Source organism: Columba livia, chromosome 12, assembly GCF_036013475.1.
Source record: "Columba livia isolate bColLiv1 breed racing homer chromosome 12, bColLiv1.pat.W.v2, whole genome shotgun sequence".
Taxonomy (NCBI): Eukaryota; Metazoa; Chordata; class Aves; order Columbiformes; family Columbidae; genus Columba; species Columba livia.
In genome coordinates this window covers 10,778,950-10,851,038 of record NC_088613.1, presented here as the reverse complement: position 1 = coordinate 10,851,038, position 72,089 = coordinate 10,778,950, and positions in this window count along the sequence as shown.

Here is a 72,089-nt window from a genome sequence, read left to right as displayed (position 1 = left end):
TTCTGCTCAGGTGAGGTTCAGTAACTGCCCAGTGGGGATACTGGGGGGCAGGACCAAGGGAGGTGTCACTGAGCCCTGGGTGCTTCTCTGGAGTTGGCAGGTTGGCCTATTTCTTGGTCTCAGCCAAGGCTGAGAGTTGCGATAGCCTTCTTCAAAGTTTTGACTTTTATTCTGTTATGTAACCACAAAATAGTGGTGAGAAACTGGATTGCACTAACAAAAATGCTTTCTAACACGAGAAATTCACACTTTCACTTGACTTTATGGCTAGGAAGCATGTGCTACAGGTAGTGAATTCTTAGGGTGCATAATGTGTGATCATCAACTTCAATACTTGTTCTCTTAAGTTTTGGATCTTAAGATACTTGATAAAATTGAAGTCTTCATACATTTTAGGGCCCTATTTCAAGATCTTAGAAATGCAGAATGAGGAAGTGTACTGAACACTCACATTACGTGACTATTCTAACAAGCATTTGTTTGTGATATGGTTGTCTTCACTGCTTAGTTTCCACTTGCTTGAGACAATAGCCAAGCATCTGCTAGTCACTGCAAAATCCTACAAAATAAAGACTAAAATTTTACCTCAACTGACACCAATCAGTGAAGCAAATGCTGCAGAAACACTGAAGAGAATTTTAACATTGTTTTAATTGCATGTTAGAAGTCAAATACTGATTTTCTCAGTGGGGTGGTGAGTTTAAGGCAAGATAAAAGATTTTTTTTTTTTTTTGGTCAGTTATTTTTCTTTATTTCTTAAATTGCTGAAATCATAAACTATGCTGGTTCTTGTGGCATTATTTAGGGTGATTTGAGAATGCACCTTAGTGCTCTTGAGTTGTTAGCACTGGTGTGAGCACAACAGCTTTTGTGTCTGAAAAAGACCTGCTTAGTATAAACATTTACTTTTTTGAATTTGTTTTTTATAATGTTACAGTATCTGAAACTTTTTTTAATGGGACTATGAAATAATATTTTTATTTAAGAACACAGTAAGAGAAATTCTAAAGCTATCTGTAATGTTTCTTAGAAAAGAGACTGAACTTTAAAGTGAGTTTTGTATCACAGCAAATCATTTTTGAGAATGTGATGTCTATGTGGGATGTGAACTCTGATAGTATTTATGAACTCTTGAAGCTGAAACTGATGACACCACCAAATAGTGGCTGTGGAGATGCATCAGATAAAAAAAAAATGTTGCAATTAGAGGAAAATGAAAAATACATGATTGAAGTAAAAGCAGCGAAGGTCTCTCTATGCTGCTCCAGCAGCTTCCTCTATTCAGTGATGTCTCAAACTGAAAGTTGTAACTGCTAATGAGGAATCCGTATGGTTTTCTGATGAATAATGCTTACATCATCAAGAACCTCACATTTATTCTGCCACTTCAGATGTTGGATTTTCCCAGATATTTTGTCAAGATGTTTCTACTATTACCAGAAAAGATCAGGAACCAGAAAAGAAAGCAGCAGTTGTCTTAATAATAACCCCAAAGGAGGTAGATACTGTTGCATTATGTCACTACATCAGCTTAGCCTTTAGGGTGAAAAGATGATATTGGTGTTCTCGGTGGTTACAGCTTCTGTGTGAGGTGTGGGAGTGCAAATGAAGTTGTCTTTACTGCTGCATGTGTGTACTTACTTGATAAAGTTCTGAACAGAAATTACTGGAATTACACTCTTATTGGCTATAAAAAGAATACAAGGTAGGAAAGTATTGTATTCCAATACCTCCCAACAGACTGGAAAGGAAAGGGACTTTAGGAGAAAAAAGAATTACCATGGAGTTCTGATGACAGTCACACTTTTGTCACTTGTAAGATCCTGCTTTATTTTATTAATACAGTATGGTGAGGGAAAGCTAGACAATTATGCTTGTAAATGAGGTTGATTATTTAGTTATTGCAATATAATTAATTATAGTAACATAACTTAATGGTAATCTTCAACTTCATCTGCTGTTTCTACTGATGCAGGAAGGAAGTACATACGGGCATGTTGGAGAGAGTGGGAATAGTGACAGAAAAGAAAGCTCCACTGGCCAAATTGTTTGGTAGCCAGAAAGTGTCTTCTCTGACCTTTTGTTCCCTAATTGTTAATTTTATTTTTTTTAAGATTGTAAATATTCTTTGAAGAAAATCCTTGCTGACTGCATGTCTGGTTTTTGGTGGTGGTGTTTTTTCTTTTTCACTGCTGACTCAGTCTGTCAGTTTCCATTTAGCTAGGCAGAAAATTCAAGGAAACATTCCAAGAACAGCACAGAGATACATGTCTCTTCTAAAATACCATGAAATTAAATTAATTCATTATATGTTTAAAGTGAAGATCTGCTAAAGAATGAGTAAATTGTGCCATTACAGACATTCTAGAAGAAGAGAGTTAAACTGTATTGAAACTGTATTAAGCTGTATTAGAAACTTCTTACATAGAGGGAAGAAATATGACCAGGCAGAATATTATGGAACAAAATTATTTATACTCTACAGTAGGACAGATGTTTGCGTTTAGTGAGATATTTACAGATAGGAACTTACCTCTGTATACACATGTAAACCCTTTTAGAAGAAGTTTATTCATTCGCTTTTCATCAAGGATTTTACTGGCATGTACCTGACACAGATGGAAGTCTGTGGATCAAAGCCCAAGAGTCACAATTCCCTAATGCAGACTATAGAATTTATTTCACATGAGCAATTTGTGTTGGGAAATCCCTGAAGCCAGAGAAGAAATGGTGTGCATTTAAGAAACTTCCTTGCATTATCTGTTCTCTTACAAAATGTATGCAGGAGAAGCCTCATGTTCTTACCAGGCCCCATCTGAGTATCTAAAAAAAAAAAAAAAAAAAAAAAAAAAAGGAGAAAAAGGGGCATGATCTGATTAATTTCCATTTATAACTCAATTGTCTTTTAGTGACTATTCACAGTTCTCATTTATAAAAACACATTTGGATTATTTTGCCACCAGAATATATGGTAGCAGGAAGGTGAGCAGAAGCATTTACCAGGAGCTTCTTGAAATGGTACAACCTAACGGAAACTTCTTTGCAGTTTGTTCAAGTGTAATAAAGTTGTGAAGAATGGGTTTTTCTCAGTAATGTCTCAATACAGAAGAAATTTGGACAGTGTAAACATCAGTACTTCTGGATCATGGCAATACATATGTGCTATATACATGAAAAATGTGAGTGGTTTTGAGCCATTTTATGCATGCTGAAGACAAAGACATACTGTAAAGATCTTGGGCATTTATATGGTACAGCTGATTATTCACAGAGTTTTAGGCAGCTGCAGCATCTGTCCCATTGTTGTTGACCTTGAGTACACAGGCAGCCATTACCCTACGTCTTCAACTCACTAATGTTTATTGCGTAGTGATGGAAAAATTTAGCATGTTGCCTGACTGAAGGACTTTCTGCATGTTGTTTGTGTGGAACCCATTCTCCAGGTGGAAATAAGGAACACTCCTGGGAGAGAGTCGCTGCCAACCCAAAACAGTGTACAGAGGCACAGTACTCCAATTGATGGTGATCCTTGCTGGCAGGATTTCAATCTGAACAGAAGACTCCTTTGAAAGATACTTCTCTTCTACAGAGTGCTGCAAATGCCCTATACATAAAATCCTATGAGGGCTGTTTTTATTTTGGACAGCAGTGAGAGAGGGTTTGGGAAGGGGGATGATTTTTTACTATTTTTTCTTTCCAGAAAGTGTGGATCTCTCATGTAGGAAGCAGATGGTCACAGTGGTCATACTCCCTGCTTTGTAACTGGCGCTTGGTTTTGGCATGCTAATGATTTCTTGTTCCCCAAAATAGCTTTATAGACAGGGTCAATTATATTTTTGGGTCGTACAGCATGTAGAGCAATTAGTTAGTTGCACAAGGCAGTTGGTTTATAATGCAGTACACCCCCTCTTCATAATTGGCACCTTTCTGATATCCCATTTATAATGGAGGGGTCTATCTTTACAAACAGTTCCTTGTATTAGCATGCAAATGTACTGGCTCCCCCCAAATACTTTTACAGAGAGTCAATTAGATTTTTGCATTGCAGGACGTGTGGACTAATTAGCTATAGAGAAACGGGGCACTTGATCTTGAGATTTCAAGATCTTACTGCACTAAGTGATTTTGAGACACTTTCAAGGGCAGACGAGTAAGTAAAATTATAGAAAGAGATTGTACTGACTCATCTCTCAGACTCTGAATGCAAAATGGGATGTTTTATATTTATGTTGTTTCACTATTCTTTGCTGTCTAGATCAGTCTGAAGTGGATGGGGTCAGAAGCCACACACAATGCTCTGCAGATCTGGGTGAAAACAACACCTGTGGGTTTGGTCAGCTGGGAAACATCCTGGAACAAGTGTGGTTAATTGTATACTTTAGATTCAGTAGGAGTTCAGGATTTTAATGTGCATGTTATTAGTAAATGCTCACTGATTCATTAACTGGTTTGATATCAACAATGACTATTGTTGACACTGTTAAAATTTTTAAATATAAAAATGTCTGAACTGTCTCAGGAAAGCAGATAAATAAGGGAGAAAAAGTTTTCACACATTATTTATGACAAGGTTTGTCTTTTGAGTATTCCAAATCAAGCTCTGCTGAAAAAGTGATGCTGAAGATGAATTTAGGCTGGGGTTTTATATAGGATTTATTTATTTATTTATTTTCTTGGCTACCTGTGAAGAAACAGAAAATAGTGAACTTGCCAGGCTCTCTACAGCCTTGGTGACAGAATGTTCATCTGTAAAGTGTTCGTCAGAGGTACAGTATAGTTACTATAAACTTATCATTCTGAGTATGCTGAAAAATTGTGTTGTACTGGTTCCTTAAATACTGAGGGACGGGAGGTTTATTTTTGGGTTTTAGTTAATGTATTTAAAGTGAGGAATGCTCAGTTCATATCTCCATTTACTTATTTATTTACTTTCCTTAATACCCTCTCATATGCTACTAGGGGAGCGGAGAGGAGATAAGAAATAACAATGCCAGCAGGGGATGAATGGAAATTATAGATTTGAAGCTACCCTAACAGATAGGTTCCTGCTCTAGCCTATATTATAGGTTTGGAGACTAAGTGATTGTATGTTCTTTTCACACCAAGGAAGAAAATCACACTTGTTCTTGATATCTAATGACACCACACAGTACGCACAGTCTGAAATCAAGCAGAGAAAAGAGAGAGGTTTCCTGCTGCCCAAGGGGATTGATGTGATTTATACACATTTCTGAAACATCTTTAAGAATGGATTGAAATGCTAGAATAGTTTTAGAATACACCAGAATCTACAGGGTAGATGTTTCCGTGGCCTCAGCCAGTACTGTCACTGGGACATGGCTTGTGCTGTTCTTGCTGAAAGTGTATGGCTGCTTGCAAACTACAACCCCGAGTGTTCCAGGATTTTCATGTGTTTAATAAAAAGAAAGTGACAAAACTGCCTGTGAAGAGGAGACACTTTATTAGAAATGCTTTTAGGAACTTCAGCAGTTTAGCTATTTTATTTCTTGATAATGTGTGTGTACTACATGCTATACATTTATACAATATATACACACTGTACATACATAAGTATTATTAGTTACTGCTCCTAGATAAAAAGAGAGAAAAAAGAAAGGTAATAGGTGGAGACTTTGCTCTGCCAACACTGTCATAGGTACTGCCACCAAGATTTGTCACTGCAGACAAGTAACTTCTCCTGTGGACTGTTCCTTTGGTCACGAAGGGTGAGGGCAGGGAGTGGAAAGCTAGTGTTTTCTTTTTCTATTTTCCTCAGGTGAAATGTCAAAATCATTACCAATGCAGTTGTTCAACAAATAGGTAACTAAGCTACCAGCTACTTAGTAATTTACAGATTTTTTTTTTTCCACCTAATGGCTTTGTGAACTTTTATTTGCTTTCTAATCAAAAGTTAATTTTTTACACAGCACTACAAAATGTAAGTTCTTGCAAGTCAGAATTTTTTCTCCATATGAAATATGACAAATATGAACTTTTTTTTTTACAAACTTCAGCAAAATGTGTAATTAGTTTGTTAGTTTTTAGCAAAACCCTGGAAAAATAGAAATGATGTTTATAGGATTCTGGGTTTTGCTGAAATGTGTGTAAGACTTAATACAAACTTAAAACTTACACAGGAGTGTTTTTTTGAGTCCAATGAATTTTGTCATGACTTTGTGTGAGAAAAAGGGGAAGAGGTATTTGAAAACTGGAAGTTCTGTGTTGTTTCAAATCATATTTGGAGTTACTTTTTGTTCTGTTAAGAACCTTATGCTTTAGTCAAGAGAAAAGGTTAGCCTAGAATATAGCTCGTTGCTGAGCTTATCAGAAATGGATTTTCTCTACCATACCTGTGGACACGCAGTGCTGTGCTCCTCTTCAGAGAGGCTGCTGCTTCTTCAGATTTCACATAAGATCACTTTGACTTCTTACCTCAGGATGTGCATCTTGGCTGGATCTCTACTGAGCATCACTCGCTCTTAAGAAACTTTTCCTCTGTGAAAACAAACCCTTTAATAGTATAGAACAACAGGTAGATGACCATATATATTATGGTATATGATCTATCTACATCAGTCAAGATAGAAGTGCATTAATCATAATTTGAAATAACTTTAATTAAAAGTTAATTAAAAGCTCTTTCACTAATAATAATCTTAAACCAATGCCAAGAAATGGCATCTAGATAACTGGGAAATTATTTCGTAGGTTTACTATTTAATCGGCATTTAAATAATATGCTCTCAGACATCATTACAGTTATGTACATATTTGTGAGCAACTGTGGATCAGAAGCTGGGTTCAGATTGACTAGGGGCAGCAATTTTGGTGGCATTCAATTAACTCAGTTTTTTGGTTGAAAATGTATCTCTACTAATGAATTATATTACTGGTAGGACTGGACCAACAGCATGACAAATTAATGATCTGATTTACATATCTAATGCACTAACTCTGAATTTACTTGCAATTTGGAGGGGACAAACATTTCTAGTTCATTAAAGGAAAAGGTGCACACTACTTTTTGTCTCAAATTCTGGTGAGTAAGCTGCTGGTATCTTCTCCATGTGACATTAAAAGTGGTGTGAATATATCATATCCAGGATTAGTTAGAAAAGCACCAGTCTCATGCAGGTGTCTTGAGGATGGCAGATGGTTATGTCTTTGTATTAATGACACAAATGAATGCGCTGTTTTTTGAATTTACAGCACTAAAAATAAAGCATACCCAGGTTCTCAGGGAAAATACAAACCTGAAGGATAGTTAGGTTGTGGTACTGGGAAACCAATTTTTTAAAATAATATTTTATATAGACATGTTGTAATAAGTTATTTCTAAATAAAATCCATGAGATATCTATATGAATGTAATTCTGGAGCCAAGTATATAAGATATCCTGTCATACATCCCATAGCAGAAAGGCAGTGTCTCCACAAATCTGCACATATCTCTCTGCTCTTCACATTAATTGCATGTATAGATGTATTAATCTATAGATACAGCTATATTAATGCCTGATGCAAAGCAGCTGTCTCTTAAGGGCTAGTCCCACAGAAGGGCAATAGATTCCTGAGGCCTAGTCAATTAAAAAGGTAGACCAACTCTGGAGCTTTGTTTTTTACTGAAGTTTATGAAGTTATTTTATTCCCTGGTGCCCAATAGACTCATTAATTCTCTCTGTGCAATGTTTCCCCCTGTTGTGAAAAGGAGTGTGCTCTTTATGTAGCAATCACCTGCCCCTTTCTCCAGAAATTAGCATCCCTGTTGTCCATTTTAAGCTCCCCAAAGCAGAAAGCTCTCAGATTAACTCACGTCTCTTTCTTTGAAAAGATGTGTTGTTTTTTTCCCCACGTTATTGAGTTTGCTACTTATGCTACTTTATGTTCTTAAGCCATTGTATTGCACATGATGAACATCCTGGATATGAGTGATTGCTCTCAGTTTTAAAGATCTGTTCTCCAAAAGCAGCACTCTGAATCATAACATGCTATAACAGTGCGTGATACAAATATTAAGACATAGTAGGAAACAATGACTTTTATTCCAGAGTCATTCAGCTGCAGATCAGAATGAGCTTCTTGTTGGGGACTCACTGACTGGGATATGTGAGGATATGTGTTCATATATGTTCATATAAACAAATATCTCATTGTTTCAGGTACAACAGCTCCAGATGTGCTTTTTTCTACCTTTATAATGTGCCTATACATTGCATAAAAGCTGTTACACTTGCTTATTAAAATGTCATTAAAATTGAGTTAATAAAAGCCAAATATGAATGTAGGGTCAAGCATGTTCTTTGTTTGCATCACTACAATTTACAGCAGAATTTTACCTGTCACTTTATATTCAACTGAATGAAAAACAAATAGCAGGCTGCACTTAAAGCAAAATCAATACAAACAAACCCAAGGATTGTAGCAATGGCTCCACTGAAGGATCACAGAGACAGATCTCTAATATAATTATACAGCACAACACTACAGCCAGATTGTCTTAAAGTATGCATCTACCTCTCAGGCTCCAAATACAATTAATTATTGTGAGAAATAACTTCCATGGGAACTGCTTTCCTTTTGCTCAGGAAAAAAAATTGAAAACAGTTGGGTGTAAACTTCAGAGAAAGGTCGTAGGTTAATAGAGTTCATAAATAGAACAGCAAGGGAATCTAAACTTTAATTACTATAATGTAAATTACCTTAGAGAGCCCAAATTAGTGATCACTTAGCCTAGCCACTCCACCTTCCCAGTGGGTTCTGCTCACTTTGGGGGCTTAACCCAAATTCCCTAAATTCCATCCAGACTGCTGAGATTGTGAACGATTTGCATAGTTGCAGCTTCTTCTACAGGAATTTTAGGATGTGTTTTTTCCTTCCAAATCCCTTTGTCCCTGTTTAGTGCAACTATTTATACAGATGGATCGCTGAAGTATTACTAAGTACAAACTTTTGTTGTAAACAACATGTATAAAGACAATTACAACTGTATTAACTCGTTGTAGGGAGAAATGCTGATGTGTAAGGGGCTGGGAGACAAGTATTGCATTGTAGTTCACATTCCTAAGCAGTAATTGTGTGGATTCTGTTTGCTTTTAATGACAGACCTGAATACATTTAAATTTACTGTACAAATAAATGTATTTAACAAGTTGCATATCAACAAACGAATGCATTCCAATTTTTCGAGTCAATAATAAAGTGGAAGTTGAAACACTCGTTTTGAATGATCAGTCTGAATAGCAACATAAAAACTTTGTGTTCCCACCACTGTGGCTGTGAATAGTCTGGCTGAATAGATGCAGTGTGACAGGAGCTGGGATAAAGGAAGAAGCTTTCTTTTATGTTTGTATTTGTTAGATTTTTCTTGAGATGTTATTAAGTTCCTGAGTTTTAAACATAGTAAATACTTTGTTTGTTTGTTTTCTCAGCAAGTCTTAAGTTAGTCAAGCAAATGAAAAAAAAAAGTTTGGCAAGATCTGTGAGGCTCTCATTCCAGTATTTGGCATTACAGAGGAGAAATGTTGCCTCTTTCTTTTTATTGCCATTTTAAGCAGAGATTAACCTTTAGTAAGAGGTAACTGTGAAGCGATTTATGATTTATGGGTGCTTATGTTGTGGGGCAAACAGCAATATCTGTGTTTGTAATCAAGATGTCTTCAAAGTTTTTACAGCCTGACTCTATAATCCTGATTCCTCGTTTGATTTGTCCTATGAGTCATGCAAAAGGTGCTGCAGAGAAACACTCCAACAATGTCTTCTCTTAGAAGACAAAAAGAAACAATGAACTTATTTGACAGTGAGTGTAGACTTTTTACTTTTATCTTGGCAAAAATGCACTGATAGATGAAAAATCACAGTTAATTGCCAGTTAAACCTAAAAGCATCCCAACTACAGACTTAGAAAGTTCTAGAAGCAGACAAGATTTTGAGAAGAGGAACATTTAAAATAATGTTTTTTTAAAAAGTTTAAATATATTTCTAAAAGTAGTTGCCATGATTTTAAAATATTTGAGTCGCATTTTGGAGATGTAGATTTGATTCTTGATATTTGCTGTGAGGCTTCCTATTCTGACCATTCTGTCAGTGATTATTTCCTACTTTTCTTATTTTAAGAAAAAAAAAAAAAATAAAATAAAATCTATATAGATGACAAGACTTCCAGGACAAAGGACTTGTAATACGTTTTACAGCGCCCAGCACAGTATGATTTCAATTGAAATTGGATATTTTATGTTTTACTGAAAATTTCATTAATGCTAGTTTGAATAGTAGTAAGAAAATTAAAACAAATATAAAATAGACCTTTAATAAGGAGAAGTTGAAAGTAAGGATGTTAACTTTTAATTCTAGTGTCACTGGTGTAGAAGACTGATTCTTAGTTATGTTAGTTCCGTTAATAAAATGTCTACAGTAAAATATTATATAATACAGGGCTGCCAAGACAAACATTGCCCTCCCCCAAGTGGCAGTGTAAGATCTTTTTTCTTGACCAAAGAGAGCGTCCCTCTCGAAGCGGGGGCTGCCAAGCCTGGTCACTCACTGCTTCCCTTATCTTGCTTTGGAAATGTGAAGCGCAACCTGTTCCAAACTTACTCCTGTCCAGCAAACCTGCAGCTGGTGGATTGCCTAGGTAGTTTAGGTGTATGTCCACTACATTGCAGTCTCTTGGTAGAAAGCTACCACATTATGTCCTAGATGGAGGTTATAAACCAGCCAGGCTACTCTGTGTTTGTTACGAGTACCAGGCAACACAGGGAAAACAGATTTGAGGACCATCTGGGAAGGATCTCGGATATTCCCGTGTGTGTTACTTCCCTGGGATGTACCAGTCTGAGGGCACTGGGCACAAAGAAGCATCAGCGGGGCCAGTGGGAAGTCAAGCAGGAGATGCCAGAGCTAACAGAAGTCTTCAGAATGCTACCAATAATTTCTCTAATGGAATTTGTTTTCTTCTGTAATAAAAACACATTTATAAAAGCAGCGAAAACGGTAGTAAATGTGTTTTAATCACAGGAAGAACAAGCTCTGAGTTATGCGATGCGTTTTCTGTATATTATTGTACTTTCAGAGTGTGGTCTGTCTGTCATAGCCAAGAAACAGTGTCTTTGTCTGGACCAGGAAAAAATGTACAATATTCAATTGAGCTCTGCTGATCTGGTCTGCTTCCAACCAGGAAAACAGAACATCAGCTGTTACGGTAGTTTCACTTAATAATGCCCTAAACTGTTAGCTGCTTTTTCCCTATCGTGGCCATGCTGGTGCTGCTTTCTGTTAAAATGGCATGTTAATGATCAGTTTCTGAGGTAGAATGTGAGTGTTTTACCTGATTCTTTGAAACTCCTCTGTGGAATAATATTCTCCCTCAGGAGGGACGTGCAGTTGGTCCTACTGAACCTGACATATGGGGTTGTCATTCTTGTGCTTAGCTAGCATTGATCTTTCCAGCATTGTTAATGGGGACTGTGTATCTCTACTCACAGTCCTGTCTTCTCACTGTAACAGAACCTGTGAAATCCATATCTGGTACAAATACAAGGGTAGTATTTAGTATTCTATTTGTCATCATCAAAATCAAGAAGAGCTTGTTACTGCGCTTTTCATGGACAAGCTCTGTTACTCCATGCTGCTCACTCTCAGATCAAATGTAAAGATATGTTTGCTGTTGACCTCATTTAAAAGCCCTCTAGAGGAAAAGTCTGAAAAAGTTGATACAGTTTGGCATGGTTATTCATTATGCATGGCAAGTGCATTGCTTTATTTTCATTAATTTTACATGGAAATGAGATACAGCACAACATGCTTTTCTCATTTTTGGGAGCTTCACAAAGCTTTTGTTGTTCTCTACACAGAACCACTTATAGACAGGCAAATCCAAAAGCATTCTGTATTCACCAGCTCATCAATCCGTGTTTAAAGAGGCTGGGATTGTCCTTGTTTTAGATGCTGGCATTCCATTACTTCTCCTGGCATTATGTTTTCTCTGAAGACTGATTCTGCAGAATGCTGACACTGATGGAAAAAACAAGCAGGTGTGCTAAAAATATCAAATATTCCTTTGGCCTATCATTGAAATTAGTAACTAATCATAATGATGAGAATGTGTAGGCTATCAAAATACAAGAGCAAAGGTACAAAAGTCCAGCTGCAGTTAATCACTTCTCTACTTTAGTTACTAAAGGTGCATGTTCAGCCCTCACCCCTCAGTGGTCCTATTGATTGTTTTGTGCTTTGCTTAGAGCTTAAAACAGGATCAGACCCAAAATGTTCACTTCTAACACAATTTAGATTTTGGCATCAATGGAGATTTTGTTCCACACTTCTGCTTTGCAATACCTTGTATGAATTCCATGAAGGGCCTCAAGAAACCGTAACGTTTTAAGTGGAATGTCTGGAGTACGTTTTGCATAGCAGTTATTCCCAATATTGTATAACCAAAGTTACAGCAGAAAAAGACAATTGCTGACACTTCAGATAATTACTTAGCATGGGAGCTGGTAAGAGTAATATTACTTGTGTATACATATTTAGAAGAATAAACAAAGCTCTTCCCTGGTTGAATTCACTGGCTCCTGTATTTCCTGTTGCAATGTGTCAGGACATAATTGTCCATGTGGGCTTTGCAGCAAAAGATGAAAGAAAATGCAGAAACAGGCCTTTCTGTGTTCCAGCCTCCTGGCATCCTGAGCCCAAAGTGGTGATGGAAGCTGTTCTTTTTCCTTCCCACTTAATCCCACCCTGAGCTGGATTAGCAATGGCGCATTTCTTTGTCAAAGTGCAGGCTTAGACTGGATAGCCATGTGGGTATTCCCAGCTGGGAATCGTGCCCTAAGTACCCTCACTTGACACATATACACGAGCTCTGGGCTGCCTGAGACCCCTGCCCATCTGTCAGAATGGCTTCATGCCCACTGCCCCAGCACACTGACCATTTTCAGTGAGGCATTACTGCCAAATGATGATGGGTTTAGATGGACAGCTGACATAGCATTACTGCCTGCTTTTCTGCTAGCAAGTCTGTCTTTTCTAACAGTATAGAAGCCTGTGTTACAGGTGTATTGGGTCTTGCTCTACTTAGGATTGAAGATGTGGCAACCTTACTAATGACCTGACTGGAAACAGATCTGAAATATGTCTCCTCTTTCACTGAGGAAAGACAGACAGGAAAAAAATGAGTCTGCTAGCTGATATCGAGTTCAGCACTTTGCTGTATAAGTGCTTTATAGATGACGTAGAAGGCCTGGGCATAAACAGCAATTCATGACAACTGGTGAAGCAAGGAAGAGCTCAGTCTCACCATGGTGATTCCAGGGCAGTTCAGGACATGCTTTTACTTAATGTTTTTTTGTTTCTGCATAGTATTTGAGTCATGTGTTGATCTGTCTCCCTAAATGTAAAAATATCTGACTTCTTGACCTGCTCATACCCACTTGGTGTATGACTTCCTAAAGATCTTGCATACCAACCCATGTGTACCCATGCTGACAGGAGATTCTTCTGCATTTTCGGGCATCCATAACCTGAGAGTTTTCATATCTTGAGCATACCTGCTGTCTCAAAAGTTAGCAGTAAAGAGGTTCTGATCCTAGAAGAACTGACACAAAGAATTAAGAAATTATGAATGGTAGCCCTCTGCTCTAATTTTTTAAAGCCCTTGGGAATGCTTTAGTAATTCAGAAATTATTTTTTTATTTAATTTGGAATTTATTTTTTTTTAGTGTGGGCAGCTACCAATTCTGGTTTGTTCTATGAAAGATAAACGATGGAATCCTCTCAGAAATGAAATACCCATGCCAGTTAATTATTTTTAAAATAACTCTATGTAGTTTTTATCAGTTTTTATTTTTACCTGATAGGGTAACACATAGAGAAAATGGGACCCTGTGTGCTGCAGTGTAAAAGGCACAGTGAGAAGGGAAATCAGCTGAAAGTCAACCGGGCTCTTTTATTGCCTCTGCTGTTGAGCTACTTTATGACCCTTAGCAAGTCACTCAGCTTCTCTGTGCCTTGGTTTTCTTTTGGTATTAATTAACTAAATTGTAAACGATTCAGAAACAAGTTTTCTACCCTGATCTTGGCTTGGGATTCAAGTGCTAATAGACCAAAAGCAATAACGTTGAAAACTTCTTAGCTAATCTTTCACTTAGCCAAACACATTCTTACCTGTGCTGATTTACTTGCATAAAAATAGGTGTCTCTTTGTCCTTCTGTTCCATATTCAAATAGAAGCAAAATATTTTAGATCCTTTAAAACAAAGAGCACAGCAAAATGCCAAAGGTAGCTTTTGCAACTTCCCTTGTGCCTAGAAGTGAAAACCAGTTCTATTATTTAAGCTATTATACATGACTGTAGTTGTGTGTATGTATGTTATAATGTACATACAATATATAAATACAATATATTAAAAAGAAAGGTTTTATATGTGTTTGTAGTTAGATATTAGCTTTTCATAGTTTCACTGTTAAGTACATGACTGTTCTGGATACAACCGGTGTCATATGGAAACCTAAAACCAGACATCCCCTTCTAGTAAGATGAGCAAATGGCAGTTTCAACCCTTTCTGTAAATGCAGGTCAATTCCTGCAGGAGAAAATTTGTGCTTCAAACTGCAGCACAACGTGATCACAGTCCTGAGTCCCACAAACTTGAGATGTTGCTGGCACAGTAACTTCTTCAGCTTCTCTTCAGTGAATTGTATACCGTTTCTCTTAGGTGTGTGATGTGTTTGAATTGCATGTAGAACAGATTTATCTATTCTTCGCCCAGGTGGTTCACAAAGGCATTTCTGCTTTGGGAAATTTAGGATTTTACCAACAAGAACAGAAGTATTGTTGTTTTCTCCTCCCCCACCCCAAATGTCTTCCTAGTATCCTATTAAAAAAAAAATGTATGTTTTGAAGCTCTCTGAAGTTAACACAAATAGAGAATAAACTATAGGGAATAGTACAAAAGGTTCTTATATCAGATATGAGAAGATTAAGAGTGAACATGATAAAATTAACGTAACTTTTGTACAGCTTTCTTGAAGAGGGGTGGGTAGCTTGGACAGAGGTTTAGATAAATCAGTTTTTGCTTTAACATCAGGAATTTAGCTGATATATTTTATGTTTTTTTAGCTATTATTTCTTCTTTGAAAATTTAAAGGATTGCTTATTCATTGACCTCTGATCCCAGTTCAAACACTGTGAAATTTCCCATTTACTCTTATTCCTCTGTCCTTTCAAACTTCATTGAGAAAATTCTGAAGGTTTTCATCCAAGTAGTACAGGCACTGCTTACTCTGTCCATCTTTCTCTCATGGGTGATCAGGGTTTGAAAGTAGCATTGGGAATTTCTGTCTCTGAAAGGAAGAAGCCTAGTTTGAGAGTGTGTGGCAAAGGTATTTCATTTTCTGCTCCTTTAGTGGCCATCTAAGGCACAGTTGATTATTTTGTCAAAATGTTTGTGTATGTACATATATACATGCACACACACACTTTAAAAAAACCCAACCAAACACATGCGTGTATTGATACAAAGAAAAGACAACCTTGAGGGGTGCTTGTTTTAAATAGGAAAGATTGGGAAGGGAAAAAATGTGTTCCCTGAAGGGCAAGGTAGCAACAAATTTGCTGCTCTGCTTCACAGCTAAATATATACACACATTTTTAAATATACTGGGCAGGGAAGGTAAAAAACCCCACCACCACACTCTTTTGGAAAAAGTAGGTAGCTTATTTAGAGTGTATCTAGAGAAATATTTTAGCTTTCTGTGACTTCTACATCTAAGGGAAAATTGCATTTACATTAAAATACAATGTATGCACACAAAAGAATGCTTCAAAATCCTTTGTTCTGCAATTGGTGGAACTACTGCAGTATTCCCAAAAGCTGTTGCTACCTCTGAAATACATGGATATGCAGCTTCCAACAATCTCACAATCTCCAGTGAAAGAGGACAGTTGGTGAGGAGACAGCATGACTGTTTGGGTGGCTCAGAGATTTTTCATTTAGAGAGGAGTCTATGTCAGGATCAAAAAACTATATTGATGACATTCTCAGATAATATCTGATAGAGAAGAACTGCTGTAATGATGTATTTACTGAACATGTTTTACAGATAATATTCAGTATTATCAGAGTATGTGTGTTTGTGTGTATATAAAAATGTTTGTTGCTATGGAGTCACAACTTTTACATGATGCTAATATGCCAAAACTTTGCAAGACACTGCACACACTGCGTAGCCATGAGCTTTTGTTTTAGATCTGTTATGCTAGTATTTGGGAACTTAAAGATACAGGCAATTCATGGAAGTGCTACGGGGATGTCTTGGCAAACTGAATAAGCTAGATCAGTCCCCTTTGATGGGCCCCCTTTTAAGAGGTTATACAAAAGAACTGTTTTGTTTGAGCGAATTGCCTTCTACTTTGTGAAAATCATATATAAATTAGTCCCAGATCAATACTCTTGAGGCTGCAAAAGGAAAAAAACAAAACATAAAAGATAGATCAGAAGCTATATTTTAGCAAAAATGTCTCTTAAGCGCTGTTGTCTGACACTATGAACTCCAATCAATGTGTCAGTATTTTGGAATTTGAAAGGAAATAGGGATCAGACCTGACAATCCAGAGCTGAAATTTGATGCTCTGGTCTTTTTGATAAACTGACAGGCAGTGAAAATTGCACACGTCTTCAGGGAATAAGGAGAAAAAGAGAGACGGTTTTGTAGAAAGTCTGCTTATGATTCACAAAGACATGCATTTTATAAAAATGGATTGCTTTTGCAGTGTGTGGCAGGTTGCTTTCTTTTTTGAATGGAAGATTTTGCAGCTTGTAAACTGGAAGGTTTTGTACACATCTACAATATACTATGGCTTTTGTTGGCTTACAATTTCATTTCAACTGCTCTCCCATTCTTGCAAATGAAGTTAACTTGATAAAAGTGGGTAATTATAAAGGAATTAGAAACTTTACCCCAAAAGCTTTTTTTCTAAATATATGTTCAAATTTGACAAAATGGGTTTTAAAACCTGTTCTTGTCAATAGTTTAAAATAATTGAAAAGAATTCTTCACATTTTGTCTTCCTAAGCAATAAATCCCTCAGATTTCTGTAATACTTTTCAAATGAGACTCTCAAACCATGCTGCGAATGCTCAGTCTTAAAATATCTTATTGACACAGACAAATATTATTCTATTATACCCATATTGCTGGTAAACTGAGAGACTGCAAGACTGAGTGACCTACCCAAGGTCACATGGCAACTGAGAGTCCAGCGTTGGAACAGAACTCATGACTCCCAGCTCTCAGATGGCATTCGAGATGTGACACACAGTTTACCGCTTTTAAAAGACCAGAACCAAAGACTGAATCTTGCATTAAAATGTGCATAAATGTGCTTTGTGTAAGGGAACAAAGGTGCCTTGTGGGACAGGTTTACTGATCCACTGAGCTTAGTGTACTCTCTCTGGGAGCAGCTAATACTTCCAAATGTTTCACTCCCTCCATGGTGGTTTTTATGGTTAATTAATTCCTGGAATTTACCTTAGTCTTCCAAATACATGGATTAAAATACCTTTTTAAAATTCTTCTTCCCCCCTCCCAAATATTAACTATTATAACTCAATTCTGTTTTCAGACATATAAACATGCTTTGTGCATGCAGACTGCATGCAGCAGAGTTGGAATCCCTAGAATCTTTGAGCTTTGAAACACTTCTCTTTATAGCTTGTTTAAAATTTTAAAAGATCCCTGGCTCCATTGCTTTTACAGCCTTTACAGTGGTCACAAAAATTATGGTCTGTAAACTGCTTTATGCCATTTCAGCTTTAGTATATAGTCTTAGAAGAGAGTAAATACCACTGCTTTTCTGTATTAGAAGAGCGTTCTTGAACACCTTGTTATGTACAAGAAGTTCTTTGAGTTTAATCACTTGTTTCCCTGTGCTCTTGGAGACATTAGTAATATCAAAGAGAACTGTCAGCTCTGAAAACTGGCATTCATAAAACTTGAAGAGATGGCTGGACACACTAGAAAGTTTGACCTCATGGTTTTATTGGCCATTTCTGAAATTAGAGTGCTGCATCATTTAGAGATGCTTGTTTGGCTGTGGGGACAGAAAGCAGAATGACTGGAGGGGAGTCGCAAGGAGCTGATAAAGCAGAATATGGAGAGGACATTGCATTGTCAGAACTCATCCATCCACATCTCATTCAGTATAATTAAAACTGAAGTTATGTTTGTGATTTGCATATCTTAAAATATGGAAAACCCTTCTGATCTCTTCATCACCAGGAAGATGCCCTACTGCACTCCATGCCTTTGCTAGACAGGGAAAAATGACCATATTCTCTTAAATGAAGTTATGATGCTGAATGATATGGGAAAAAGCACCCAGTCCCAGGCTGCTGCTGTTTCACCATCCATTACCTTGGTTTCACATAGCAGTAGCAGTAGATAAAGTGAGTCTGACCATCTCAGCTTCTAGAAATTCATGTGTAACTTTATGTTCGTGCATCCCCTACATAAATCAAGTGCAGTTGTGTCTGAAATAACTCTCTGCCAAGGCTAATACAGCTGTTTCATTCTTATATCATATCAGGCAGTAAGCGGGGTATGATTGTTTATGCAGCTGGGAACCTTTTGCTTACTGGGTTTGCTCTGTCTCAAGCATTGTGGAGCATAATCTAAACAGCATGTTCTCTTCTATATAGGCCACTTATGTGGAAGAATCAATAACAAAAAAGTAAGTATTGTGTTTTCAAACAGGGAGGAGCATCATTTGATTTCTTTAACACTATTACATTGCATACCAATGTTTTTTGGAGATAAAATCGACCTACATTCATTGCAAGCAAGGGAAAACCACTAATACTACTACTACTTAAATAAGTGAAAGGTTGTTTGCCCTAGTGTCTTTCCCTCTTAATGTATATTTTCACCTTGGGGAATGGCTGCCTGGTATTGATTTATCTAGGAAAAAATATAACCCAGAATATATTACACATGGTAGGTTCTATTGAAGCTGGCAGCACGTGTAAATTTTTAGCTCTATTGGATGATAAAGGATTAGCCACTTCTCAGTTTTCTTTTAACAGATTGGTTTAGAAAGGGATACATTGTTATATGACTATTGATTATTCCAATTTGCCTATAGTTGTGCACATCTTGTTCTATTTTTTTTAATATCCTTAATGAATATGTAGAAATTTTGTCCATTGTTAATTAAATAACTTTCAAGCTTATTTGTTGCAGTCATATTTGATGAAGATTTGACCCAGAGAATCTGCATTATTTGATTATCATACTAACACACTTTCACTTCAATTTTATCCAGTCTAACAAGTGAAAAATAGATATCTGTCATGCGACAAGCTACTGAATATAAATTCTCTTAACACTTGTTCCTGAGAGAAAAAGAAAAAGTGAGGGTTGGGAAGGGGATGAAGAAGAAATGGGGAGTTAGAGGAGGCTAGAAAAAGAGAAAGAAAGGATGTCAGCTGCTCTTGAAAAAATCAAGCCAAAAAGAGAGTGCTAACCACGTTAGTTAGTTGTTAGTAGAAGCTAACAAGCCAGTCAGCTCTCTCGCCAGCTGTTGATGTCATAGAAACATCTGCAGAAGTGTACCACAATTTCAAATTGATAAGTAAATATAAGCAGTGAAGAGGTACATTTGTTTTGCCATATTCAGGTATGTTGTCAAATCCACCCAATTCCTGTATTGACTGGGCAAATATACTGATGCTTTGCAGAAGAAGATTATAGGACATTTTTTATCTAAAATTCCCAGCTAACTTCTGAGTGATCATATCCAGCACAGACTTCAGAGCCCTGCAGCACATTCTGTTTGTTTTCTGTGGTAAAGTCTGTTACCTGTTTTGTTAGTCACATAACTGAGAGAGATGACCTTCATTTAATTATGCTGCCTTATTTTGGGGGGAGATGTTTTGCATATATAGAGAACTGATCTTAGAGTTGTTTGAGAACCTTCTCCTAAACAGAGGCAGTTCTGCTTCTGCCTGGCAGGAGATGGAAGGGCCATAGACGTATTTTAAACTTCCATATACATGAACAGTTTATTTTTTTTAAAAACATCAGTAGATTAAGGTGCTAAAAACTTATTAGCTCTAAACAAAGGTCCCAAACAATTGGATCTACATAGTTAAAGATATCTTTGTTAATAGATTGCACAAGCATTAAGACTTATTTGATAGCAGACAAATAGAAAAGATCTTTCGAATGTCTCTATCCAAAGCTTGTTAAAGGTCAGTCCCCTGTCAGAATTCAACATAACAGTACAGGGAGTGAGGATAATATGTGAGGCTGCACTTCAACACTGTCTTTGTGATTGCCAGCATCTGTTGTGGTTTCCAGACTTGTCTAATGAGATTTGCTAATACAGTTGTGTGTTTGATGCCATGCTACTGAATGCAAATATACGGAGCATGTTACATCCAATATAGCTCACCCTCAGGGTGAGTTATATAGCCCAAGATGTGTTGTGAAGATAACATGGATATATAGATGAAGTTGAATCAAAACTCAGATACTGTATTTGCATCAGTAAATATGGACCTAAACTACAAAATAGACAGTTGGATTCAGACATCCACAAAATTCTGGTCTATTCAGATCAGAACTGAGATTAAGACCTTATAGTAATGAAGGGAAGTTTAGCAACGATTTAGAGAGAAAGTTGCCCCTGTTTGCCCACTTTCTGAATTTCTGACCATTCTTCTCAGGTGAAATGTTCTGTGGGGTGTGCCCTCAAATATCCTGTATCACTGAAGATGAAATGATGATAGATGGCATTTGGAAACTGGAGTTAGAGGGTGACATTTTTTGTCTGCATTGTATCTGCTAATAAGTGATGCAGGGAACTTAAGCATCTGTAGGAACAGATTCTAGCTTTGTGACTCATGTTTTTACTATCAGTTCATAGAAAACATGTGTTTGAACTCAACTAGTTAATAGCATTAGGCTTATGATGGAAAAACCAAAATGAAAGTGTATAATTCCATTTGTAACCAATGATGGTTCCTGTGAATTAATATTCTAGATAAGAGTATGTTCCACCATTAATTTCTCAAAGGGAAAGGAAATCCCTGAGTATCATCCCCTGACCAGCCAAATTCATCTTCTCAGATACTATTGTGATAGGAGCAATATTAAAATACAGAGGGAGAAACTCTCTCTACCCTTACCACCACTTTTGTACTGTTCTAGTTTTTTGCTTTTTATTTTATTAATGCTGGTTCTAAGGAGTTGAAAGCAGAGATTGACAGGAGACAGATATTAATGCAAATTGGGATTTAATTTTAGGCAAGTCCTGTGTGTTACTTTTATTATCAAAATGCCTAGCCAACAGCTATCTGTAGAGATCATAATGCATCTTGTGACCATAGCGTATTTTCATATTATAATTTGGTTTGTATAAAATAGGCATCTTTTGTAATGGATTAACATCTTTTAGTAATTGAGATACTGTCATCTTCTCTAGCAGGCACAAGTTTGAGTTTTTTATGGGACAGAAATAGTCTCTTACCATGCTCACATCTTCAGAAAAGCTTATAGAAGTGTAAGATATGTTATTAATTAACAGTAAAAGTTAGTTGCCAACATTTCTGTATAAGTCAGACAACACACCTGAAACCAAGCTTCTACCTATGTCTTTTCTAGAGCACAGTGCAACCCAGCTCGTGGTAAGCCTTGCTCCTGCCCTGAAAGCAAGTGGAGCACCTGGGACTTGACCTCCTCACCAGTGCTCTTATCCTTTGTATCCACCTCACTGGCCTCCTATGGAAGGCTTTCTAAATAAATCTTCGCTTGAGTACTTAACAGATGACTTTCTTTGAGAGCCTTTGTGCAGCTGACCCAGAGTTCTGACAACCACAGATCTACTGACCCTTGTACACAGCAGCTGCATTAGATGCAAAAGGTGGACAAGCTGGTGAAATGAAGGCTCCTTTCTCCTTCCCCTCTAGACTATTCACCTACAAAGGAACAAAGTAAAATCCTATGTACAGTCACTAGCTACAGTGCTAACTCTTCCAAATCTGAATTTTTATTAAAACAGTAGGGAGTGAAAATGACTGAGCTAAATGCAGGTGAGACAGGCCCCTTGAGAACTATGGCAAAGGAAAAGTGAGTAAATCAATATGTGCCATGGGATAGCATAATGTCTGAAATGGCATGATAATGGCAGCAGCTGAAGCTTGTATTGATGCAGCAAGAAATGCATTTTGCTGCACTGATGACTGTTGTTCAGTTTCAGAAAATACAGAAAGTTATCTTTCATTATTAAAAATAAGCCATAAGGTGTCCATATACCAAGTATAAATGTTTACAAATTGTTAGAACAGTAATTTATGTTACAGAACACTAGTCCTACCATATATTCACAGCAAGGTCAGTGAGTTATGTAACAATTGTGTTTTACTTACAAAGGAGATAGGGAAACAATGATCTAATTCATTTGGTCTTAATAGTGAAATTTACTCTAGAACGTAAAAAATGTTTTAGCCTATTTAAATAATGGCTGTGATTATAGCACACTAATATGGTACATTCTATACTACATAACTTGTTATGAATAGCACGCTGAGTGATTTTTTAGTATATGTAAATTAAAAAGAAGCACAAAGGATGCATCTCCGAACTGTTTTTGCAGAGCTGATTATAGGTCTAACTGTTATAGGAGGAGGCTGAAAGAGCTTTGCTGAGAGGCATTGATTGATTAATAAAGAGTGCAGCAGCAACAGACATAACATTGCAGTTATAGATTTTCCATACTTTATCTTCAGGGCTTGTAAAGATTCAGTGGTGATCAGATGATGAGGTTTTCTTTCACCTTGCAGTAGCACACAACAAATCATGGCATTCCGCAATGCCACACAACAGCTTTTTGCAGAACACTGTGTAAAAGAAAACTCCTCCACAATCACGACTTTACAGTTAGACATTGTCCTTTTTCCTTTTAATCTCTTTTAGTGAGAAATGCTTCCAACAATAATTTAAAATAATGTTCCAAATTTAGAAACAAAGTGGGAACTGTACATTCAAACACTTAGGGATTCTATTTTTATTAAATTGAAAGTGTGAGTTGAAAGTCACATGTGAAGCATGTGTGCATTTCATTTCTGCTGATAGATGTAGAAGATTTGCTGAAGAAACCTGTATGTAGATTCCAAGCTAATCAGTACAGTGGTCTGTAGTTAAAAATCATATTTGTTAGAATAAGATGGTAGCTTATTCTGGTTAACAAAGAGAAGATATAAACAGACACAGATCAGAATGTGACCAGGGTTGATATTTTTATGTCAAAGTCAAGTCCTGGCTGGAAAAATACTACGTTCCAGCTATAGGAGGATCAATCACATGGGCACTGCTGGAAATAATGTGAATTCTTATCCATAAGCGGTCATTTTGCTGCACCCCTGTAACAAACAGCGAAACAGGAACAGAGGAAAGAGCTGCCGCAAGTGTCTTTACCACAGAACTTCTTTGTAGAGACGTGCATGTTGGAATAAGTTCTTTGAATATTTTTGGATTATTGCATACCCTTCCAATAAATCTGCAGTTACTTAAGTGGAGCCTAAGTTATTTGAAGTTCAGCTTAATAAGAGTTTAACAGTAAGTTGTTTTCCAGCTGCTGTTAAATCCACTGATCGTTCTGTGGTTTTAGACCCATTTGTAATAACTATTTGTCTTTTGCTTGGTGATGTGAAAGATCTGTGCAAATGGGATATCGAGTGCACTGAAATTCACAAAGACATAAAACAAATGGAAGAAGTAGGTAATATATAAGATTAATAAGAATGACTAGAAGTTTTTCAGACAATTTAAATTGACAATAGTCCTTTCATGTTTACATTTTTTTTTTTTTCTGAGTTTAATTCACAATGCACCCTCTTTTATCAATTTGCAATGTAAATTAAGAACCAGAGCAGAGCCCAAGAAGTTCTTATTAAACAGTCTTTTTTATATTTGTAGGTACATGTATTTTAGAGAGTATTATAAAACAAAATTATTTTGAAGAAACTGCTCTTAGAGGAAGTGTCTCCTCAAGGGTAATTGCCTTTTGCCGAGCTGCAATTTAAATTAGCTGTAGTATTCCTCAGTTCCTAAAACCCCAATGAAATTTTAGTCTGTAACATTTAACTTGTTCAGTTTCAGGGATGATTTTAGTTTAGGCTTGGGTAAAGTGTTCCAGATACACATATCTGTAAATGTAATACAAATACGTATACCCACATGTGCCTAAGTCCCTAAGCAGTTTTTCAGGATAAATACTGTACTAAGAAAGCATAAGGTGCGCATCTCTCTTTGATATGTGTTTCTTTGAGGTGCGAGTAGAACGCTGAGTAAGTCATTGGGTTTCTCTATGGCACTTGTGCTTAAAAAAAAGCCCTGTGTTCAACATCAGTCCAGATCTCTTCACCTCTCTCTGTAAAAGTTGTCACTGAAAAATGCCTCCTAGTCAGATCATCATTGCTAATGGTAGTTTCCATTTTCAGCATATATTAAAGAAAACCCTTTTGTTCCACATCCAGCCCACACAATGACGCAGCATTCAATGATCCCAGTGCTGAAAACTCAAGTGAATTTTTATTAGAAATTTTAAAATGTGTCTGGTTTTTCAGCTGATGTAAATTAACCTTGCTCCACTAAAGCAAGTGGAGGTTTGACAGTTACAGCACTAGAGGATTTTACCCTATGCTTTTAATTTTTATAATAACCTAGAGTGTGATACAAAGACCTGCCATATTCATATATGAAATGAGTTGAGATGGCCCAGTTCCCTGCTGTTCAGGTATCTACATTAACAGGCTGGTGCTCTTGTTGAATCTGTTCTGTGTATAAAAACAACCAAATTGATTTTGGAATCTCGTAGGCATCAGGAGCAGCTAAATTGTCCAGTTATAAATAAGGAAACAATGCTATGTAATTAGCTATCTTTGAGATATAAAAAAATGTAAGCACAAGTAGGCATAATGCATTCCAGATTTTATATAAGATTTAGCAGCAGTCTGTTTCAAATATCAGCGGAGAAAATCCTTTTCTATTGACCCAACAAGAGAACAGTGTGAATTCTAAGATCAATTGCTTGCCAACATGTTCCAGATCTTTTTAAAGATAAATATGCATATATTTATGTTTGAAACTTCTAAATTACTTTCATCTGATGATCTTAAATAGATTTCCAAACTTGGATTAATATGTAGCACATAGTATTTCTGAGATCTACAGGGATCAGACTGTTCTACTCTTAAAACAAAATTGGATTTGTGACAAAAGACAGCAACTATTGTAAAGTGCAGAGGAGCACTTCAAAACAGCTTAAAATGGGAAGTGAAAAATTCTGGTAGAGACCTCAGGTAATTTATTAACCACATTGTTACTGCCAGGAATATGATCAGAATAAATATTGAAAGATTTCATATGCCACAGCAGTGCCTGTTAATGTCATCCTGAGGTATTGTTTCAGTACTGAATCTGAGAGGAGAGAGGCTCACGCTCTGTATCAACATTGTGTCTTGGGAAGGAATAAAAAGCCAGCTCCTCATTGTAAATACTGAACACTATAAGCTTGCCAAGTCCTCTGTGCCACTGGACTCTTAACACGGAAAGCAAATAAAACAGGAACTGTTTTGCAAGTAGATCCATTCAGATTGCCTCAGCACTTTGGTATATTAGCAGAGAGTTCCAAAAGGGATGGAGGAGAATGCTTATTTACCTTGGCTTCATTAAACACATTTGCACTATTAAAAAAAAAAAAAAAAAGGAAAATAAACCACTGTATCTGACAGACTTTAAAGCATTTCTGCATCTCAACAGAGTTCAGAAACACTCTAGAATAACTAAACTTAGCTAAAACACTACCCCTGTGGTGCTGCCAAGATCAGTTGTATTCTTGTATTCTCTATAACTGTTTGCCAACATCTACTGGAACAAGCTGAAGGAGTGAGGTGGATTTATACTTTACTGCTCAACTTCATTTCCTTATCCGCATCTTCTACTGCTTCCTCTCTTCCTTTTGCTCTGCACCTGTGTGCTGCTCCTTTCCCAGCAGTCTGAAAACTGCTAATAACTGTTCAGATTCACTGTGCCCTGCCAGACTTTGATTTTAAGTTACTCCCTGGAGCTTTTGCTTTAATACAAACAACAGCATACAAATGGAGCACTTTGTATTTCTTTCTCCTAATGGCACGCAAACCTGCCTGGCACACAGACCATCTATTCTCCTTCCTCCCTTTTGCTCTCCCATTTGCCGACTGATCACATTTCACTGGGAATGATGCAGAGCAGGTAGAGTAGAATAGGTTCGTTGGATTGAGCAGATGCTAAAGGAAAAAGTGGCAATAAAATACTTAGCATCTGCCTGTGATGTCTGGATTCCTTCAGGAGACCTCCTTAGTATAGAAAAGCTTTTATTATACTGATATGAAAGGAAAAAAGTGGTGTGCTTCAGTGAGAAAAGCATTTTCTGCTCTTGATTTTCCGTCTGTCGAAGACTACTTCAGGTCACTTCTCACTGTTCAGCTCTTACAGAAACAATATTGTGTTCCTTATGCCAGTTGTTAGTTGTGGAGGAACCAGAACAGAAGAGGTGCTGTCTTTGGAGTTTCTTGGCACTTTGACATATGCTTGTCATACGGACTTGATGCTGCAGCAACACATACATATTAGCTCGATGTTCAGGAGTATTCTACAAAACTTCTGGCTATAAGACACATTGGTCTCCAGTTTGTTTGTAGGGGTAATTTGAGGTGTTGCTTTTAATGGGTGGGGCTTTCGTGCTCTGAGTTGAACCTCTGCTACAACCACTGAAATCGCTTGGGACACTGGCATTCCTATATTAGTTCTTAATTGTGGAATTCGCTGCCCTTGCTGCTCCAGCGGAATTTGAGATCATTGACCTTCAGGGCTTGCTATGAGGCCTATCTCTTCTCTTGGGCAAAAAAGGATTAGCGGGGAAGGAGGAGTTATTAGGAGCAGGTGAGAGGTTTATGGTTTTTTTTAACTTGACATAGTGTCATTCTTGGCACATAGTATCTGGTGAAATAACAGGCGAGGATTATATGTTTTGTTCATGCAATTGCAGTGCCAAAACCCACATGTGATAATCTAAAAGCTGAAGAATTTTGAAGTATCCATTTAATTTTACTTCAGTCACCATACTAGCCTGTTGCATGAGGAGGCAGTGCTGCGAACATAGGCTGACACTAAGCATTTGATACAGAAGAGGCACCGCAGAGATTTTCCTGTGCAAACTTTAATGAAGATAAGGAGAAAGTTATGCATAACTCAGTCGTGTACAGCAGCCAGCAGGGATTTTGCTTTTCACTGCATCTGTATGGTTTTGAGTCCCTGCATCTTTAATCATTTACATCACTGAAAAGCTTTTTAGAACTGCACAGGCAGACATTTTTCTATTGGAGCACCACCAAAAGGTCTGTGTAAGCACAATATGCAGGGAAAAACATGCCTTGAAAATATTATCCAATGGGGAAAACAAAAAAAAGACAGTATACTGCAAAGGATTTCTGTCCTTCCCTGGAGTCATGACACTTTGTTAATGTCAGGGCTATGCAGACAGATTTATTTATTTATTTAGAGACCAAGTAGAAGAGGGTCAGCCTAGCAGCAGAATGGAAGACTGCATGGCTATTAATAAAATACCCTAAAAAAATCCCTAGAGGTAACATTTCTTCTCTCTTTTTTCATTCATACCTCCTCAGTTGTCTCCACGTGGTTCTTTGTAGTTAGCACCAAAACTCCCACTTTTATATAGGGTTAATTTTTTGTTCAAATAAAGACAAAACCATTTTGGCTCAAGAAGGTTGTATTATGCAGTGCCATGAGATTTGTACTTCTCCCCCCCTCCCTTTCCTGCTAGCTAAAACTGCTTTGTAATACATTAAATGATACAACACAAAAGATCTAATAGAATCTGAAATAGCTTGGGTTCTTAGGAACATGTAAAACTCCACATAAAATTAATATTGCCAAAGCCCTGTCTGTTTTCCATATTCTTCCCAAATTGTGTTTGTGTATAATAGGCTTCCAGGAACGTTCATGACCTTACAGCTGTCCCTTTTGTTTACAGTCCAGTGCTCTGTCCTTGAGATATGTTGCACACAGAATGAAGACAAAATCATGGCTTCAGGCCTCCGTCTCCCTCCTCTGGAAAAAATAAATAAACCCCGTGTAGGAGACGTTCCCTAGTCAGTACTGATGCAAATACATATGAGTGATTAAAACCTGGGAAACAATTATAGACGGTAATAAAAAACATGAAGCTCAAAGGGGAATGTAGCTTTTTCTCAGGAGGTTTTAGGAAGAAGCCTGTTAACTTGGGTTGTTTGGGGTTTTTGTGTGTGTGTTGTTTTGTTTGTTTGGGGGTTTTAATTATCAAAAGCATTTATCTTTCTCTCCTAAAAAACCAGAAATAGACAGATGTGTTTCCTAGCAGTTTGACTTGAATTTTAGAAGATCCTTTCCTTTTGAAAGAAACTGTGTCCTGCTCACACACAAGCAGCTGGTTTCTTATTTGGTGTCAGAGTTAGAAAACGATCAACACATATTTAGAGTACGACTTCACTACCATGATGGTGACGTTTGGATTATTTTTGCTGCCATGCAAATTTTAATTCTCTTGGAGTAAATGCATTTTTCTGCTGATATTCTTCTTTCTGGCAGGTGCTTAAAACTTCCTTGTTCAAATGTATTTGCAGATGGCACAGTCATGGGTTCTGTGTGGTGTCTGAGTAGACAATGCACAGCCTGGGACAAAATTACAATTGCTAATTATTTTAGAATGAAGGACATATGTGAGATTTCAAAATCAAACATCTCGATATGAGCAGTGCTGTGCACAAGCATTACCTAGTGTAACTCTGTTTATGTAGTTTTGGGGCTGAATTTGTAATTGAAGGATATGACAGTGAATATCCAGAACAGCCGTGGTTTTGGCTAAGAGCTCCACATGTGGAGGGTACCCTGGAGAAATACGCACAGTGCAGGTAGAAGAGCTGTGCAGCAATACTGAGAAATGCAACAGCTTCTTGATGTTAGATTAGTGTCTGAAACATTAACATTTTTACTCAGTTTTCTTCCTGTACTAGAAAATTAATCAGTTTTGTTAAAAAAAAGTGGGGTGGATGCTTGATGATTATGTATTATGAAATAATTGTGTGGCTCATAGTGTGGACTCAGTTAAATTAGATTACAGTTTAAACTTTCTAGAAATGCCCAAGTATTTGTGAATGTTTAGATCCATACTTTTCTATGGGCTTTGGACTTCACGAGTGCTTTAAAATTGCAGGAAGGTGGAGCAGCTTAAGCTAATCAGGTCTTTTTGGAGACTCCAAGGAGCATTTTCAAAGTGTTGTTCCGTGTCCGGACAGTAGTTTTGTGTGTACATACACAAGCAGTACTACTCATGAGGACTGTTCCACAGCTCTGGTAACGTTCCTGAAGGCCAGCATTTACTAGGTCATAACTGGATCTGAGGTCGTACTGACTGCGTGGTTCTAAACCTCTCTAAAATCACTGGCCATGCTGCAGACACCATCTTTGGCACACATCCTGGCACAGATTTTCTATCTGACACCGTTACTTAAAAGGAGCGTCTTTCAGCACCCCTTCCCTTAATTTCCAGGACCAGTATTAGGCTGCCAGGACACTTAATAAGGTTAATTATCTCTTTTTCCTGCCCTCCATCTGGTGGACTAGTCTCAGCTGTACAGTCACAAACATAAACAATGAAATCGACACATTGTGCAGAGGGATTTTAAGCATAAATCCTCTTTGCTTTAGCATGAAAAATTGACGTGTTCAAATAGAACAGTCAGCTCTCCCCTGACACTTTCTGTGTGTCTCCTCAGTGCTTCTGTAGGATTGGAGCATGTTGTTGTGCCAGGGTTTGTGGGTTCCTTCTCTTCAAACATCTCTTTAGGTTAGGGCCTCTCCTTCAAACATGGAGCGCCTCTCTGCCCTTTTCAGTCAGCATCTTTCAATGTCAGGAGTTTTACAGATTAAAAAACACTTTTCTTGTCATCTGAAACTTGTCCTTTTCAGTGTTTTTCTTAGTCCCTGTTCAACGTCAGATAGAGTTCATAAACAGTATGTTATTGGAAATACCAAATTATCAGAACTTTTCCTATTATTATGGGGTAAATAAGTAGGTGTGTATGACATTTAAATGAGTAAAAAAATACAGTCCTTTTCCAAAACAACTTTAACTGACCTAAACAATGATATTGGGATATAAAAGCAGAAGCAAAAATGTCAGTAGGAGGGAATATAAAAAGTTCGGCTGTGTTTCAGCTGTGTCATATCATCTAATTTTTATTATTTATCAATTTTAATAATTCAATGTGTGAGTTTTATTTACTGAAAGATGACTTAAAGAGTCAGTGTCTGGTGATTTTTTTTTCAGGTAGAGTAATGTGTTTGTCAAATGCTCTGGTTAACAATGCTGTCTCAGTTTTTTCATTTTTCTCTAATTTCATACAATGGAACTCTATTATTGTTGTCTCACTTGTGTGAGGGCAGGGCATTTACTTTTGTGTACCACATTATTTGAAAATAATAGTGAAAAGACACATGAACTGGAAAGAAATCTCCCCTGGTGTCCTGAAGGCAAGCTTTCAGAAATTTTAGGGTGGATGTCAAGACAGATACATGTACTGTACATGCATGGGAGGGATTAGTGTCACATGAACCTACAGATCACTAGCGCAACACTTGATGAAGCCAGCGTGGGCTCTGGCAGTCTGTGTTCTAGTGGCTGATACAGAGTGGTTAAAGCTAAAGAGAAGCACAGAAAGGAAGAAAAATCAAATAGTAAGAAAACCATCTTGAACAAAAAGCTAATAATGAAGATCCATGGCATTCTTGTTTTCCAGTGTCTCTGCCAGCTGTGGTATCACAGACCAGAAAGACCTGAATACACAAATTTCAGAGAAAAGTTGTTGAAAAAGTGTTCTGCTTCTGCAAACTGTGCAGGCTCCTGCAGTCCAGTTCCTGCTGCCACAAAAGTCAGTCTCTGTAATCTTGCTATATGGCTCTGAAATGTACTTTGAAATACCTTAATATATGGAAAAATACTCTGAAGTAGATAAAGAAGCTGCTTTCATTAGAGTACTGATTCTGAGCAGCTTAGCAGTCACACAGTAATTAAGTGTATGTGTCTGTCGTGGAGGTCACTACTATGCCACTAGGACCAATTACATCCTACTCATTGTTTCCAGTATTCTAGTACAGAAGGTGCCAAGACATATTAGGTCTGACTTGTACATTGGTTTTGTAAAATACGCATCTATATTTACAACAAGTACAAGGACCTGTCCTTTCCCTGTTGAGCTGAGCAACTTTAATTCTCTTTATTAATTTATTAGTAGTGCAGGATGTCCAGCTGTACAAAAGAACATGGTTTGTATCAAACACACTTTTGGTAAGTTCTTGTAAGTCACTCTGTTTTAAGGGAAAATATTGCTCTTCCATTTTGGAATACAGCTAAATGAGAAATGCCAAAAGGCAGGCATCCATGAGATATCCCACTGTCACAAGTGAAAACTGGAGCTGGTCCAGGAGCACGTGTTTGAAGAATGTCAGTGTCATTGCAGAAGAGGAGGAACTCATCACATTCACAGGGGGGTTCATCAACATCCTCAGACCAACAGACTCAATGGAATGAGTATCAGCATGGACCCTTCTGATGGGCAATTAATTTGATGCTAAGATGAAATGTTATTTTTTCCTCCCAAGAACATCTGGCTAAGAAAGAGATGCATTGCCTCCTACTTTCCCTGCTCAAGGTATTTTGCTACAACTTACCGCTAGCAGAGATGAATTGCATAGTTGGGTTCATATTGTCAGTTTGCCTTTTCACTCCTCAAAAGGAGTTCAAATAAGCTAAAAATTTTATGTGTCCCTATATTCAGTGTATCGGTAAGGAACTGCAAAAGCTTGGTGAACTTTGAAACTCAAGTTACACGTGAACTAGTGTGTATGTTTCTGTCAAATGAGAAAATGGAAACTAAAAAACAATAGCATTTCTGTGGCCAGCATTTAAGATGCTTAGGATGCTGGAAAGAAAAAAAACAATGGAAGCACTTGTCATAAGCTGGAAAATAGATTTAGTGTGTATAACTTGCCTAAGGTAAACAAACAAGATCATGCAAGAGCTGAGCAGGCTTCTGTGTAACTGAATGCCACATGAGGTGCAACTGCTGAAAGGATTCTGTGGGAGGGGAAATGAAACTGAGCAGACAAGACAGACAGCAATATAGTCTAAGTTCAGCGCTTTCTGATGACACTGGAGACTGCACTTGATTTGGCATCCAGTTTGGTGATTTCCCCTATTGAAAATGAGCTGGGGACGTGCACTGTGCACATCTCTTGCACCTTTGGTGACAGAGTCTGCAGATTCTAGATTAAACATGTTCTTGGCAAACAACTAACATCCAGCTCCTTGTGCACAGTGACTCACCAGGGTGGACATTAGGAATACTTAAGAGTTAGGTTGTCTGTTATTTTGTGTAAAATGTCTCAGAGTTGATATTTGATGTTTTTCCTTTGTGATTGCTTGCTTATTTAGTGGAATAAATTTTATTTTTCTTTTTTTTTTTCTTTTTTTTTGTTGTTATTCTTCTGTTTGTGTCCTGGGTTTTTTCTGTAGAATGAACTGTATGACAAATTAGGCTACAAATGCAGACAGCACTAGCTGAATAGTATTATCATTCCATTTTGATACCTTCAATGCGTAGTAAACATAAGGGAAAGTTATTTTGCAGTATACTGAGCACATGTCGCAAAGTTGCTAACACACTGTAATATGACATCCTACTTTTATTGTACAATTACTTTCTCATGTAAAGAAGCTCTCATTCAACTTCTTGTTATACATAGATGTACAGGTTATTACCCTGACAGGGAAATGCAGTAAGAAGCACTGCTGACATGCAAATATTTTGGAAGGAAGTGGTAGGCACAGGAACTATCTTGGTTTTCAGTATTTCTTTTTCTATAATCCAACTTTTAGCCAACCTCAAGCATATTCTCTGCTTACCCACTATGGTCGCAGTTCAGTCACTCAAGCCTGGCTTTCTGGCATTTTTTGAACCCTGGAAGTTTGATACCACTCTATGGTTTAAAATTATCCTTACAAGGAATATAAGATTGTCTTTTACATGCTTATCTTAAAATGGGAGAATTGATGACAGCAAAGTCTAAGACCCTCAATGTCAGCTTGCAAAACAGAAGTGGAGAATTATTCAGGAAATTCTGTGGTCTTCTTTCTGTTTCATCACTCATAGTCTAGGGAAAAACGAACATGATATCTATAATGTTCTCAGGATGTGCACTAATGCGTTTGTAACCTACTATGTTTTAAGGTGATAAGCCAGAATATCTGCAAAACATGCTAAAAGCTGAGTCGCAAGGATTGTTCTTTACTACCCTTTGAGTAGTAAGGTAAGAACCATCTGCACAAGTCATCATAGTGTCTTTACATCAGTTAGTTTCTATTTGTGGAAAGCTAAAAATATTTTTCCAGTCCTTATCTGTAACATTATAGTCAGGAGATGCTGTTTTCACAGAAGAAAAGGCTATTGATCAGGCTTAAGTATCATCACAGCAAAAAGCAGTCAAAACAAAACCTACTGAAAACTGCCTTCCAGGAACCACAGTAGGTAAAACTGGGAACACAAATCCCTCCTCTGGTACCTTTGTGCTAGATTTGCAGCTTTGTAGAATATATTCACTTGTACTCTGCTCAGCAGCACAGTCTTATATCCTGACAGCTGAGTAATGTTCTGCTCACGTCTTCCCTTGTAAAATGAAAAAAGTAGATCATTTAATATAGATGTGTCAATTACAAGATGGATTTCTACCCAGCACAGTTCACTGCTGAAAGTATTAGGTTGAAAACCTTCTTTAAAGTTGACGAGATTCTTAAGTTCTTCCCCATCACTACCCACCTACCTCCCATCCTGTCCCCCATTAAACACAACTCAGAGAAAACTTTAAACTGAAAATTGGACTTATTACTTGATAATTTCAGTATGGAAAAGTCTTTCATGTCTATTGTTCCAGAAAATAAACCAATGTATTTTATTTCTGCCTAAGAGCAGGCTTTCTGAGAAACATGCTAGATACAATTTTTGTATGTGTCCGGTAGAAATTTTTTGGTCCATCACTGCTTTTATTTTCTGTAGTTTTTACTTTCCCCTGAATTACAGAAGCAGTTTACTGTTAATTCTTTTGGCTGCTGTGGTAGGAGACTAAGGTAAGCTCATTGCTTTCTTAGGCAAAGCATGACAAATTCTGTCAACCCAAATTACATTTCCCACTATAGCATGGTATACAGTCTGATTTCACTGGCTTTGTAAAACAAACACATTAAACAATTCTCATACCTACGTGTGTATCAGTAATGGGTGACATGCTGAATATGCAGCCTTGTCGTGCTGTCCGGATGCTGCAATATTAGTCTTGTATCCGGATCTGTGGTGTTCACCCCATTTAGGTTCCCCTGTACCTTTAGTGCTACCTGCTGTTCCAGGCTTTCTGCTCCAGCCGCAGGGTGGCCGGGAGCTCGAAGCAAGCTCTGCTGCTACACTGTTCCCCTCAGCCAGCCGGGCATCTCCTTGTCTCCAAGACAACCCAGAAGTGCAGCAAAGCTGTGGCTGGTGTGGGAAGTCTGTGAGTCTTTGAGGGATGATGTTGTCTTGAGGTGAGGAGACTTTAAGAAGGGATCCAGCGCCGTTGTGGAAGCTGAGTCTTTGGTAGTGGCAAAATCAGATTGAGTCAGGAAGGTTAGCATGGGATTCAGCTCCTGCAAACCCCACTGAGATTTTTCCAAAATGTTTAATAGATAGTTTCGTGGATTTATTGGTATCGTTCTCCTTTCCTTTAAAATCAGTGTTATAAAAGATCGAAATGTTTGCGACCTGCCACTAAACTGATTTTATAACACCTATTTCTGTCTAAGGTTATCTAGTAGCAGAATTTGAAACTTTAGGACGGTGTTTCAAAAGTAGTGAGAATAGCCTCATTTTTTAAATTTTAGTTTTCTTTTAAATTAAGAGCAGACTTACCATTGACTTCAATGGGTGAAATGTTAACCTACAGCCAAACATTAAACAACCCTTTACATTAGCTGCTTCTATGCAGTGACCAGAATGTATCTTTCGACCTGGAGTTTTTAATGCACAATTATCTATGTCAATGGAGTAACTCTTTTCTGTGCAGTTGTTGTAGTACATATACACTTTATCTATCAGATTCCTCTAGTCTGCTCAAACCTTCCCACACAGAACAAGGAATACAAAGTAAAATGTTGACTGAAAATGACCTCTCTTAATATTTTCACTTATGTCCTGCTTACCAACGGCTCAAATACACTGGTTAAGGAGAGAACTAATCTCTTTAAACTAAAAGGATTATTTTAATCTAAGAACACTTTAACGGCATTACTAAAAAATTCATAACAATTGACTGTTTGCCCAAACTTGTTGTGCCGTACTACTGACTCTGTGTTCAGCCCTGCACAGATGGTAACTCCCATTCACTTTGATGGGAGATTTGCCTGGGGTAGAACTGCAGAACTGATGCCTAGGATGTTAATTAAATATACAGTCAGCTGGCCAAAACGTGGATGGTTGAGTCATAAGGATAGATCTTCCTGGCTTACCTAAGAATATTTCTTAGTATATAATTAAACCACAAAAACCGACATCAAAGTAATGATAAGGACCTAATGTAATGCACATATCTGAGGGAATTTGGGCCAACATTCCTTCCTTTGATCAGCTGACTGGGCCAAGCTGTACACAAGGTATGGGTCTGGATACTCCCTTTTCAAGCACTGGTGGAGGTGAAGGAGCTAAAACTGTTGGAACTGGCTAGATTGGATGAACTGGTTGGGAGGCAATCATTTTTGTCGTAAATACCTGCAGAATCCTTCCCCGATTATAAGGTGGAAAGAGGGATCTTTATTTAAAATCAGTTTTTCTTCCAGTGTGTGAAGCAATAAACTCAGAGACAGCATACCGCTATAACTTGTTGATCTCCATACTTCATACCACACCAAACTCCATGAATTTCTGTATCAACTCTGTGGTTTTTTCCTTGGCTTTGGTTTCTTTTCAATGGGAGACAGTTGGGGCAGGTGACGGGATGACATCCCATGGGTGTAAAACACCTCAGGAACTGCTCTTTGACTGCATCAAGGTACTAGAAGTCTAGCAACAATGTTTCTACCCTATATCTATTGAAGCTATAGATCTTAACTTTAGAGGTGCTTTAAAACCATATTGTTTCACATAACGTTGTCTTAAACAGGGTGCAAAACCAGAATCTAGAAGACGATCCGCTATGGAGTGTTGGCAAAATAACCTGGACAACCAAAGTCAAAGAATAGTTACCAGTGTTTTACTGTGAATAGGGAAGGATATATAAAATGTGATTTCACAGGGATCCGACCTGAGCTAGTTACAGTTAAATATTTTCTTTAGTGACTTCAATGATAGGATAAAGAATGTTCTTACTAAATTTGCAGATGCCACAAGGCTTTGAAGGCTCCACATATGGAGGAGAACATGATTAGTATTCCAAGGGATCCTGACAAATTAGGAAGATAGTATGAAAAAAAAACAGGATGCAATTAAAGAGAAGTCCGGTTTCTGTGCTTGGACAAGAAGAATCATTTATATAATCACTTAAGTGAGAAAAAGCTGACTAATTCATGGTCTCATAGGAAAAGAACTAAAGGTTGTAGTTGACTGCAGCTTGAATGCAGATGGAAAAAGTCATACTAGTGTAAAAAAGGTGAGGGGAAGTCATTTTGAGTTGTACAAACAGGAGCATAGTCTGCAAAATGCATAAAGTATTTATTCTCTTTTATAACTGTGGAAAGGTCTAAGCTACAGGTTTAAATTTCACATGGACCAGAACAGAGCAGTATGGCGATCTGTAAGAAGAGATTACAAGGTTTGGGGTTGTTTAGACTAGAGAATAAAAGACTGAGAAGAGATGTGATAGTAGTCTTCAAATACGTAAAATTTGATGCAAAGCCAAAGGGAATAACCTTGTGGACAGAACAAAGAGTGATTCAAGTGCAATATGAAAAGTTTGGCTAGGCTAAAGCTGTTTTTTTGACAATCAAGGTGGTTAAACACCAATTACTGTAGAACCTTTACTTTTTTGTTGTTGTTAATTTGGAGTTAGAAAAAAGGCCTGACAGGAATAAGAAGGGTATAGTTCATCACAGCTTGGAGCAGGCATGAGATTTCTTCGTGAAGTTCTTTCCTATCTTGTTTTGTAATATTTTCTGATCTGTTCCTAGAGGCTTTAGGAATCCCTCCAGTAGACTTGTTTCTCTTCTCCCCCCTGGACTGGACCTCACTGATAGCTTTCAGTCACACTCTCACAGCCTCCCAAGACTTGATCCATGTTCTTGAGATGCAGGATGGCCACCTCTTTATTTGGCTGATTTTCAGGGTTACCTAGAAGAAAGGTGACTTCCCTCTTCAATGACATATTGCACAGCTATACAGCTCACCTCCTTCATGCATTACTTAGGGATTACAGAATTGTCTTAGAAATTGACTGCATTTTGGTTTCCTGACTACTTGCCTCATTGGGCATCCCAGACAGCTGTTTTCTGGAATCCTAACAAGCTGCGTGGTCAAAGAGGTGGATAGTTCCAAAATGATATTTTATTTCTGTCCTTCCAATAAAACCAAACAAAATATTTTTGTGTGGGGGTGGCCAAATTCAGGGTGTGTGTGTGTTTGGGGGTTTTTTGTTGTTGCTGTGGTTTGGGTTTGGTTTGGTTGTTGTTTTGTTTTGTTTTGTTTTTCTTTATAATATTTTCTTTTAAAAATCTTATCTAAAACCTCTGGGGGTTTGTGAGGTCTAAAATCTGTCATGAGGTTCAGACAATTCTATAAAAAGGACTATTGAAAACAAAATGAAAAATACAGGTATTTCTTACTGGTATGTGAATAGGAGGCAACTTAGTATGAGTGGCAACTGGAAGCCAGGGAACCTCTCTGATGATATCGGAAATTACTTGTAAGTTAATTGTAGATTGTAGTTTTCCATTGTCCTGAGGTTTTTTTGTTTTGGTTTCGTTTTTTAATTATGGCCTTGAAGCCTTTGTGAGCAAGTATCCAGTGAGACCATGTGTCTTAAAAAGACCTATTTATTACACTGAATGTCGGACCAGCCTGGTGTTGTCTTGGCTGCATGGAAGCTGCTGGGTTTTCCTATGTGCAACAGTAATCACATGTGTTCAGTGAGAATGACTTTCACTCTAGATTAATGGCAATGAGAACGAGAATGTTTGTCCTCAACAAATTAAGTAAAAATTGCTTCCTCTCTCAGACATTCTTAAAAGTTTGAAGTTGTAGCACCTATTAAATAGTGGGTTAAGGATAAGTTATGTAAGGTCATAGAAAAACAGTAAACACCAGAAGAATGAAACGGATGGTGCTTGTCACTGGACAACATACCAAGTCTATCAAGCATGAGACACATTAGCTGGATGCAAACAGATAATTTTATTTCTCTAGGCTCTGTTTGATTTTACAATTAACACTACAGTTTTGTTTCAGACAGTAGAAGGCAGTGAAAAGTGCTCCTATGCTTCTGTGTACAGCCTGCTTGAAGTTCTTAGGTATAGACCTTCTTCTCTAGAACAAATTCTTTTCTTCCTGAGAGAGTCTCTTGTGCTAATAAGAAAAACAAGGGAAAACAGATTGCAGATCTTAATAAGCTTTGCTTTTTTTTTTGCCTTCTGTGGGTTCCATGCCAAATTCTATCCTCATATGAGTTCTTGAAACCTCTGATTTCACAGGAACCTCATGGCTGTAAAACAATAGATTTTTTTGGTCTTAAGGTCTAAAAAGCTTCCTTCTGGATAAAGTGCTTTACACATGGAGTGGCTGCTGAAGCAAATTGACTTGAATGGCAGTCGATTTTACACTGCTGCCCTCCTACCTGAAAAGCACTTTCAGTGCCCTACAGAGAAAAGAAATGAAAGAGGAGGGGTGGAAACATGCACACACATGTAGAGAACAGAAATGCTTGAGAAGAAGGCTTTAAAAAGGGAGAGAAAATTAAATAGTGCTGTATACTGTATGGATTACATCTTTGTCGTGCTGGATGGGGAGAGGTGTTTCTACCGGATAGAATACATACAGTGAACGCACATTGAGCTAAATTCAGTTCTTATCTGTACTAGGATATTAGCTTCAAATAGCTTTGCTTAAGGGCCAGAATATTCCCAGGTTATGTCTAGGCAAAATGAAGATTTCAGGTTCAAATCAGTTTTTAGAAGATACATACCTAATTAGTGTCTTGCTATATTGTACTTTTCAGGGACAGATATTGTACTGATGTTAATCCAGCATATCTCTGCTGAATATGTTATAGCCATACCAGTTTTACATCAGCTAAATTTCTAGCCCCATATCAGCAAACCGATCTACAAACTTTAATAAATACTGACCAGATGTCTTTCGTTAAAAGTAAAATTATCTCTTCAGTAAAGAAGGAGCCTGACAGCTCTGGCCAGCAGTATTTATGAAGCTTGGACTGTGAAAGTCTTATTCTAGAAAACAATCTTTAACGTATTTGTTAAAATAGAAGTGCTGGTAATGCAGCAGTTACATTAGCAGTGTGGGAAAAGGAGCAATAGGAGGACGTGCCAGGAAAATATGTTGATTATGCAAGGTCTCTATCTTTTGCAATAAGAATGGTGTAGTGATATGACATAAAATTGAACAGCTGTTCCTCTGAACATTTGAGAGCTAGTGGAATATATTTTAAGGATGTCTTCTGTGTCCAAAAGGCAGCGTATTTGGTGCTGTTCTTGAATACGCTGGTTTTATTTTCAAGGATATAACAGAAAGATTGCACACAATACAAAACAACAATGGCAAATGTTATTCCATCAAGGTGCAGCCTGGTATGCTCACTATGGTACATATATGTTTTTCCATTTTCTCTTCTGCTACTTCTACTTATGAAAGTAGAATAAACATGATATTCACTTTTCAGACATCTTGTGCATCAAGTTTTCTGATGTTTGCCACTCCAGATCAACTGGGACGACAGAAATTTTGTAAACTAATTTGATCTTTTCTAAATTTGGAATTTGACCATTGCTAGATGCAAAAGTTATCACTTGTACTGTTGGGAAAAAAAGTGCCTTGGTCTTGTCCCCCAAATTCAAAAAAGCCTTTAATAAGGTTTGAAAAACACTAAACTCATGCTTGGTTTCTTTGTTTCTTTGTTTTATTTTGGGTTTTTTTACCATACAGTTATATCCATGATGCTTCAGGGCCTTTTGCTAAATAAGCAAAATCCTCCAGTATGTTGTCAGTTGAAGTCGGAATGCTGGAAAAGTTACATCACAGCTAGGCTTTCCATCACCACACAGGACACCAAGAAAGAGACAGCTTTGTAATATTCTTTTTATAAAATGCTTTAAAAATATTGACAGTCCTGAAATAAAGTCTGTTTTCAAGGATTTTATCTGATTTCAGAGATCAAGAATACTTTTAAACCCCTTCTGAGAATTTCAAGTCCTTATGGAAAGCCTTTTTAAAATTTATTATTTTCAGATAAATGTTCTTCTTTTATATATATCGAGGCTTTCTGAGTACCGGTTATGGTGGCAGTGTTGTCATTGCTCTTCATTTTTCATCTGAAAAAGATTTTCTTTGATAGTGGCTCTGAGGAAACATTCCCCTTTACAAACCCTGATTCCATGCTCCTCATTGGTTGCAGATAAGGAATAGGTTCTCAGACATTGTGAGTTGACATAGATCCATCAACTCATGCTGATTTAGATGATTTGACTTACTAATTGTAATCATATACATCTCTTTTTTCTAATAAGTAGCGATCTTACATTGAAAATAATGTGAGATTTCTATCATCAGAGCATTAGGGTTATACATTATCTATTTAAGAACACTAGTTTCTATGTTTATTTTCATTCATAAGGAAATGTATAATCAATTCTTTCTACCTAATTCATTTTAATTAGGTAAATGTCTGGATCTATATCAATTATGACTAAATCATTAATTTTATTAGGTAGATATGATCTAAACACAGCAGGATCTTGTTCATTGGAACGTCTCTTTAATGAAACTTCTTGTTATTCAATACTTGGACTGTGTCCCAACGTGCATCTTTTGTATTGAAAATTCATTGTTTTTGAGTAGCATATCTGCTCCTATTATAGGAGTTTTAAATACTTTACACACTAAGTATTCTATTCTCTCTGAATTCTATCCTGAGTATAGTATTCCTTAGTGTTCAATTAGTAATGAAATTATATTGAATCTCTCATATTTTGCATTTGTTCTCTCTTCTACTCCATGACACCTTGCCATCAGTCAGTACCAGGATCTGGCCTTCAGTTTGCAAAGTTAGCATTTTACTAAAATCGTCAGCAAATTAAACAGAATTTCAAGAACACTGCCACTTGCATCAGTTGCAAGTGTCAATGTGTGAGACTAATTTCTGTCCGTGTGGATCATACCAAAGAAACCCAAACATGAGACATGGGTCAGATTATACTTTTGAGTTCATTTGCTATTTCTGTTTTGTATTCTTGGTCAACAATTTTAAAGAAAGTGATGTGTGTGATTTAAGAAGTTACATGGCTCATTAGCTGCAATATAGCTGACAATCTGATTTCAAGGACTTGTTTCTTAAGTTAGCAGATTTTTAGCACAGCCTAAGATACTTCAGAGCCCAGATGTGCGAAGGAATAAAAGAATGAGAGCACTCTTGCCTGCTCCTATTCCTGGCACTCCCCGAGGAGCAGCCGTTATCCTTGAAAGCTTCGGTGCTAATGCAACTGCTACTACGAGCAGGAGCCTACTCAGCTGCCCCTAGGCAGAGCAGAATGGAGGAAGGCTTTTAGAAATTTAGGGAGATAAGGCAAAACAAAGGTGCTGGCAGCGATCTTTATCTTAAATTTCAGAGGTCATAAACTCACAAAAACTATGGCCTGATTGGATGTTGTAGCTGATACACACTTTCTAAATCTACGTAAACCAAAACCAGTGAGTTTGACACAGCTCTAACAGGGACTTACTGAAGCCAGAAGATGAAGTCACTTTAGAAAGAAAATGAATTTGAGTGGACTTGTGCCTGGTGAAAGAGGGGAGCCAATTATAAAAGAGGAATTTCCAATCTGCAGCTGAATTAACTAGGAAAATGCAGTTTACTATTTATGCGCTGTCCTCAGCCAAGGTCTGTTCCTGTGGTGAAGAAGCTCTTTTTCGAAGGACAGACACCCACAGAGTTGAGGGAAAATGTTTTTGTGGCTGGCCACACGAGGTTTTCCTGCAATACCAGTTCAAGTACAGAAGCCTGACCTATGACTTTTTCTGTGAGTGTTTCTGAGGCAGAGTCATGCATATTTTGCAATGAATGGAAGCTAAAATGAAGAAGCACAGCATTGCTACTAGCAGCGAAGTGCCTGACTATAAATAGTGTATTTCAGTCAATTTTAATCCTGAGAAATAGCTTTTATCTCATGACAGCTCCTTTTCTTATTTTGTCTCCTTCTGTAAACTGCTTCCTCAAAGAACAGTTCAAACAGATATACAAACCCATTAACTTATTAAGTAATAATTATGGTAATATAGGCAGTGTAGCGAATGATAGAACATGTTGAGAAATACATACATACTCATCAAATGCTGAGATTTGTAATAACCTGCTCTGACTGTACTTTTATTGCAGACATTCAGTAGTCTCACCTGTTTTACCTGTTGCCTTTTTATTTTCATAAAATGATAAACTACAGTTATGCTTTGGTCTTTAGCCATACCATATTGCCATAATACATATTACCAAAATACATGGAAAGCATGGCACATGAGAAGAGCCCAGTTCATCCCAATATTTACTCATATGTCTAGCTGTAAACATGAAAGCTTTCCTGCCCTCAGCACTGTGCTGACTTGAAGCCTGCCTTCTTAGGAGATATCTTAACCTCTCTGCTTGACTCTGCTATGAGTTTATGAAACATATGCATCCTGGCGAGGAAAGAAGCTGAAGGCTTGGGCGACATTCGTACATCCATCACCCAAATATTGTTTGTACCTGCAAAGCCGCTTATGCTGTTGGATCTGCCGCCTTGATATGTGTGTCCTCTTAGGTGCCCCAGCTGAGAAGCAACTTTGAAATTGTAAGTAGAGATATCAACCCCCAAAATACATAAATTGGATGTCTTGTCAGCTAATACCTCTTGCTTTAATGACAACAAAGCCTGCTGACACGTGGTCGTGGCAAGACGGCTTTCTGCAGTGTGAATGGAGCAGCTGCTGCTGATCAGGGAGGGAAATCAATGACTCAGCATTCATCAGAAGCATCCTGCTGGTCACCACTGCCAAGTGCCGAGTCATCGATTTTCCTCCCTGCTAGGCGTAGACTGCTCTATTTTCTTTACAGCAAGCTTGAAAGTGTTTCCAGTGACCTGTATGCAGCTGTCAGCTCCCTTTGGTGGGTCTCAGTAGGAGCACCCCAACACATTAATTGTATTTGGGCTGGGGGATAAATCTCAAATTCGCCAAACGTAGTTTTTTTTAAAGCGCCTGAAAGCCAGCGTGCCTGAAGCTCAGCATGTGTGAATCTACAAATCACCCTATATACCACAATCAGCATAAATGAGGTGCTCTGCTTGCCATGAACTCACTAAATATTTTTTCTTGTGAAGTGGCAAATGGAACACAATATGCATGGCTCACAGATTCACAGTCACTGAAACAAATCCGACAGCATGCAGTTGTCATCAAGAAATATGTCTAGGAAAACCTCCATAGCCATGCAGTTTCAGCACAGCACGCTCATACCAAGCAGTTCTTCAATATTCAGACAAAGAGATTGCCATATATAGTGCACATTAGAAGTGCTGCCCTTTGATTTCTTCTTTTAAAAGAAATTGTCCTTACAGCTGTTCTCTATTGTCCCCCAGTCTTGAATATCTTCTTTATTGAAAGAGACCCTGGGAATCAAAAATAGAATCAGAAAGGGATCTTTGTCTGCCAGTACTAAAATCTTGTGAGTCATGTTTTCCCAAATCCTTCACAAAATTCTGTCAAAATTCAGTCCGTAGCTTCAACTTCAGGAATACTGTGAAGGTGAATACAAACAATTATATTAATTTGCAATTTGAAAAGCTCATTTAGGCTGAAATGTGTGATATATTCACATACATCTCTTTTCTGTTTCATTTACAAAGAGCAACAGAATTGCAGAGTTGAACAATAAAGCCTGAAAGCTTTCAGTTCCATTCTATTTTCAAGATGCAAATGAAGCAAGTTCTGAAATCTGCAACCCAGCTTCAACCAACTGATTTTGATCCAAGAAAGAGCATATTTACTAGAATACTTAAATAGAATATTTACTTTAAAATAACATCTCACAGTGTTACAGTGGCAAAGGTTTTCAGACCCTTAATGTTGCCATTCTCTTCAGAAACAAGGAAATATGTAAATAAGTTGTTATTCATAATAGCTACAGCTTGCTATGTTTGTAAAATAATTATATTTGCCAGTTAAGTGACCTTGCATGCACAATAGGGACAAAAATAAACAAATGATACATGAAAATACAGAGTAACACGGGATTGGTTTGGAAAAGTATATTAAATGTTAGTTTTCAAAAATTGTAAGAAATTAATTGCTTCTGTAACAAACATTTCTATTTTACTCTGGCAACCATACTGCGTTAACATAATATATTGAGAGTTAAGGCAGACCACTTGATTATAGCGTTTGCACTGTGATAAGTGCGCTTTTGATTTAATTGTAAATTTTCATCTCAGATGTTCTTATGGGAATGCAGATGTTGTCCTATTTGTCGGTCTTGTTAAAATCTTTGTCATGTGAGTGCCAGTGAATATAGTAACACCTAATAAATTATGTAAAGTATTGCAGTATGCTGTACTTCTGTGACCATTTCAAGATACTGTAATTGTTTTCCAACATTTCCCGCACAGGTTAGTCAGGCTTCCAGCAGAGGCAGAAGTGAATAACAAGCCAATCAACATGTAAAATATTGACTGGAGTAGCTCAGCACCCAGCCAGCAGCCAAACGTGAGATTAACGTGTGGTTGCACTCAGGACAGTGACTCCTCACGCTTGGGTTTCTAACCTTTGCACATCTGCTCCCTGGACCTTATGAATCACATTTCTGTTGTGTACTGGTCAAAATAAGTTTTTGCGCATGTCAACACTGGATGATTAATACAACACAGAAGAAGGGCTAGATTATGTTTATTGCAAAGTTCCAGCTAGGGACTGGATTTTGCCTCAGCTGGAGCTTTGGAGCTGTGTCCAGAGGAACTGACCCTGAACCCTCAGTCCTGCTTCTGAACTGGAAACACTGGTAATGGGGGATACAGCCTGTTGGTGCCAACTGGCACGTGCAGTGAGCGGCACGTAGGGGACCGTGTTCTGACACATAAAGGCACATGTCTAGGTATTCTTGAGGAAGTTTGAAGGCATTACAGAGTGTATAATTCTGCCATACTGAAGTGGGACATTCCTTTCTACTTTGGTGAATGTGGCTTTCGGAGGTTGTTTATTTGTGGCTGAAAAAAATGTTAACAGAACAAACCTGGGTCTGATCTTTACACTGTGGTACTTGGAGGGGCTGCTTTTGGTAGCTGCTTTGTCCGTTGACTTTCCCCTGAGCCCACTAAGCGAGTGTCTGTGTGCTAGTACCAGTTAAGGAACATTTATTTTTTCTAACGGAAGGAGCTGGCACTAGAAACTGAGCTGAGACCACTGGCTCCTTTTAGATAGACCACACTTTACAGCTTTTAGAAGGCACCAAACTTCAGTCACTACTAGCCAGTAGTTTAAAAATTAAAAACTCTGTATTGTATTACAAATCCCCTGAGGCATCCAGCAGGTTTTTTTGTGATTTAACTTGGGTTTTTTCCTCTTTTTTTTTAATCATTTCCAGAATTCACATTAGCTACTGTAAGACTAGATGGACAATTGCTCATAATTTGGCTCAGTTCTCAACCAGTCAGGTATCTACAAGTTGAGAAGTATCAGCTTTTGCCTGTGTAGGTTGGTGCCTTTCTGTGAAGCGTGTAAAATGTTTTTCCTGTATCTTTTCCAAAATGGAATATTTTACAGTCCTGTTGTAGTGCCAGTACACCCTTATGAAAGGAACTAGTCTGTGCTAATGATTGTGTAAGAATAAAATGGAAAGAAAAAAAATAATACAGGAACTTCTCTGAATTGATGGCATTACAGTCCTTCCCATGGCAACACAGATAGTCAGATGGCTAGGTAGCAAAGTACAAGCAGGAAGAAAAGACAATGACAGAGAGAAAGAACAGTAAAGAAAACAATGTGATTTTCTCTAAAAACATAAGAACTAAATGGTAGAAGAAAATCCTTATAAATGGTACTGTCTACTTGTAAAGAATACCCTTCAATGTGTTTTCATTTTTTTCTATTAGACTAGCTTGTCTAAAACATATACAGAAAGCCCTTTAATATCCCATTATACTGTATACTAAAGCATTCAGGTCTAATACTATTACTGATAAAGAAACCAAAAGCATATTTACAGAGACTGAATGTCTATAAAGAGCAGATCAAGCAAGTCTCTTGAGAAAAGAAAGTCCCATATCAGATTATTGTGTGAAAAAATAGCATGCTCATCTCAATTACAGCACCAATTGGGTTTATTTAAAAAGGAAGTAATTCTGTTTTTATATCATAAAATCACTTTTTTAAAGCCTGTAAACATCCAATAAATTAATTTTTTAGATAAGATCCATTTTGCAAAAAGCTATTTATGAAAAGCTCCAGATAATAATTAGAGAGGATTTAATAACCTAATGACTGACTAATACTAGCACACAGTCAGTACACTGGATTAGATCCTTCTGCGGAGTTACTGTTTTATCTCATGTCATTTGGCAGTTTCTTTTACAAGCTATGTTGCTCAAGCCTGTAATTCCTACACTGGTGAAGGTACATAGCAGAAAACTTCTGGTTATAGTATCTTTAGGTTGTAAATAAACAAGCGTTACTGTTTGTGAGGGTAACTACCTAGCTGAATCTAAAGCAGAAGCCAAATAGAATGTTGTACTGTAAAGTTATTAATGTTAACATCTGAAATATAAAATGAAGTTATGCTATTTAGCATAAACATAGACCAATTCAATATTGTCGCTATCGTATGGAATATTAAAGCTTTTCCTTAAAGACTATGTGCATATTATGGCTTATATTAACTTTAGTACTGTGCTAAACACTGTAGGTACTCTACTAAATGTAATATGAGCCCTTTTGTTTATTATAATGCACTTCGAGCCAGGCCCTGCAATTAATTTAATTCCTGATCATGCAACTTGCCTCTGAAAGGAAATTAATGAAATGTTACCCTGAGCCTGGCAAGAGAGAGCGGGGTGATTGTCCAAAATCAGAAGCACTAACAAGTTACATCGCTTAGAACTAAACCTACCACTATGACTTGAATCTTTTCTAGTGAGATTTAATTTAATCTTTAAGAACTTCAGGGCAGGTCAATGAAGGTCTACTCCTGTAACAGACACAAGGTATTTTAAATGGGTCAACCCAAAACCCTAGACAGACCATTGCAGTACTTTGGGACTTTACAATCCTGAGCCAAACTTCATGCATTAGCAGCACTTGGCCTTTCTTGCTCTCAGAACTGGTGCTATCAGCAATAACTACTGAATGAACCAGTGTTCTGTCATGTCCATCTGCTGGTCGTGAGCACCAGATACATCATATCGAAAGACATTATAGTGCTGTGGATTAATACACCTTGTACTTAGTCAAGTTCTGTGTGTATACTGGAACGTAAAACAGCGCAGAAGTAGTTAAGAAAAGGTAGAAGAGGAAAAATACAAATATACACAAGTAGAATTGTCTCTGAAGTAGTATATATGCAACTTAGGGACCAGGTCTCTCATATCGAAACTGTCTTCAAGAAAGAAAAAGGAAAATTAAAGACTGTCAGATCAGCAATGTTACCACTTCCATAGGCACTCCTCAGGTGCTGTTAGAAAGTTTCCACTGGAGTTGGCTACACTGAGACAGGTACCAAGATACAGCTCTTAAGAGCTCCACTTGAAAAGGTGGCGTTGTGCCTGGCAAACTCCACCTGGAAGGCCAACAGTCAGATGGCCGTAAGGGGGAAGTGTGAAAAACAAAAGAGAATTTTTAGGATTTGAACAAAAGGGGCTTTATATATGTATATATCTGCCTGACAAAAAGTTAGCACTTAAAAACCTCTATAATTGCATGCATTATATTTGTGGAAATGTCTTATTGCCACTGCATTGCTATTAAAATGCAAAACAAGTACAAGCATGTCATGTTTATTAAACCACTAAAAAAGTGTTCTGGCAGCATTATGACTTTGGTTTCAAAAGCGTAGAAATGGGCAGGAAAAAGAAGGAGGAAGAATCAGAAACCAAAGTCTCAGTTTACTCTTTTGTGCTTAGTTATTGGAACATATAGGGTGGATTTTATAGTCCTTTGAGATGTCTGCAGTAATGATCTTACATTTTAGAATAAATGATCTCAAAGTGCATTGCCAATTTAACAGTTTGATATCAGACTTAAGCAGAAGATGACTACAGCTATATCTGAGATTTTCTAAGGAAAAGGTTTACAGCAAATGAAAAACAAGTTCTTTTTTTCCCCCTAAGAAACTGCAAAGGAATCTTAGGTGTGCAGAATGAATGTAATCATGCAGCCTGAAATTAGGCCAGTTCATCATAGCTAATTCCTTGTCTTTTACAAAAAGTGCCACAGGATCTTTAATGCCACAGATGATCAGGTTGTCAGCTTTAGGTATACATGCAAGCTGGCAGCTCTGGCAGCTTACCCAACAGTGTGTCCAGTTTTTAGAGCACAGGGATAAACCCTGGCAGGGCAACGTGCAGCATTTCTTCTCAGTTCTTTGTGACCCCCTGTTCTGCAGCAATGGAGCTATAGATCCAGTGCCTTCTCATTCATGCGCTCAGCTTAAAGTTTCCATTTATTAAACCAGCCCTTCCACCATCATCATTTGTGTTCTTTTCATACATCACTTCTATCTATTGTAATACCTCTTCTCAGGATTTAAATAACTCTGGCACTGAATACCTTCTGCAATCTGAACAAAGAGTCTTAAGCTATCAGAATAGCTTTATCTAAAACATACTTACAAACAAATGAAAGGAAGAATGTTATTTGTGTTCATTTTGTGTTTTGTGAATAAGAGTTATGCAGGCACAGAGATATTTGCCATTTGAGTATATCCTGGCAATGTCAGATGCAGCCCCAGCAGATGAAGGAAGTTGCCATGACTTCAAAATGAACTCTCTCTGCAAGTCCTGGAAATGTTCTTCACTGTCCAGTTCATTATATACCTTCAAATTTTGGATGCTATCTAGGATATTGGCTAAAGACTCATTTTAACTTTTAGCTTTCTCCTTAATTTTGTTCTTTTGCTAATATATCTTTTTGGGTAACATATTTTACTGTTCTTTGGCTGTTTCTTTCACAAATCTGTTGCCATTTCAGCATAATATCTAGATTTTTAACTTGAAAAACTGTATTGCTACCACTTTTTTTGCATCAGAACTGTTAGATGTTATGCAACATCCCAAGTTGCTCTGAGATCATGAGTTAAAAATAGACCATTGGGAATCCAGCACAGATTTAAGCCAGTAACCACACATAATTCTTGCACTCCAAATATTTCATTGCAGATGCACTTTTTGAGAGAATGTGTAAAAAAAAAGAAGATGTTTTCAAACTAGAGCTAGGCTCATACTGGGAAACTCCTCTTCAGAAAGCAAAATTCTGCTATGTTGGTGTTGTGCTAGAAAAGAATGGACAAATATGAGTGATGTCCAAGAGGAGCTCAGCTGTGGTGACAGGCTTTCTCCTTCAGGTCCGAACTGTTCCCCAACAGTTCAAGGAGAGCTGAGAGAGGATTCTGCCCATTGCAAGCAGTGGTAGAAGGTACTTTAACTCCTCTTTTCTCAGGCCCCTGTGCAGCAGAGGGTGAAGCTCCCCATGTGTATCTCCCTCTCCTTGTGTACCTCTGAAGATGCCATCCAGAATCCCGCTGAAAACAAAGTAAAATGGGAAGTACTGACATCCAGATTCCTTGATATAATGTGTAATGACCCAAGTCTAGTGCGTGAGCTATGGCAAGCCCTTGCTTGTGGTAGGTGTGGAAAAAGGGAATGAGGAGCAACTGGTATTTAGGCACATTTTAGAATGACATTAAAGTTCTGTTTCATTTCAATTTCAAAGTACATATTGCATGCCAGGTTTTGATGAATATATATTCAAGACAGGAACGTTTAATTCACACCTACAGTATTTTAGGTACAAATTTCAAATGGATCATCAGAAACGACTTTCCCAAACTGGTCATTTTGTAGGCTTCTGACAATGCGATTTTCCATCCATTCAAACTTGCTCTTCCTCGTACCCCATTTTGCTGTGTGCTTCCCTGCATTCTCTGGTGTATCCTTTATATAAGTGTACACTTTTACCTTGATGTCCTATCTGAAAGTGGTTCATAGCATGTAGCAAGGCTGAGTCTGTGTGAAAGGGACAACCTGTTTCACAGCTTGTGGGCAGGACACAAGCATTTTTATTGCCTGTCATTTAATCTTGCCTTAGAAAGGTGATAACAGTGGCTAAACCCAGTGCAGCTGCCACCTTGGCTCTCAACGTTGAAATGGCACTAGCAGTATATTTAAGAGTACATATAAGAACACACCTGGTTTCTGGTATTTAACACTTGTGTTCATCTGTTTTGCAAAAGGATAATAATTAATTCTTACATTTCCTATTAAAAAGTGGTATCACACTATATTAATCCAGACTGCCCACACCTTCCTTCTCTGAGTGGTTTGATCAGAGAAAGATGTTTTCAGATTCCTAGGGTGTTCAGAATAGAGACTTGCTAACGCTGTTTTCTTCTTGCTGTAGGAGTTCCTGTGTCTGTGATTTGGTTTTGTGTGATAATTTAAGGACAGATGTAGAAACACTTCTTCCTTGGATCTCTGGAAGTATACTAGCAGTGTTCAGTCATTATTACATTAAGATAATTCAAGGCTGAGAATACTGATGCCACCCTTCCCCCACAGACACGCACAGACAGAGTATTATCTCTGTTTGCCTTACTAATGTCATTGTGCGATATTCCATTTTCCTCTCTCTTCTTGTCCCCAGGGTCTGTAACAAACCCCTGCTGGACCTTTTATCCACCCACTAAGTCCAGATTAATTTATTATACTCCATCTAGTTTTTGAACTGTTCCTTCTAAATGTGTGATGGGGCTTAGGGCTGTGCAAAGGGGATTCAAGGATAAGGGGAGAAAACATCCTTAGGCTGTAGCTTACAGTGAAAGGTTGTTTTACAGTATGAACACCTCTGCTATTATTATGCATAGCCATGGAAGATGATGCAGGAGGAATGTCTGATTAGAGCTCATATTTAGCTGAATTAACATCTCAAGTCCATTTTTTGGTATAAATCTGAGTTCATCATAATCTAAAAGCAAATATTTGCCTTTAATATCTCTGCTTTATGCATAGAATGCAGTATATTCTTAATTTCCTTCTTAATTATTATTATTTTTTTAAACAGCTTCCAGGCAGAAAGTCAATGCCTGCTGTGTTTTATATTATCATCTGCAACTCATTTTCCTGTGGGTTTTTGTTTGTTGTGTTTGTTTTGGGGGTGGGGGTTTGTTTTTTGTTTGTTTGTTTTAAAATAAAACATCTAATTAATCCATGTAATCTGAATACTTTCTGTTTAAACTCAATGTGCTAATGAAAAGAATGGAATGAACACATAGCACATCTGTTGTACCTATGAAAGTAATAGCTAGGTAAAAAATATAGAGAGATAAAAACTTGAATACCTTATGCCTGGTATTTGAATGGTGACTGAAAACAATAAGGGTGACTACAAGTGGTAAATGTCTGAAGAAAGTTCTTCGGTGAAGTGGAAATAAAGCTCCTAATTTTTGCCATCTCATTTTTGCTCGTTGCATTGCGTAAGCTGGGCCTGGTGATCTCACATTTGTACCAATAAAACTTTTATTTCTTTCTATTTACAGGAAGTGACAGTGTGAGCTTTTTACAGGATCCTTTTAAAAAGAAAGCTTGAAAGATTGTTGCAACTCATGCCTCTTTATCTGGAGTTAAGCATGATAAATTACTACTTATGTTAGAAGTTTCTTTTTCTTTATCTTTGTCCAACTCGGCATCTTTTCCTGGGGAGAATACAAACAAGAGGAACTGGAATCATGTATTTCATTTTCATATATTTAGAAATTAAACGTGTAACTTCAGGTGGCAGTCTGTAATAAAGGAAAGAAATTAGAGAAATGTGCTTTTTGATGAATTATCACCAGCACAATTTTTCATGGAATGTTTGTCAGGCTTTTCCATGAAATACCAGCAGCTCTTTAACATCTTTAAAATTATTACCTAGACAATTTCCAGTAATGATTAACTTGAAAATCGATGTAGGAAGTGTTAACATAGTAAAAATAAAAAGATTTCTCCAAATGGTAATGTACAAAACCTTACAAGGGAAAGCTTGCTTGCCTATGGAGCTTTCCCAGTAGAAATATCATAAATCATACATAAGTCAGAGTATGAATGAAAAAAAGAAAAATAACTATCAAGGTATAGTTTAGAATTGCTTGAAGTGTTCATGGTTTGGCACAGACAGATGCAAAACCATATTTGTTAAGCACGGTCAGCAGAATCATGGCATTTCGCAGTATCTGGGTGGAAGCTCAGAAGTGCTATTTTTTTGAAAAATGCATTAGATCCATTTCTCTGCCCTTGTTTGCATCTGCACCAAAATCAGTCATAACACATCACTGTTAAGTGGCTGTGTAGCAAACGGAGAGTCAGACCCATTATTTTCCAGGAAATCTCACCTTTGAGGCAGCTGCCTTTTGCAACATGGCGTTGATTTTACTTGTTTTTACAATGAACCCACCAAGACGAAAAGGGATAGGTGGCTTCCCCTCTGACACAGAGTTGGTCATTCATGATTAGAGCCCAGCATGAAATCTCAGCCCTGTTGTACCAGTGGCAAAATTCCAGATGCCTTAAATAGGAGCAGCAGCCTTCTGATCTCCATGTTTCACTAACTACAAGATACCAGTTATTCCTGACAGTGACCATTTACACTGCAAATACAAATGGGCACTTTTTAGAACATCCAGGAATCTCCATGCTACCAAATCAGTAAGATTTTCTTTTCTAGATCTAATTTGAAATTAAGATGAGGCATATAATCATTGATACCACATTACAGTTTCATTCCTATCTTCACCTAGGATTACTTTGTCTTCGTATTATACTGAACAGTAACAACAAGATTGTCTCCATCCTTCTTCCAGAACTGTATAAATTATATGCTGAATGAGATACAGCAGGTGCTGAAACAAGGACATCAGTGGCATGGGAAAATCCAATAACAAAATAAAGTTTAGCAGAGAAACTTGGGCTACATTTTCTCCCCAAAACCACTCTCCTGGATGGGAAGCTGCCAAAGACACATACCTTCTCCTTTGTAGGTACAAATGGGACCTTAAACATGGCTGGAGCTTGGACAGCAACACAAATAATAGTTGTGACTTTGTCAATTTTCCAAGAAATGCATACACGTTTATACTGCAATGTTTTGTAATTAGTGCTCAACTCAAAAAACACCCATAACATCATAAAAGCAGCTAATAGTGAACACTGCAGATGCCCAGGTTAATTTCTGTTGCAGTTGAACTCAGAATGACTAATGTAGCGTTCCACTTAAAAGGAAAGCTTTCTAAAAGGCAGCAGAGAACTAAAAGATTTGCCATCTGTTTTAATTTTTAAATTGCCACAAAGTCATGCACTTGTATTGTAGAAACCTCACAGAAGTATCTACAAAAATATTTTCTGTAGATACATCTGTATTTCAGTGTCACCGTATCTCATCTCTGGCTACCAGTTGCCTTCATCTCCAACATGTTTCATGACAAAAATATTAAATCAGGTATGATATACTACTCCTTACCAGCCCTGTCCATGTCTAATTTTGGAATGCCTTAGAAATAAGTGCCCAATTAAAATAAGTATCAATTAAAAAATTAAAATGCCTATAGCATGCTAATGGAATGTTTTTTCAACAGCAATGTCACCTTGTTAATAGATGCATGTTTGCATATGGATTTGCATCACCTGTGCTAATGAGCAGAGTTTATGAACATGTGGGATTATTATATTTTGATACTTTCCAAGCATTCCCTCTTCTAATTCATTTTTAAATTAAGTTTTTCCTTCATCTGATAGATTATATCTGTAGTGGATTTTAACTACTATGTAATAGCATTGTATTGTCTTAGTATCAGTGATGACATCAAGCTTTAAAAGATGAAATATCAACCCAGCTGTTCCTAAACTGATGTGTAACTTTGTATATGATTGTTGGTTTGGGGTACACAGTTTGTTTGTGTTCAACTGGCCAAAGGCAGCTGTCATTTTGCTGGGGAATTAAGAGGCAAGATGTAAAATAATAGGATAGAAGTTGACTTAAAATGGGGAGTTGTTAAGATCTCGGTCACCTGCCAAGGTGGCTCCACATGGAGCCTCCTGAAAAGGTTGCAGATGACACCAGAATTGTCGTTCAGAAGGTTCATGTTTTAATTTACAGAAGGACAGAGGGGTGAATACTGGACTATTTACAAATTCAGCTGTGCCCTATTTCAGTCTGAGACAAAGTCACATTGTATAAAGATAACGCTATATGCCTGATTCAGGTAGTTTCTGACAGTTTCCATTTTTCTCTTCTCAGCTTGCTTTGGTATAAAGCAAATGACTTTCCATAGTTTGAGTTGTGTGCTCTGAAAGCACACTGCTTGACCAAGTGCAACGTAAGATGGTAATTCTCCTACAATGAAAGCATATCCTGTTTTTACCTGATGAGCAGGACAGCAGAGTTTCCCAATCTTTAAAGCACTGGCAGAACAGCTGGCCAAGGCTGTGAAATGACAGAGGTGCTGGGAATCAGCTGAGGTCTTAGTCCCAGCTGGCAGATGAACTGGGCTTCCTGCCTGGAATGGTGAGTGGGGGTGTAGGGGGAGCTTTTGCAGAACAGAAAGCTCTAGGGCTGGCGAGTTCTGGGTTGCTGTAAACAGCTAAGTATTGCTGCCTTACTTGCAGAAGATAGGTGATGTTGGCAGCTGTGTCCTGTTCTTGGACTGAAATTAACAGTTTATTCCAGAGGTTCTTTACAATGGAATGCTGATAGCTGTCACCCTGCATGATGAGCTCCTGTGTGATGCTGTCTGCTCCTAATGTGCAAGGTAAAGGCATTCTTGTTACTGATGCTAACCTGATGTTGCCCTGTCTTTGGGTAGATTTTGTCATTCTTCATTTGCAAAGGCAAAAATTCAACTGCTTTCCTAAATCTTTGCTGGCATAGGAAATGTCTTTGAAGATTTTCCCACTGCAAAAATGGAGAAAACCCTTACAGATTTTCACCATAGCCTGCCTCTTGCCTCTGCATGTAATGCTGCAGGTCTTCCTTGTGTGAGGATTTGTCTCTCAGTTTCTTTGAAAATAAGAGAAATCAGGGAAATCCTAAAGCATACTGAACTTGATTTCAGGTGGAAGTGCACATGTGAGAGTCATTATATACTAGGACCTGAAAAGCATGGTTTTGGAAAAAATACTGCTTGTCTCTCTGATTTCACTAGGAAAAAAAATATTGCCCTCTGACTCACATATTGACCTGTACTTGGTTTTATATTTATCTTATGTTGATCTGTGCCTCTGTACTACCAGCACTTTTGATAGCAGTATAAGTACTTTGGAGTCAAGTACAATAACAGACAATCACATTCCTGAAAAAGTATTATAGTAAAGTTAAACTGTTGAGTAGTAATTTAGTTCATTAAAATGGGGCTGCCATATCTTTCCTGAACTCTGGCATGGCTCAGTCTGCTTTTAAGTAGAGAAACCATATCCATAGAAGACAGACTTCAGGAGAGCTCTCCAGTAAGTTGTGAGATAAGGCAGGTGCTATTGTGGGTGAAGATTGTTGTTCTTTTTTTCTCCCCATTGACGCAGATGAGTTCATGTGGCAACGCTTTCATCTTAGGAATTCTAACTCAACTAATTCTGTTCCTTCAGGTTAGAAAGAAAGTGTTATTCTGTTTTTACTGAGGACTGAGACATAGTCTTAGGCCAGGGCTGCAAATTTATCTATGACTTCGACCTGCTTTCAGCCGAGTTCACTCAGAGTCAAAATGATTACACACAGACTATACCATTGTATTTTAGCTAATAATCTGAATTTGAGTTCTCTAATGCAATGAGAAGTAGATTATCTCGGAAGCCTTCAACAAATGTTTACTGAATGTTTGCCATTTGTGTGGGTGGAAAGGCCCTAGAAGAAACCACTGAGATGAGCACAAAAGTTGTAGTCCACAATACTGAACAAGACTAAGCAAAACTATTTTAGTAGCTAAATCTGTGCATTGTTTTGAAAGGAAAAATCTGAAGACAGTCATCCTGTCCTATTGACAATCCTAATACAATAAATGTTCTCCTACTTTTTCTTACGTAAAACATCCTGAAACTGCTAGCAGGCACACAAACCGAAACTTTTCAGAGTTTACACCCAGGACCGACTGGACCGGTGTCTTTAGGGGGAGGATCGCTGTTTACTGATGTGTTGCTATGGATAAACACAGCTCCAGCAGCTATTTCTGACTAACCAGGAGACAGCCAAAGCCAGATGGGCTCCATGCTTTGTTCTTCTGCAATGTGTCACCTTTACGGAGGATAAAAGTGAGTCAGATATTGAATGTCCTTGCTGAAATTACTTCTGTTTCTGTTAAAACAAAAGTGCAAGTTTGTATAAAATGGAAAAATATATACTTGCACAAACATACTATCTTTTAACATGTTTGAAGCTCTATTTTCAGAAGCCTGCTTCAAGTATACCTAATGCAAAATGCTACAAAATAACACTGTAAAACATAGTTGTTTACTAATAATAGATCTTCTAGGCAAAGCTGTTTGAAGTGCTGCTTTACAGCTACCTGCTGAATGGAAAGATCCTTTGCAAACAACATTTTTACACTTCAAGGTAACAGTTAAATTAGCTAGGCACGGTATCCCATGCTCAAAGTTCTGCTTTACACTAGTACGGGGAATACTTATTTTAAGCACATCCAGTAAAATACATATTTTAAATGATATTTTACAGTTCAGTGGTTTCGCTAACCTGAAGATCCCAAAGTGCTTCTCAGATGGAGGTGAAGTTAGCTTAAGAACAGTCCTATGAGCACAATTACTTCCATTTTACATCCAGAGAAAATGAGCAATGAAAACTGATGGTTTGTTCAAGGTTGCACACAGGTGCCGGCAGTAAGAATAGAAGCTGCACTTCTTGTCTCCCACTTCTGTGCTTTAACTATAAAGCCAGGATTAGGCTTTCCACATCATCCTGTGATTGAGTAACTTTCATTAGATCAGTGGAGATTCAGGAATTCTGAGCTAATTAATGCTCTAGCACTTTTCAAACCCTCAGCTGCTCTTTACCTCTGATGGTTCCACAGGGTTCGATGACTTGCAGTGATGTGTCTCTGAAAAGACAACAAAGGCGAATAAAGGATGGGGATTCACTAACTTTGTCTGACAGAGGTAGGGGCCATACTCAGAAACATTTGCTTAGGTTTTATAAGCTTCTTATTCTTTTTAAACAGAGTGTGTGAAAGCTTCTGAGAGGGACCCTGTCGTGTTAAAAATCTCATAATTTAAAAGTTCTTCCTTATCATCATCCTCTGCACTGCACTTCCACTGATTACAGTAAATCGCCTGAATTCTCTTTTAAAACTATGCCTTTTTAATGAGATCAAATTAAACATCATGATTCCTGTGTAAGCCACAAGGAATCAAGTGTTACACACACTGTGCCAGCTGTATTTTTAAATAATTAGGGAGGGGCAAAAGCTGCTACTCTTTGATCTGAATTAATGTATCCCAGAAGTTTGGGTTAAAATGTTTTGGTTCAAGTCTGTAACACTGCTGATTTACAGCCCAATGTATGTAGAGTTCACTGTTTCAACTTTTCTGCTAGTAAGGAGGTTAATGGTGAAGACAAAGAAGAGGCTAAGCTATTAACAGTGATGAATCTTGGAGCAGGTCATTTCTTCAGTCCAATTGACAGCACATGGCCTGTCAGTCATGTTTGGATATCAAGAGGCAGTATGTTGCAAACAACCAGGAGGACTTAAGAACATTCATCATTAAATTGTAATGTCATCTGAATTCTCACTATTCCTCTTGGTCTCTCTCCTCATGGCAAAGGTTTGTGATTTATTTACATTTTACTTCGGTATTTTTATATGTTCCCCCAGTGCAGAAGTGGGTCATCATTTATGAATACGTATATACCCAACATAGGTAATTTACTGCATTAAAAACAAAGTATACAAAACACATTGTCTTCCTAAAACTACTTTGATTTTTTTTTGTCAACTTGTAGGGCAGAATAGGAAGGCAGTTTTCACAAATATGATGCTTTGTGAACCTAGGCCTCTAAATATGGCTGTAAAACTATGAATATTTATACACCACTGCAGAAACTGAATGCTTTGAATGGTTAAAAAGATATATCTATAACCTGCTCTCCAAAAGTCTATAAGCAAGTCAGTGTGAGGAGCACAGGGATGAAGTAACTTTGCAGTGTTAAGAGGGTTTAATATAGAAAGTATTAAGCACTGCTGTAGCACTCATAAAACAACACCGCTAATGCTTAAACATGTTTGACATTGGAGCCTTTTTACTACTTATATTCCAGCATATTTACAAACTGAGAAGAGGCTTGTTGAATCTTGTTCCATGATAGACTTCTGAAGTATTCAGGCTGGTAGTTTTCAATTACTTCATCTTGGCTGGGATTCAGAGCAGGACAGCACTAGGGGAGGCTGCATTCAGCTTGACCAGCTGAAACACAGGAGGAGAACACACACACTTAAAGGGGAAGAGCCCAAAGAGCCGGCTCTTCCTGACATACTTCATTAACTATTAATAGAGATGCATTATTTTGTGGATTTGTCACAACTGGCTCTTAGGACAGGGTGTCTATGTGCTTTGCTAATTATCCCTAACGTGCTTGGAGGCACATTTGTGAATGCCAATCATTTATTGCTAATTTACATACTTGGGGGAGGGGGCTGGAGAGAGAGATTCTGTAATACAAAAACATGTTAGAGTTAATGCATTAATATTTCCCTCAAGATCACCCTGTGCCATTACATGACCTGTCCATCTCTGTCCTAAATAAACCTAACCACTTGCATCCTTCACAAGCAACAGGAAAGCTGAACAATTTCCTCAAGATTACTTGAATTGCTTGGAGTAATGTCAGTCATTGTACTGAATTTTAGGTTATTTTTAAAGAATGAAATGATATATTTATGATAAAGTCCTGGTTTACTTATTTGATATGAAATGTCAATGTTTTCTTTTGGCATAACCCACTTTGCAACACGTCAGGAAGCATTTTCCTAACAAGCCATAAGGGAACATAAATCTCCTGTTTGAATACATATGAGTTTATTATACTCCTTGCCTTGAGGTTTGAAGTGACTTGGTTTTGCATGGTAAGAGGATGGGCAAAGCTCAGAGCGTAGGTGTTGGGGTAGTAGCATTAGCCACCCATACCTCATCCGACATGTCATGCCTGAGTGTACTGTGCCATCATGACGGAGGTGTCCATGCTTTGTCATCATTAAGTGGGTGGTTGCTGTGACAAGATGCTTCTGCTCAATGAATCAGTTGTAAAATGAATGTCAGACTTCTGCAGGGGGATGTATTGTGCCTCCTTCTGTGACTTCCCACCCCCAAACCTCTTCTTGTTCTGCTCCTCTGACATGCTGCAACAGCTTTATGAAAATCAAAGGCTTTAATTGTATAACTACCACTTAACTTAAAACACAGGATTTATTCAGTGCTCAGCTCCTAGAGATCACTTCATGTAGTATTCTCTTTTTTATTTTTTCACCATCTTACCAAGCAAGTTTTAACATCCACACACACTCCACATTGTTAAGGAGGCAAGCATCAGCTTCAAATAAGCTTGAAAAATTTATAATTTTTCACTATTTCTTTTATACAGGGCTGGATTCTCCAGTCAGCTTAAGCACAGTAGCCTTAACATGGGCAACAGCAAGTTCTTCCAGCAGGACGGAGGTTTCCAGCCATGTCCAGCAGCAGCCAGGTGCCCTCCTCCTGGAGACAGCTGTGGGACAGAGAGGAGTTCTGCCATACGGTCTTCTGTGGCTTGAGGCTCCTGAGGACTTTGCATTTGCTCATTGCAGCTATTATTTAGGATGATGCAGCTCCAAAACGTCAATTGTTGAGTTCCTTACAACTGCTCTTCGCAAATGTGCTGCAGCCTAGAAGTGATTCCAACATGACTGGAGAAAATTTTCTGTCTTTATTCTCTTTCTGAGGACAAAACTAACAGGATCCTCTGTGGGCATAGTTACTGTAATGGGGCTGCTGCTTGTGTGGGGAAGTCTCTAGCATGTCTTCAACTAATAATTTGGATTCATTACTTGTTCAGAGCAGTTCCTACATTAATCTAGGCGGAGCATGGTACAGCACTGTCCCCCCCGACCCTGCAGAAGCAGCGGTGATTGGCCTCATTTCCAGACACAGAAGAGGCTGTGTCCTGCTATATAGGTCTGTGTCATATGTGTTATGAGCATGTCTGTAGGCACATAGGTGCTGCAGAGTACCCTACTGTAGGGAGGTTTTGCAGTCCTGACTAGAAACTGGAATAAGCACATAAGTGGAATAAACCCATGAAACAAAACTGACAAAAGATATGTTGGAGTGAAGCCTGGCAGGATGAGGCCTGTGCAGGATGTAACTGCTGCTGAAGAGCTTCCCAAGGAACTTCAGAGCATTTCTGTGGTGTGTGGTTGTTTTGCATGTTGCTTGGTATTGATTGGTTTGGAAAGTTTCTCTTCCTTGTCCCCTGTAAAGCTGTGGGGAGATGGAGTCTCTTTGTGGCGTGAACACGAGCAGTGGGCAGCTTCATGTGCTGTTCAGTGGGGTCACAGTTTGTGAGACTAAGTTCTGTCTGCACTTGCAACTGCCCATCTTGCTGAGGTTGCCTACAAAGAAAGGAGGGTCTATTTTAGCTGTGATTTCTAAGCATCTGCTGTAGTACTACTGGGGGTTATTTATCCCATTTATTCAGAAGTGGCTTCTTTTGAAAGAAAGCGGGAGGTGAAGCAATACATCTTCCTCTGTAGTAGTAAATGCATGCTGTGTATGCATGACAATATAGGTCTCTGAGGTTTAGCGGATCTGCAATTACGCCATTTGTTTCACACTAACTGAAGTATACATCTACAAGTGTGCAGTGCAAAGCATGGGCGTCCTGGGTTTGGATGGGGTTGAGTTAATTTTCACAGAAGCTGGGAGGGAGCACAGCCAGGACAGCTGACCTAAAGTAGCTAAAGGGATATTCCATACCATATGACATCATGCTCAGTACATAAACTGGAGGAGCTGGCAGGGGGGTATCACTGCTCGAGAGGAGGCTGGGCACTAGTTTTCAGAGTGGTGAGCACTTACATAGGGTATCTCTCACTTTGCATATTATTTTATTGTTGGTATTGTTTATTTCTTCCTTTGCTGTCCTTTAAACTGTTTTTATACAAACCCATGAGTTCAAATATTTTCCCCTCCAATTCTCTTCCCTATCCCACTGGGGGAGGAGTGAGTGACTGGCTGTGCAGTACTTAGTTGCTTGCTGGGACTAAATCACAGCAAAAGGTTAAACTGAGATCTTATTATTAGACAGGCAGTCACTTGCACAGCACCTGAAAATGTACATTTTGTGAAGAAAAGCTGTTCTTTTATGTGCATACATGTATACATATTAAGCTAATAGGATTTGTTTCTGCTAAGCCAGTCTGAGATATCACATAGACTTTTACAGCTTTTCAGAATCTTTCCCACATGTTCCTTGTGTTTGTGAAAAATAGTACTTACTTTTCAGGGTTTTTAAAATTTTAAGTCCAGAGTAACAGCTGTTAGACTGAAAGCTACTTCTATATGAGAACAAGACATCCCAAAGAGTAAGTGTTGTAAGTATGATTAAACTTAACTTTCTCATATGCTGGACTCTCTAGAAAATATTTGTATATTGTGCAGTTTCAAGAGACAGCTGCTGAGATGAGGCTGAACTTGGCCACAGTTTGAAACAACCTGAAACGTACTAGAATGAATGAGTGCATCTCTGTACCTGGCAAAGAGATTTAATGCAATAGGTAGGTTAGTGTAATGTGACCTTTAGTGTAATTTGTCATGTTACCTGTGTTACAGTGGTGTGCATGAGATCTCATTGTAAATGTTTTCAAGACAGAGAATTAATGCATTTTTGTTATCCAGAGTTTGGTTTCACCAACGAAGGCAAATGGAACTGTGCTATTGGCTTTGGGATCAGATATTTACATGACACTTCTGTTGGTTTTAAATTAAAAAAAATCTTTTCAAGAAGTCCTTTATTTTCATTGATATGCCTAAAGTATGGCTGAGATGTATTGAGCTAGGTAAGTGAGAAACTTAGCTATATTCTAGAGATATCAAGCTGTTAAGAGAAAAGCCACTTTTGCTGTGTGCCTGAGCTCTGCAAACCACTGAGGCATCCACTCATGGGGGCAGGGGACGAAGAGGAAAAAAAAGGAAAATGGAAAAAAACAACCCCAACACACATTTTCTATCTGTACGCTTCAGTGCATAACAACTAGTGTATGCTCTTTAGGCATGATTCACCAGGCAAATGCATGTGCAAGTGACTGTAGGTACAGCAGTGGGGGTGGATCTGGATCATGTAAGGCCAGTGCAGAAAGTATGTGGAATGTGGGGAAACATTTTCCTCCCAATCCCAATTAAAAATGTCAAAAGGTTTACATTGCAGCTTGATTGTTAACACAAGAAGAGATCTGCGTCAAACTAAGGGTCCATTTAATTTTATATTCTTTCTACAACAGCAGTTAATACTTAGGGAAAGAATGAGTGCAAGTAGAGACAGACCTGCAAACACTAGCTTGGAGTTTTCTTGAGTAGAGGTAGTATTTGAGCCATTGTGGTCAGAGCAGCCTGTGGAGTTACTCTGTGATTTGTCTTTGAACCTATTAACATTGTTATCACTTTTTAGGTCTGAAAAATCCCAATTTTCTATGTGCTAGGAGGTTATTCTCTATCTCTAGGCAGCATTGTTGCCATTCTTATTACCTTTTTGGTACTTAAAAAAAAATTAAAGGCAAAAAAGCAACCCACAAACCCAACCCATAAAAATAAAAAGAATAGTCTGGAAGAGAAGTTCATTAGAAAGGTCAACTCAAAACAGAAGTTAGCCCAACTCCACAACTGAAAAATGACAAAAGTATGAGAACATAGGTGCCATCGTGTGCTTGGTTTCATATCTGAAGGGTTTGGTCAGAAACAGTAGAGATCATAGTGTTTGCTCTTGGTAATAGAAAATTAAAACCAGAAAGACTGGTGGAACTCAGAATGGTAGTTGTTAGCAACCTGCTATTTGAACATTTGGCTTCTTTCACTCTCATGCATTTATATTTATTGCAAATGGGTTGATTGTAGAAGCTGATAAATAATCTGCTGTCAGTTGTAGTCCATTGTGTTTGTCATCAGTGCAAGTTCATTGTAGTCGGTGACGAAATTTCACCTGCTGTGTGAGAGAAAATAAAATGCACAGTTGTGGTTGTAATTAGGGTTGAAAATCAATAATAAAAGATGTTTTAAAAATAAGAAAGATGGTAAAAGAGAAAATGAGGAGAAAACTGTGAAAACAGAATTCAGTGGGGACAGATAAGAACAGGGAGTGTAGAGACATATTGGAGGAAATGGAACATTAATCCAAGGTGGAAAAAACACAACCACTCTTTGTGAAAGGCTTCATTTTGAGTCTAAGAAATAATGTGTTTTCTAGTGAAAAAATCTGTGTTCCTGTATTGGTATGTGCGTGTGTGTGAGCAGAAAATGGAGCTGCTAATGGCACCTTGAAGATCCTCACACTTTTTGTGCTTCAATCCCTTGGTGGTCACCATCCTTGAAAATGAAGGACTTGGATGAAGCTCACTTTAGAATTCAGGAGGGGATGTCCCTGAATTAGAGAGCAGCATGTCACAGTACAGTTCACAATGAAGAATGCCACACCTATTTTGCTTCTTTTACAAATGCCTAGAAACTGTTCTTTTATAGCCCTCGAGACAAAGTATCTGGGGGGTTGGATATGACCAGATGGCTGAGCACTGAGTAGTCTTCTTCTAAGCTGCTCTTAAAAAGCACCTGTACTAAAAGGGTGGAAAATTGAAAATTCTTGTTGGCTCCACAGGGGATGATGTGTTTGGTTTTGATGGAGTGGAATATCTTTGACTAGTGCTGATTATGAAAGGGCTTATTACTGGCTAGGGAGTAGAAAAAGCAAAGCATTTCATTCTCTACTTTTCTTAGCTTTCACCTCAAGAGCATCAGCTTAGGAAATAGCATGTCAGAATGTCAAAGAAATGCTCAGGCAGTTTGTTCTCTTTGTTTTATCTTCCTCTAAATATCAAAAACCTTGGTCACAGAAAAGACAGTCTTTCTCTTTAATAAGACCGTCTCCAGTACAAAGCTAGTACAATATGACAGGCAAATACAATAACCTAATTAAAGCATCTTCTCTATGATACACAAATGTGTGAAATGTTTTCTCCTAAATAAATCGTAAGGTATGTATATTGTGCTTAGCTATTAGACCACATTCTCATATCATGTTGAAATTACATCTTCTATATTTTAAATAGTAACCAACAAAGTATGACGAGATGGCAGAATAGTTTAATATCATGCCCTTTATCTGCCCAGGGAGTACGAAAGAAAAATAAGGCAAATGGCTAGCATGAGGAGGCTAGAGCATGTTATTCTATCAATGCAGACAATTCTGCTCCTGTTTGGCATATCAGTGCAATAATACAATGAATTGGATATTTCCTAGAAGGTCTTGTAGGAAATGGTTTCTGATGTTTTTAGTTAAGGAAGATTTACTTTATGTTTAAGTTGTCAGATGTCAGTTTCCTAATGCACAAATCCACAAGAAAGTAACATTTCACTAGTATTCATGAACTTTCTTTGAAGGGACAATAGATCTATTGAACAGCTGATTTTTGTAGAGCTTTGATGTATGTCATGTTAAGCAAAGGTATCCAACAAACAAAAAGATTTTGGGTTTTTTTGTAGCAGAGATGTACAAAGACTAAATGACATCTGACACTGCATGTACTTGTAAGGGGTGCATGAGAACAAAGAAGGAGGCAGACAGCTGTTTAGAACCCAGTTTGGCAAACGTTACCCACAAGGAGTGATGTTTGCTCTTACATCTGGACATACAGGCTTCTTAAGTCAAAGTCTATGGAACTACTTTTCAAAATAAAGAACATCCAGTAGGACTCCCTGCTCCTGCAGACATTGTAATACTACACAGGATTAAGAAGGTGGGGTTAGACTGGTATCATAACTATCTCATACCTGTTTAGGGAAAGTTTGTGGGCTTCTCTGGTTTGTGGGCTTCTCTGGTTTGCACATCTACAAGCTCCTGTAGTTACGGAGTAGAAACCACTTCAAGTCCAAAGCTTCTATTGTCTTGAGGGAGGCTATGGGTTCCAGTATCTTTTGAGTCAGTGAGTCCCTGTGCATCTGTGCACAACCCTTGTTTCCAGACAAGGTTAAATTGAATTCTCAAGCCAAGTATTCAGCAGTCTACAGCACTGCTTAAATGTAGATCTGAGCCTATCCTCAAGTCCCAGCTTGTTTATAATCAGTGTTTATGCACAAACCTGTGCTCAAGTGTGGATTAAGGCCAAGCTCCAGAGCACACCCAAGGGCAGCAGCCCAGCTATGCCCAGAGGAAGGAGCTCAGCAGTGCTGGTAGAATGGGTTGGACATGGCGGAGGCAACATGTGGTGCACGCAGCCCCATCCAACAACACATGTCCTGCTGTCAGATACCCTGAAGGATGGGGAAGATGGGCCACAACTAAGCTGTTAGCCAACAACATGGGTGGTTAATGTGCATGTCACAAGTCCCATCATGCTAAACTCTATCTTTTCACCTTTTAGTGGAGATATGGCAGATGACAACTCCGTGGATCTGCAAGAGTGAAGCTCCAAGCCTCTTGCTGCACTGCAGATTGCTTCTCCACTTACGACATGTACTTTTTTTTTTTTTGAAGTAACATTGGCAATCAGCAAGAAATCCATTTGATCTACGAAACTTAACTCCCACATGGTATAAATTGGAAAGTAATTTAATATTTCAGATGGTAATGGTTTGCTGAATGGTAGAGTAAATGGCCTCAGTATATAAATAGGTAACATTTAACATTTACATTTTTTAAAATATCAGGATGCAAAACCAATTGGAAGGTTGAAAGAGGGGGAAGAAGTATTATAATAGCACTGTATTGTTTACTTAGTGTCCAGAACACAGCCTTGTAAAACCTTGATAGGAGTTTGTTCTCTGCTAGTTGTGGGGGGCGAGGGTGGAACTAGTCATGTCTACAGAATCATTTTCTCAGCCTCCTGAAATTGAAAGTTGGCTTTAAAATACAAGGATTTTAAAATCATGTACTTCAATTTTCTGTTCTTCCAGCTTTTGATTATTTTGAGATTTTTTAAATCTTATTATCAAGCTTTTCATTGTCACTAGAAACTCTTGAATCTTATTGGAATTTTAAAGGAAAAAAATAGTTAAAATAATCTACTATAACACAGTGAGGTTAGGGTTCCATTTTTGAGAGTTGCCAATACTACTTGGATAATAAAGTTTTGATTTGATTATAAAGAGCTTGAAATTAAAATCTTCAGGGCAAGAATCCAGTGAGAATAGAAAAAACAAACAATCAAAACATCCCCAAAACCCCACAGTAAATCAAAGGAAGGGCAAGCACAATCTTCAGAAAACTTGAAAAACACAGGCCCAGTTCCTCAGCTGATGTGAATTGCTATAGAACAGCAAAGCTTTCATTAGCTCAAGAGTTCCATCCCAGTAATCATCAACCAGTCTTGATCCAGTGAAAGAATTTGAACTCTATTTCTGCTTTGAAGAAGGAATCCTAGGAAAAATACAGTATATTATTAGGACCAGCATAAAGAGCTTAGATATCCTGAACACACTGCAGGCACCTGGAATAACTGTTATACGTGAAGTGCTGCTGGTCTCATTGCAGGTGCTGTGTTCAGTCCCTCTACGGACACGAACATCCAGCATCCCACCTACCCTGCCCTGTTCAAAGGGTTTGAGAGGTGTCTCTGACCAAAGTCTCATGTCTTAAACCAGGACTTTAACCCAGACTAGGGCTGCAAAGAGAAATCGTTTTAAGGAAAGAGTCCCCTTAGGTAATCTAACAGAGGCAATTCTTAAGTAACTGATTTGAATTTTAAGGAGTAGATAGTGTTGATGCCTCGTCTCTGAACAAGTTTTGCATTTTTCTTTTTAATCTGAACACTGTCTTGTGTTGACAGTTTTCTCTAGACCATAAAGCACATAGCGATAAGCTTTAATGACTGTATCACAAAATGTTTCCTTGCAGACATACAGAAATATTTTCCAAGTTACAGAACTGAGTATATAGACTGTAGGGTTTAGTTCTGAGCTGATTCAGGGGACAAATTAACATGTAAAACTGGGGAGAGGGGAGAATTTTCAAACAACCAAACCCTCAGTTGGTGTGAATTAAGGTAAACGTGTACATTTCATAGGGATTTACATGACTTGGCTTAGGATCTGATTCACAATTTAAATATCTAATTTCACAATAAAGGAATATCTTGTAAAATATTCTGACAAAATGAACTTTTAGGCTTAAATATCTCTAGAAAAATAGGAGGGAACTCCAAAACCTACTGCCATCCACAGGAGTGGTGTTCACCACAAATATTTCCAGGTGGTTGTGCTCTGGTGGCTTCAACATAGATCCTGGTGGACAATCACCCACATCATAAAAAGTGTAGGGCATTTGCCACAACTGAGCAGAACTGTCATTTTCTGCCTAAAAGAAGCTGGGGCTAAGCTAAGGCAGAAAATAAATCCTCTGTGACTCATAAAGAGAGCGCTTTTTTAGGTCAGGTCAAGAACAAAGACATTGGCAGCGCAGTGCTGAGAGACTCATAGTGATATATCCCTAAGGACAACTCCCGACAGCAATAAGATATTTTTTTTTTCATTATGAGGTGAATGTTTTTTGAATGGATTTGTAAATGCCTTTAAAATAATCCGTTTATTCAATTAGCAAGTTCACTTTTAAATATGGGAGGTTTGTTTTTGTTTAACCAAATATGCTGTTTAGTCTCAGTAGCAGGAGAAATAAAGGAAAGAGGTGGCTCAGAACAGGGACAGAACAAATGCTCGGGGAGGGTGAGACTGAGTGGGGATGGTACCGCTGCTCTGCCCTCTGCCACGCACAGACACACACGCTCTCGTTGCACTCTGCAGCTGCTGTTTCTTCAGTATTGAATAGGGGATGCAATGGCCTTCCATCTTTGAGGCAAAGTGTTTGGTAATGTTACTGAAATTAAATTATAATTTTGGCTCAGAGTTTCAGTTTTCTTGTGAGTCTTGTTATTTCTGTGTGTTTCTGTTTGCAGAAAAGGTCCAAAATTGGATGGCTAAATAGCAACTTTCCTAATTTCCCCCATATTACATTTGGGAAATTGCAAAGACTGAAAAGTCTGTCACCAAATAGAAGGCAAGTGGGAATGTCCGGGGTCACAGCAAGACAAGACTGTTCTGTCAGTTGTGAAACTGGTAGATATCTCACGGCAGCCAGACTTACTATCTGTGCAAGTTCCTATGGGGTCAGGCGATTTGGCATGCACACGATTTGGCCTAAACTTTGCATTGAGCAAGTGAACTTAAGACTTTTTGAGGGTCTAAGATAAACTTTTGAAAAGTTTTCCACGTGCTCTTTTCCAGTGCTTTTCCATGACAGCAGAATAAATGGAAAAATGCACTGTGAGGAAAGAAAGGCTTCCCACAATTTTTAGTGTATGGTACACCAAGATGTACTGTAAATCTAATATTCAGTCCTTTTAAGTGGCATTTCTACCCTGATTTTTTTTTAGCTGTAGAGCTTCAAATGTAACCAGCCAAACTTTTGAATCCTAATGAATCCTCATGAATCCTAATGAATCCTTGTGAATCTTTGAAGCTTTGCCTATCATTAATCAGCCTGTCCATGAAAAAATATTCCAGCCATACGCACCATATGTACATGCGTGTGTTTCTGTAACTATTAATAAAAACAGCAATATTGTCATCTCGATGTGATTATAAACCCCACCTTATGGAATTGCCTTCCTAGTGTTTGAGGTTTAAGAAATTAGATCATCATCTCCATTGTATAAACATTTTAAAAGCAGCTCCTAGTTGCCAAGTATTCCCCAACTACTTGTTTTTCTTTGAAGATATTCCTACTAACGATGTGTTACTAGTGCGAGGGGCCAAATTATCTACTCATCTAATTGGTTCAGCTCCACTGTGCTGCAGAATTTGACATTATCATTTCTCAGGGTCTAACATAATTCATACAAAAGATCAATTTGTTATACTTATCATGTTAGTATAGAGCACCCTTAATAACAGGACATTTTATGCAGCATTAGCTTTCCAGCATTTTTAGTACAGAGAAAATATCTTTTTTTCTTAGCATTAATTTAGGCAGCTCTTATTCAAATGTTTTTGCTCTTCTGCTTTTATAAATTAACTAATTTAATTGTATTGTAAATATTTATCTTCCCTAAATTAATGTAGAATCAAAATTAATTAGTTTAAAAAATATGAATTGCCATTCAATATCACATTTAAACATATAACAAATTAGCAGGATAATTTTTCTGTTCTACTCCCTGCATGTGAAAGCTAGCCAGTGTAAACCTCCAGACATGGTTTCCTTGTTCTCAGTTGTCATTAAGCACAGGCCTCTTTTGACAAGTTTTTGACACATTGCTCTTCCATCGGGTTCCTTACTTTCGATTGTGGAATGACAAGTCTATTTTGTGGCGGTGTGAAATGAACCATGTACTGCTACCGCTGTCTCATGTCTCATAATGGAAGGTTCACAGCATGGACAATTGGGAATTTCTCCAGGCAGGGGAAAAGCACTTATTTTCAACCTCTAGCTTTAATCAATCAAGGAGAAACTGGAAATCGCTGTAAAATAATGAATGTCAATTTATGTACATGCTATTGATTTTTAGGAATTTAATGCTCTGTTTCCCTATTTTATGTTGACCTTATGAAGCTTGAAGAAGAACACAAAATGTGAATATTCTTGAGACAGAATTCTTTTTCCCCTGGAAATAAGGACGAAAGATTTTGTATCTTCTGTGTACAGAAGTGGGGGTTGTGGGGGGGAAGAGGGGTCATCTGGAATTTAAGCCAAAGGGCTGTACCAAGTCAAGGTCCTGGAGAAAACAGGGGCAAGTTATTAAATCCATTTGTTGCAAAATGGACAAAACTGTTCTTGCAAGACGTGTCCCGGTTGTTGTCATCTTAGCATGCTGAGAATTTGGGTTATTAAAATTCACCCTTTTGTTAAATGCACCCTTGATTTAACATTCGTTATTTTTATAGGAAGTGTGAAGGTATTGTTTTGAATAATTCACTGTTCATCTACCTTGTAGTTTGTGTGCTTTGTGTTCCTTCATAACACCCTGACAGAGAGGGAGAGAGAGATTAGTAAACATGACCCCAGAAGACCTCTCTAAGTGCCTGTCTGGCATAACTTATTGGCTTCACTTTCTCTGCTCTGAGGATTGTTGGCTTCACTGGATACATTACACATGAGTTTTGCTATTGCTTATCTTCACAAAGTTTACATCCCTCTGTTTCTTTTATTCATAGATAAGAAACTCAGGCCCTGTCAGTTAACGTGTGCTCCCAGGAGCTCACCCTCTCCCTTGCAGAGGAAGAAAACAGTGACTTCAGAGATTATATTATGCAATTCAAACCTATGTTGAAAAACCCCATTCTCATAATATTGTTTCTCTAATTCCTCCTAACCATAAGAAACAATTTCAGTAAGAAACTGAATGTTATGCTGGTGTTTCAATCAGTCACAACATTCTGCTCTGACAGCAGCGGTAGGAAAACACATACAGAATGTTTTGTTCACTCAGAGGATTTCTTGTTGATCTCCACTGTATATTTGTACAAAAGATCCCAGGGGATTTCTCATGTTACTTTGCTGAATACACAGGAAAAGTGCTGGGAGTAACAGTGAGCTCTTCAACAGCATATTCTTCTACTACTCTGACTAGTGCAGAAATTCAAGTCAGTTCTGACAGGTTTTTCCCCTTTTTGCAATAGTTTTACAAATGAAATCACAATACTCCCTGAAATTACTAGTGCACTTGACTCCACGATCAATTTACTCCATTTTCAATATAGACGTTGACAAGAATGATTTGTTTATGCTGTCACATGAATCAGTCTCAGTAAATTAGACCTGTCAAAGTTACTTTTCCTGCACAATACAGTTTACTTTATTTTTGACACCTGTGCAGTTGGGAAAGCTATTGTAAACAGTGTGAAAACTTGAGTCAGAAGGTAAGCTACCTGCCTTTAGATCCTATTAGCTGTGTCAAAAATACATCTCAGCAGTCCACAGGAGTATTTTTTTACTCCATTTGGAATTGGTAACTAATAATAACAAAAATGTGATGTGAAGTTTGGATTTTGAATATACTACCTGTGTATACCAAAATGCATGTGGAAATCAAACAAACGTACCTGTGGGAGTCTGCATGTAGCAAAACTCTGTACTGCAGAACTGTAGAGAGATGTCACATCACCAACAAAGTATCTATGCAGCATTTGCTATTTTTTTTTTTAATTACTTTGTCTTCTTTTTATCATTGCATTTTAGCTAAAACCAAGATCTGTATTGTGTCCTGGGGTTCAA